The sequence below is a fragment of the Zeus faber genome (assembly GCF_960531495.2).
Source record: "Zeus faber genome assembly, chromosome: 20".
NCBI lineage: Eukaryota > Metazoa > Chordata > Actinopteri > Zeiformes > Zeidae > Zeus > Zeus faber.
In genome coordinates, this window is record NC_137207.1 from 20,296,358 (window position 1) to 20,363,469 (window position 67,112).

At 47.2% G+C, this 67,112-nt stretch overlaps 2 protein-coding genes across 2 annotated transcripts; both read left to right on the top strand.

Moving 5' to 3' along the window:
* Positions 1-594: 594 nt before the first annotated feature.
* LOC307245635 (gap junction gamma-1 protein-like) lies at positions 595-2,043 on the top strand (the record flags this gene model as incomplete). The annotated part of the gene is made up of 1 exon (XM_080021281.1): positions 595-2,043. One exon carries the CDS (start codon positions 595-597, stop codon positions 2,041-2,043), a length of 1,449 nt encoding a protein of 482 aa, XP_079877407.1.
* Positions 2,044-17,823: 15,780 nt separating this feature from the next.
* On the top strand, positions 17,824-45,991 carry LOC307245440 (disintegrin and metalloproteinase domain-containing protein 11-like; the record flags this gene model as incomplete). The annotated part of the gene is given in 26 exon segments (XM_080021015.1): positions 17,824-17,832; positions 17,834-17,944; positions 21,548-21,624; positions 22,342-22,408; positions 29,131-29,213; positions 29,749-29,812; positions 32,249-32,312; positions 33,145-33,272; positions 35,254-35,328; positions 35,501-35,572; positions 35,750-35,916; positions 36,895-36,979; positions 37,310-37,400; positions 38,079-38,130; positions 38,937-39,036; positions 39,803-39,874; positions 40,852-40,944; positions 41,071-41,151; positions 41,417-41,467; positions 42,938-43,001; positions 43,119-43,224; positions 43,393-43,512; positions 44,242-44,410; positions 44,968-45,082; positions 45,341-45,431; positions 45,809-45,991. Coding segments are annotated over 26 exon segments (2,256 nt in total), but the record flags the coding sequence as incomplete, so codon positions are not given.
* Between the last annotated feature and the right edge of the window lie 21,121 nt (positions 45,992-67,112).

The following is a 67,112-nucleotide window of genomic DNA, read 5'->3' on the forward strand; positions in this document are numbered from 1 at the left end:
CCCCCGCGTAATTGTAAGCATGTGTCTTCCATGGAGGCATGCTTATTTACCGAGCCCTGTCTCCAGGATGAAATGCATCTGATAATTCAGCGGGTTTTCAGAGCTCCTCCACGCACCCGCACGCACGCACACACCAACGGACATAAAACAAACTCAGAGCAGACACAAACACTCTTTGTCACATCAGCCAGATTACCAATGTAAGGGGTCCAGTAAGGGGTCTGGTATACTTCTGAAGGGGGTTGTTTTGTGATAATAATCTCTAGCTTGAATCTTGAATGACTGGCTGGCTGCACAATATCCACCTTCAATGAATACATTCACCTTGAATAGTGACTTTAATTTATTCAATATTGAGGTTTAAGTGGCGTAGTGAACTAGTTGGACAGATTGAATCCTGCACAGAGGTCAGCCCAGCGCCGGATTGTGGTCTTCTGCCCTGTGTAGCTGTCCAAGTCTATGTTTAAATGTTCTTCCTCTTTTGTTTTAACAGTGGGTCACATCCAACAAAAAAAAGTAGAAATAACTATATTTTAACCATTTGTGCCTTGTCCACAGAATCCCATCAGATCTGACGCTGCCGGCTCAGCAACCATGAGCTGGAGTTTCCTTACTCGTCTGCTGGAAGAAATCCACAACCACTCCACGTTTGTGGGCAAGATCTGGCTCACCGTGCTCATCGTCTTCCGGATCGTGCTGACAGCCGTGGGCGGCGAGTCCATCTACTACGACGAGCAGAGCAAGTTCGCCTGCAACTCGGCCCAGCCGGGCTGCGAGAACGTCTGCTACGACGCCTTCGCGCCGCTCTCCCACGTCCGGTTCTGGGTCTTCCAGATCATCCTGGTGGCTACGCCTTCCCTCATGTACCTGGGCTACGCCATCAACAAGATCGCCCGGGCCGAGGAGGTGACGGACGGCGGCAGGAAGCCCTACCTGGGAGCCAGGAGGCCGCACCGGGGCATCGAGGAGGCAGAGGACGACAACGAGGAGGACCCCATGATCTACGAGGTGGCCGACCCTGATGGTGACGGCGAGGAGAAGGCCGGAGATAGAGGAAGAGGAGCGTTTGGAAGAGCCAAGGTGCGGCACGACGGGCGGCAGCGTATCAAAGAGGATGGACTGATGCGCATTTATGTCCTTCAGCTGCTGACCCGCTCTGTGCTGGAGGTGGCCTTTCTGTGCGGCCAGTACGCTCTCTACGGCCTGGCCATGCCCGCCAAATACGTCTGCTCGAGCCAGCCGTGCCCGCACAGGGTGGACTGCTTCGTGTCTCGCCCCACGGAGAAGACCATCTTCCTCATCATCATGTACGCCGTCTCGCTGCTCTGCCTGGCACTCAACATATGGGAGATGCTGCACCTGGGCATGGGCGCCATCTGTGACATCCTACGCTCCCGCCGCCGTTCGCTTTCTGAGGACAGCCTATACGAGCTCACCAGAGCACCCGGCGGACCGAAAGGCAAAGCGGAGGCTTACGGCGGAAACCCCTTCAACTGGAATACGCATTCAGCTCCGCCGGAGTACAACTTCACCGTCAAACCTCTAATGGAATCCGGTGAGCACTGCGAGCAGCCGCCACCCTTCACCGAGCTCAGCAACGCCAAGATGGCGTGCCAGCAGAACTGCGTCAACATCGCCCAAGAGGAGCACCAGCGCTATGCCAGCAACGATGACAATATGCCCAAGGATGGGAGGGGCGACGGCTTCGGAGCTCTCCATAAGGAGATCCACCCTGCGCAGAGCAAGCTGGAGGCCACCATTCAGGGCTACAGCCACCAACAGAGCCACGGCAGCCATCATAGCAGCCATCATAGCAGCCATCATAGTAGCCATCGTGGCAGCCACCATGGTAGCGACCGTGGCAGCCATCATGGTAGCCATCGTGGCAGCCATCGTGGCAGCCATCATGGCAAGCCCCACTATGACCGGCAGCACCGGCAGCCCTCCAAGCAGAGCCCTGGGAAGGCAGGCAAGGACCCGGGGAGCAGCTGCAACAGCAGCAGCAGTAAATTTGGAGAGCCTAAGGGATCGGAGTGGATCTGAAGTCTGGATGGGGATTGATCAGTTAAAGGATAGGAGCCAGTGTGACTGACAAACAAACATTGAAACAAACATTTTGGATAATTTACACGGCAATATGACGATCTAAGCAATAATGTCACCGCATACTACTGCATAGTTCTGATAAAAAAAGCCAGCAGTGAGTTTATCACTTAGGAATCATCAGGATTAGGCCCCACAAGGTTAATCGTTTCAATCATTAATGAGCTCCATAGTCTACAGAAAGTGAACGGAACATCTTATTGTTATTGAAGCTTTTGATCCGAAGCTTGAAAACAAAATTCTGCCATCATTCATTACGGGGTTGTTTTTTTTGATGCACTAGGAGGTCAGTCTCAGGTACTGCCCACGCAATTGTTTCAAGGTGTTCACATAAAACATAAATCATTATCTGTCAACTACCTTCTTAAAACCCAGAAAGTAATTTAGGAACAATGCAGACTTTTAGCATATTATAGATTTTGATAACTTTTGTATCTTAATTTTAGATTTCCTTGCTTGACGTGGTGCTATCAGGCCATCTGGGCTTCCACGTGGTCATGGGAGAGAACTGTGCTGTTTTCCAAGGTGCCTTACAGAGCTGCTTCTCATGGACACTGCGTCTCTACAAGTTCAACAACGACTTCTTGATTTTTTTTTTTTTTTTTTTACTCCGATATCTTTCGCAAGAAGAGGTCCGCCCACGACCTTGAGCCAAACTCAAGGACAGAGCCGGCAGTCAGGTGGCGTTACCGCGTCACTGGCTCCACCCAGTGGTTGAAGCTTGAACAGAGTGGAAACCAGCCGCTGAACTCCTTTTAATTGGTGACGCATCCGTCCTTCCCGAAGCAGCTGCTGTCCAAAGCTTGTGTGTTTCAACACACACCCAGTCCCGGTTAAGCCAAATGTTCCTACTATGCCTTTCTGTGTGATGCATGGTCTCTGCAAAGTATATTTTCATCATCAATTGTGTTGAAATCGATACGAAGTGTAAAGGTTTGTTTGACCCGCGAACCATATGCCACTCCGTCCTGAAGATGCTGCCCTCTGAAGAAAGGCAGAGAACGAGAAGTGGAGAAGGCACGGAGCTCTTCTTTCCGCTGCTGCAGCGTTGTTGACTCGGTTGCTTTACGTCAGCTTTCTAGTTGCAAAGTGAGGAAGTGTGGTCCGAGTTCGCAAATTTCAATTTGGTGTTCAGTGTTCTCAAGATGTTCAAGCATATTTTACGCCAAAAATTATTTTGTTATGGTGAGAACTACAATTTTCCCCAAATGCTGGCCTTCTGGTTATATTTATTCCGTTTCCATCCTATGTTTTAGGTCTTTTACATGACAACAACTACAGTTCACACGGTCTTGGAGCTGTCGTTTCTCAAGCCTCGAGCCAGAAGGGAGAGTATTATCTGTTGGTCTTTTTTTTCTAATTTCATTTTCATTAAAGCATGTTTTTTTATTACCGCCCATTGTTTCCATGTTGTGGAAAGTATGTTTTATGAAAAATAGAAAATGCATGTTTTGTCTTGCAAGAGCATTAAATAAAAATAAATACGAACACGAGATAAAAGCCTCGCAACGTGTTTGATGTTTTTGCCCTCATAGTTATTTCATGTAAAAACACAATTTGCTATGATGTCCTGCAAACATCTCCTGCAAAAGGTATAATAACAAATAATTACAATATTATTGTAAACAAGGCCAGCTCTTAAAATCTGCACGCCTGCCTCTGTCCAACTGCATGCAGCGTGCGAGCATAGTCCACAATGCCTCGATAGATATAATTATCAGATAATCTAAATAAATATAAGAAAATAATCTACACAGGTAATGAAGGGTAACCCCAAGTCCAACACTAATCATTTCGTTTCTACTCTTCGCAAATGTCGCCCACATCGTTGCTTAGGTTGGGAGGCTCTGGTAAAAATAAATTCCCAGTTTTACCATTTTAAAGAGATAATAAAAGATTTAAAAAAAAAACCAGATAAAAGGGAGAACAAAATGTAAAAAGTTTTTTTTTTTTTTTTTTAACGCGGAGAGAAACACTGCGTGCGAAACCAGCGTGCGCGCATAGTGACGTCTGACCGGAAACGACGTAGGCCTTCTCCGCCGGCGTTTTTAAAAAGCGGCGGTTGCCCCGCGGACGTCCGCCGCACCGCGACCGAACTCCGTTCTCCGGGAGAGCGACCGACGAAAACGCGTTGAAAACCGAGCCCGCGTCGGAAAACAAAGCAGGTGGTTCGTCGTTAGCTCGTCGAACGCAGGGTCACCCCCTCCCCCCCCCCCCCGCGAAGCGCCGCTCCTCGCAACACGAGGCCCTTTTATCGTCTTCCCTTCGGAGGCGGAGGACGGCGGTTAGCTTAGCATTAGCGCCCCGGGTGCCGCTGCGCCTTCTGGACGGGGCCCGCGTGTGAGTCGCTCCCGGGACGCGAAGCGCGGTGTGGCGCAACTATCCATGCGTGGAATGACCGCGTCGACGCGTTTCTGCGAGGTTCTCCGCACTTTAAGCAGAAGCTGAAGTTGTTGTCTTTTGTTTTTCAATTGTTTTGTTTTGGGGTTTTTTTTTTTTTTGGCGGCCCCCTGTCACGTGACCCCCCTCATCGCTAGTCACTGTGCAGCAGCTGATCGTTGTGGTGTTGAAACACGGCCCAGCGCTGTTATCACAACACGTTATTCATCCCCAGGCGGAGGGCGAGCTGACAACTGCAGCAGAACAGTCAACGAAGAGGTAATAAAAATAAATAAAATAAATGCGTTGAGATTCTGAATAATGAAGACATCTATCAACTCTTTTGTAGCACAAACAGCCCAATATGGCAGCTGGCAGACAAAATGTGGCACACAGTGATAACAACACTCCCTCATAATATAACCGTAGTAACAAGGATAATTGTACTAATGGTGATAACACAAATAATAGTATTGGTAGTTGTTTAATAGTACTATTATGAAGTCTTCATTTCTTCAGTTTTCATTTAAAGGGCAGATATACAGACACTAAGGGGTCGTGGGAAAAATATGTGCCGGTACTCTCCTCGCAGCCCGGGTGTTCTAATAATCAAAAGAAATAGTGCGCCCCGACTCAATAACATGTGATCTCTTTGACAACATGTCCACTTGAGAGGGCAGAACAGACACCGGCGGCTTGTGAAAAGTCCCGCTATGCCAACGAGTAAAACGTAGACATGCCTGTACTGCGTAGCGGTGAGTACCGGCCCACTTCCAGCACGGTTGGAAACTGTCATAGCACGACAGTATGACAGTGTGGTAATGCACATCCACCGTATCAACAAGGGCCCTTTATTGGCATTGAATCTCGCAAAACATTTTAAATTCCTCAACAAATTTGTTGAGCATTATATTTAATGGCGATAAACACTCACTGCAGGGTTTCTGCGGCTCTCAAAATGTCTAAAGTCCGAATAATCAGAATTTTAGGCCTTAAATGTCTTAAATACGATTTTGACAGGTCTAAAAAAATTGATTGGATTATCAGGTTCAGGAATGCAAACATTTTGCTTTTCTGTGAATGTTGCTTTTTTTTTTTTCCACTTCAATTTGGATTACTTTTTTGGCAATGTGGGGTGCGGCGACCCATTTTATATATTTTTTTTCATCTGAGAGAACAACGCCATCCGCGATCGATTACCTAGTGGACTCATTCTCTGGTATTACGTTAGAAGACACCGACACTGCTCTCCGGTTGAAAGCGCTCCGAAGCAGGAAGTGAATCTGTGTTCGCAGGACCTCGAAAAAACTGTCGTGAGTGTCGGTAGCCCCCCCCATCCCCGCTGGCTATCACCACAAGTACTTGACCAGACCTGGGGCACTAAGATTTTCCTTTATATCCTTCATTCTTTTTTTGCCGGTATGTGGAAGTGAAATGAATTGCTTTCATAATGGTCTTGAAGTCTTCCATTTAACTTGTTGAAAACTGCAGAAACCCAGTCAATATAATTATGGAATCTAAAGATTTTGTTTAGTGGTTGCGATCCACTGAACACCGATGAATAATTGTGACCGGGCTATTGTATGAGTTGCTCCATCCGTAGCAGGGATGCAGATGCCTATCTGGTATCAGTTCTGATATTATGCTCAATTACTTGTACGCATACAAATGTTTGGTTACCTAACGCCAAAGTTACCGCTCAGAGCAAGACCATGTTCTACTGTACTGTAATAACTAAATTTCTGTAAATATTAATCTTATAATTCTTCTATTATCTGTTTGGAAAGACTTGGCATAGTCGCATCCCTAGTTGACTCATTCTATTCTTTTCTCTTTAGAGTAGGATCCCGGTGTTCCCTGTTGACCCTGCAGGCCCAGTTTGTACTGTGGGATCATGGTGGGAGGACTCCTGGGAGAACTGTCTCCTGGGGAGAGGAAGCTGAGGGGGAAGTCCTTCTACCTGGACAACCTGAGGAAACGCTCGGCGGCGCTGCTGGTGGAGGCCGTGGCCTTCCTCGGAGGGGTGAGCTTGCGGGGAGGGGTGCACGTGGTTACTAATCACACCCTCTGTTGGGATGCTATGGAAATATGTCAACAGACTTTAATCAGTGTCGTGTTCACGTCATGATTCTTTTATTGTTGTCAAAAGGCTGGATTGTGTTTCTCCGTCTACACATACTTTTGTGTAGCTGTTTGCTGTTATACTTGTTCGGTTTTGTGTATAATGTTACATGTCCACTGGGGGGCATTGTCACACTTAGTAAGCCGTGATGTACAGAAAACATAGATTTTTTTTTTTTTTTTAATCTTTATTTTAAACCTCTACTACCCAAAATATGGATATGCAAATAGAAAACCATTTTTTAACCTTATCTGCAAGTCACGCTTCTAGCAGCTGCATTTTCTTTTTGGTTTCGAATGCACCTCGGGCATTCGAAACGGGAATTGCCTGACAGGAGGTCGGGCAATTCAACCAATCGGCGTGGAACCGCACCACATGTTGGCTCCTACCTCTTTTATTAGGGAGATCTTTACATGTGCCTACGGAAAAGCATAATCCTTACTTAACTGTGGTTTGGACATGTTTCTCTTAAAAAAAAAAAAAAAAAAAAAAAAAAAAAAAAAATATATATATATATATATATATATATATATATATATATATATATAAATAAAACTGAACCAATTATAGTACATTGGTAGTAGAAAAGATATTTTTGACAATTACAGAAATTTTACTGCAAAAAAAACACCAAAAAATAGCATCGCTAATTAATCAGAAATAATGCTTTAAAATCAAGCATTTTTGGTCACAACAGTCACCAAGTAATTCACAAAATCCCAGAGTTTATTGGTGAATTTCACATTTAGGTGCTCAGGTTGGATTCTAGACAAGGAACGTAAACATGAATAATGAAGCCTCTCAGAAGCTGATGGAGGAATGTTCATTTCCTTCTGCCCCGACAGAAAGTTGAGAGTTTCCTCCACAAGGATGTGAGCTTTGTGGTGACTGGGAGCCAGCAGGGCCCTCAGGAGCAGAAGGATACAGCTGCTAAGGGGGAGAGCGGAGCGGTCCCTCACCCCACGAAGCCGAGGGAGAACTGCCTCACCGCAGACACACAGCGCCAGGCCACTCCTAGACCCGTGGTACTTCACACTAATATTTCATTCATTCAACAAAAAAATGTTTGGTTTGCCAGCTCTGTATCTCTGTTTAGCTGTTTTAGAGTATTGAGATTTAAACACATATGGTCCAGCCACAAGTCATTTTAATAGTCATATCGTTATTTCATTAAAGAAAATCACGCAAATGTCATCAAAGTTTAGTTGATTTTGTGGCGTATACCAGACCATTCTCAACCTTGGGGTCATGACCCCATGTAGGGTCACATTTTTAACACTTATATGTGATATTTGATTGATATATTTTGGATTGATATAATTTCTCTCAAATCTATTTTGATATATTTCTTATATAATTCCCTCCATAACAAAAGCAGCCTCTGTGCTAAACAGTTCCCTAATATGCAATGCAGAATATCTGCACTTTGTGGTCATGGACCAAAATAGGGTGAGAACCCCCAAGTATATACTAATAAACAGAGAATTTTAGTTAAGTGTAATCAAATTGTTCCAGATTTAAGCCTGGTCTTGTGTCTCAGCAGTGTTTCGGGAGCCGTGGAAAGGCACTGCTGGAAAAAGCCATTCGCAACAATGTGAGTTGTCACACTCGTGGTTGATATTTGACATGCACCTGGGTGGTTGTTGTTGTTGTTATTGTTAACCCAATGGTGGAAAGACGGTCTCACCGGCACGTCTGTGTTTTTAGGAACGGTGGCAGGGGAGCAGCGCTTTGGACAACGCCCGTTCTTGGGGGGTGAAGATTCTACTCGTAGACGGTATCCTTTTGACCCCCGATGTGGATCACAGCGGATACTGACGCATATTAGAGTAGTTCAGGGGTCTCAAACTCAAATGTCCTGGGCACCAAGGGTCAGGTCGTCTTCTCCGAGGTTAAACATCAAGGGAAAAACAAAAGTCCTACAATTTTCTGGATTCATTAAAAACTAATAAATGTAACTATTTTTTAATTAATGAAAAATGGTAATAAATTTAAATATTTATTTAGCTGTCTATTATTGTTTTAATTCATTATGTATTATTATTATTATTGCATATTCCTCGCTGCGCTGCTTGAATGCCCAAATTTAATTTCAGTGATTTCGTAATCAGTAAGCCGCCATATTTAACAATGAATTATAAACATGAAGCGGGCACATTCAATTGTTTTGCGGGCCGCATTCGGAGACGCGGTGCCATTTATCCGTCTTGTTGCGGTGCACTGGACCGCTGCATCCAGCAGATGGTGCCCAGTGAGTGCCTGCAGTGTCAACTTGTACCTGTTGTTCTTTAATGTATGCCAAGATGTCCTTTTGTACCTGCAGCGGTTAACAAGAGAGAGCTCCAGTGCCAAGCCAAAGAAAAAAGAGGTAATTTGTTTGGTGCTGAATTCTTTTGATGTTCCAAGGCCGGAAACATTTAATATCCAGTTTCAACAGGTTATTAATAAGAAGTAAGAAGTAGTTTTAGATTAGTTCATCGGGGAGGAAATGTTTTCAAAAAGAAAATAAATATACCTCTAGGTCGTCCTTGGAATTAAAATCTTCAATGAAAAGTACTTGTTTTTTGTTCTGGGGGCTTTATGAACACATGTGTTGACGTTTAATCAATTTTATGTTCACCTGTCTTTGTGGCGCACTCAAAATGACTTCTAATTTTATCCCCTTTTATACTTTTATCCAGCAGAGGAATTTTCCCAAACCTGCTGCTCGTGTTGTAAAAGGTAAGTGACAAAACCCGTGTGAGGACAGGGTCTTTTCATATGAATGCATGTGCATGAAAAATGTCCTGGAAAAGCGTTTCCAGAAGCGAGTGTGCCACTCTCACAAGATTTATACAATGTGTATCTTACGTGTGTGTTTTACTGAGTTTATCTTTCCTTCTTCTCCCTAGCTGTGTGTTTGAAGTCCCCCTACCTTAAAGTGGAGGATTTAAGCAGGTGGGATTCATTTCCTCTTTTTCCTTTTTGTCCATTTTTTTTTATTTGTCTTTGGTTCTTCTGCTGCACAGGGAACAAGTTCCTGTAGTGAAACAACACACTGCGGGCCTCCTATACACTATGTAAAGGGATACTTGTGCTACACCTGAATCCACTACTGCTTGTAGGAAGCCATGATGCAAGTGGAGATTGGGCTCTGTTTGATCCGCTACTCCATCACTATAAAGAAAATGTCTTGGTAGTCCGAGTTGGAGGAGTAGTTGGGGGATGTGCCAAGCTGAGCATAATGCTTCGTAAGCGATGGAGCCGGTGCTTCCTGCAGATCGATTCCAAATGTCCGGAAAGACAAAGGGTGGCAGCCGCCCAGTGTCGCTGTTCCTACTACCCCACTGGGCCTGGGGCCTGCCAGCTTGTGTTTCAGCCCGGGTGATTTTCTTAATTGAACTTGTTTGGGAGTTCAGTCAGATAATGTGTCAAGGGCCACTCTGTGAGGCCGCTCCCCAGGAGTCCGGGGCTCAAATTAGGGGGGGGGGGTATAATTTCCATTCAGATGGGGCTTTTGCGCGATTCAATGTGCGCGAACAGTTCTTTTCAGCAGCACAGTCATTTTAGCTTATTAAACAGTCTGTGCCTCAGGAACCTGAACCCCTGATATCTGAAACAGTTAGATGTTGGACACGCAGCTGTTCTTCAAATAACGTTATTTCCAGTTGTGTTTTGGTGTCCTAACATTTTGGCTGAGCAAAGCATTTTGTTCCAATGCATTCCAGCTGTTGTATCAAATTCTCGTGTTCTTTTGCATAACCAGGAAATTCAGGCCCTTGCACATGCAGTCCATGACCGTCCCCACCCTGTGCTACTCGGGTCGCTTCAGCCCGTTCGAGCCCCCCCCACCTCCTCCTCTTGACAAACCGACTGGGCAGGAGGAATGTAAAGCCAGGTTAGTGTTGTTGTCCGTGGCTCTGCTGCAGAAGATTAATAGTTTTTATTATAAACTCCAATCCTTATGAGCTGCGGTATCGCTGTTTTTTTTATCCTAGCAGTTAGTTCTGAGGTCTGGTGCTGAGAACTGCTGGTTTAAATGTTTTGATGTCGGGCTGAGCGTTGTGACAAAACATTATTACAATAGATGTTCTCACATGGATAGATACAAATATTTATCACTCTTTTTTTTTTTTTTAATGTGTACTATTTGTTTCCTGCACCTCAAGCTCCATATTCATTATCTCTCGATAGAGAAGTTGCTAAGGCTGCGAGCGTGTTCCAGGACGGCCCTTCAGCCCCGCTGGATTTCAATCCTTTGCCTTGGCGAGCGCTTAAAAAGGACCGGGGCTACTGTGAAAGCTGCCTCGAACCCTTCAGCAATCAGGAAGAGGTGAAATCTTACGGATTGGTTTGGTTTTGTTGGAGTGTCTTGGGAAAAAAAAAAAAAAAAATTTTTCACCACATCTTTCCTCTTCTTCTGCAGCACCTCCAGTCAGAGAAGCACCGTTGTTTTGTGTTGGATTCCTCCAACTACAGTTTGTTGGACCGGCTGGTGCGCGACATGCAGCCGGGATTCAACGTCGGTGACTCCCAAAACTTAGAAGCGGCACATAGCAGGTAACATGTCAGCGGCGTCTGGAGACAGATTTCTTATGGATTCTTCATTGTGTTTCACCCCTACTAAGGCCGCCTTTACACTGAATCCGACAAACAACAACAAACCACAAGTCTCATTCATTTTTATGTAGAATCGGAAACCGCACGCCAAGAGCTCCCATCCTCTGCGGTACAGAGATTGTCTTTGTTTTGTTTTTTTAATCCAACTGAGGGTACAGATGCGGTAAAATCAGCCCTTGCGACAAAAACTCTATAACCGGAAGCCACTGTTGCTAAGCAACTGGCAAGAGAAATTAAACTAAAAAGAGAAATAAATTAGGGATGCATATATTCCTCTATTATCCCATTCAAATTTGTTTGCTTTTCATTTTTAATGCTCAAATTTAGTAGGTGGGTGTGGGGGGCTCAGATCAGAGCAATCTATTCTCCAAACAAAGCAAATTAAAATCTACCCCTAGCGGTCCGCGGGCCGGTGGTTGGGAACCTCTGCAATAGAGGACATTCGGTCGGTGATGGCTGGGTTTGTTTCCCACTTTCATCGGCACAGCAGGAATTTCTGGGCATTCTGGTCAAAGACGCACTCTGTACTCACAGTGAAACACAGAGGAGAGGGAAACGCACCGGCGCGCTCGTGAGTCTCCACCGATGCAGACTTTGCGCACAGTTACCGGGAATATTTCTCTTTAATGTGCGTTCACTGTGCAACAAACTGGATTTACTTGCATTGAAGTTTATTGCTCATCACATGTGGATTGATTCGCCAACGTAAGACAATTTATAATCAATCATTTGTTTATTTAAAAAAAATACACAATGGAGCGGCAATTTCAGCATTTGAGTAGTTAATTTTTAAAATATTCAAATTCTATTTGAATTTGAGACATGCATTATGATGGCACCCGAATGCGCCGTATCCATTGCCTGAATCCTTGCAAAGGCAGCTTTAGTCTATTGGTCAAGTTTTCATGTCATGAAGGGCAATTAATTGAAGTGTTTATTCCCCCGCAGCACGCGGCCTTCCCCCGCCACTGGAGCCCCCAGTCCCGCTGAGCTGGCAATTGTCAGCGACGGTGAAGCGGAGCACGCCATTCAAGCCCTGCTCAACCAAGGTTCATCATCCAGCGCCCACTTCCCGAGCCTCTCTACAAGGCCTCCTTCCCCCTGCCGGTCTACCCCACCACCATCACCCTCCGACACTACTCGCCCAGCCTCTCTAATCGTCAATGAGCCTTTCCCTCCCAACCCGGCTCCTCCCTCACCAGGGGCCCCGCGGCCTGGTAGCCCGCCTGGCGCCCAGGGCCCCCCACCCGGTGCCCAGGGCCCCTCGCCCTGCACAGAGACCTTATCTCAGTCTTCTGATCCCTACTCCCTGCCGCCTGTCCTCAGCCCCCAAGTGTACGGCAATTTGGAGCCTCACAGCCCCTATTCTGAGCCCCCCGTCCTCAGGCCCGAAATCCCAGTCACACACCCAGCCTCACGCTGGTACCCAGTGGAATACGATGCTGAAGCTCCCTGTCTCGGAGTGAAGACTGTGGAGCTCGCGTCTCAGTTGGTAACGGAATCAAACTGGAAGGAGCTCCTTGTTCATCGGTTCCCCGAACTAATTAATCCCGACGGCACCTCGGAGTGCACTGAGCTTCCCCCGCTCGGGTCTCACTCCCCCCTCCGAATGTCGACAACTGCGGTGAACCCCAAGAAACGCTGCCAAACAGACATCCCTAAACACGAACCTAACAAGAGAAGGAGGACGTCGCGCTCCTCCCACCACACTGTGTCTCAACCGGCAAATGAATTTAAGGCTCAGGCATTTTTGTCATTTGACGCGCCTCAAATCCTCCTTTGTACCTCTACGGACTGCACGCCGGCTGTGGAACGGGTTGATACGTGCAGGAGTCCACGGCGAGACTCTGGCCCCGGTGGCACTGTCATCCAAAGGCCGAACGTGCAGGGCTTGCAGATGTCGTGCGGGCTTTCTCTGGAAACGCACGATGCAGGAAACAAGACTCGTGCCATGTTTCTCGTTCCCGACATGAAGTTTGTCAAACATTCAATCAGCAACATTTTAGGCTTTGGCAGCACCCCCCGTGCCGCCAAAGCTTCCGGTCCGGTGTCTCCGGGCGCACCATCCCCGTGTACTCCCCCTAAATTCTCCGGCAGTGGACCCCGCTGTGCACAGGTCGGTCAGCACTCGCACCCTTCCTCTTCCCACCCGCTCTCCTCCGTCTGCATCGAACCCGCCCTCGTCCCGGACGTGGCCGCGCTCTCCTCGTCATCCTCAGACTCTGACTGGGACTGCGAGCTGCTGTCCCAGCTGGGCCCGGCTCGCGCCACGCCGCCCGCCCTCCCGTCCTCCAGGGGGCGCTGTGAGCTCGACCAGGAGCTCCTGCAGAGGCCCTGCACCTGGACTCACAACACCAGCTACGAGTCACGTCTGCACTCCGTGCTACAGCCCTCCACCCCTGCGGCCTCAATGTTTGGGGATGAGATGGAAGCCACGGCCTTCTCCAGGACTGTGGTGCAGATCGTCCAGGTTCAGCATTGACCCTGGTGATTTGAGGTTGCCTTTTTAAATGAGTTTTAACGTCGCTCACCACATCAAACACCGGGTTGTCCAATGAAGACAAGCTTGCAATAAGTATTCTAATCATGTGCTAACTAAAGTGCAGGGACCATCTGGTTATAGAACTGTACTTGTTCTACAATGTTCAACTCAGATTCATTCATCCTTCTGAAGCTATTTTAAAGAAAATGATATTTTTTTTGTTTTGTTTTTACTCAACCCTTATTTTTCAATCATTAGGGTGTCAACCTGATGGACGTCATAATCTTTTTAACTGATCCAGTATTGAGAGAATGGCTCGGGGCTCTCACAACCTTGTTCTTCGGCAAGTGCCACTGCCTCTATGCACGGCCGTCGGCTGAGGTCAAAAACTTAATTACTGGAGCAATTTCAAAGATTATGGTGTCAATTACTCGGCTTGACTCCTAATGATGAATAAATAAGGTTTAGGTGAAAACATATGACTTTTCCGTTAACGCCAGTGTCCTTGGCCATTTCCTTTGCCCTGTGAAAGCCCCGGCCCATATTCCGCTTGTCATGCTGACGGCAAGCTTTCGGCAGCTATGTCCAGGAACACACGGTGGTATTGAGAATTTAATGAGGCCTTGCTGAGGGGGGCATTACTCAATTAGCTTAAGTGCAGCGTCTGGATCCGATCCCACTCGTACAGCGTTGATGGTCAAACAGGCCAGACGTCGGGGGACTGAAGCAGCGACACCAGCTGCCGGCCCAAACACCGCTTGAGTCATGTCAGATGTCTTTGCTGGCCTGTTGAAGGTGGTCCAGAGGGCTGGCGCTGGTATGACTGCTCGCTGCTGCGCCTGGCTCTAGGGAGCCGTTTGCTATCGCGTTCCTCTCTTCAGGTGTTTTGACGGGAAAGGTCACCTACCAATGTGCAATGGATGCTTGTTGTTACTCTTCGTAAGAGCTCCTCTGAGCAGCGCCCGCAACCCTGCAGTTAAAAACCTTTGACTCAAGTAAAAAAAAAAAAAAAAAAAAACTTTTTTTTTCTTGAGTTAACAAATATGACTATGTTGGGGTGGTGGGGAAATTCCACTAAATGCTCTTGTTCCAGTGCCTTCGGCGGCAAAGCCTGCGTGTTTAGGGACTCATCCTTTTGGGACAAAAGCTATCTTTGCTTTGGAGTACTCAACATGCGTTCCAACACTTAAAACTTCATAAATGATTCATCAGTAGGCATCCCACTTTGTTTCCTGACTAATATAGTGTGTGTGTATATAATATATAAATGGTTTTGATGAAAGATGTCACTCCCAAAATAGGCACCTTATTCTTGGAGAAGGTGGGAACGTTTTATGATTTTTTTAAATAAATTTTAAATATTCAAAGTTTGGAGTTTGTGGTGAAGCAGAGTTGTCTGAAGTCAAGGCGTGTACGCTGCCGTTGCGTCGCCTTGTCATAACTGCTGACTGTGTGTCCGTGCAGGAAAGGTTTTCTAAGTGCTGCAGGTCGATGTGCCCGCTCCCCTCCGGCTTCAGGCTGACGTGCAAAATATCTGATACCTCGCCTCCTTGTCATTTTTTTTTTTTCTTTTAACTTTTGTTCCTTTCAGTCCTCATTGCTTAACTTTGGTTTTGCTGAGGTCAAGCATCTCTTCCAGACACAGACTGCACCTGACGGGAAGAATCGTTGTCAAACCTTGTTTGTGGAGCCAACAATTGGGGGGGGGGATGGTAGCTCAGGCGGTAGAGCTGGTGGTCTAGTGATGTAAAGGTTGCTGGTTCGATCCCAGGCTCCTCCTGCTAACATGCTGTAGTGTCCTTGAGCAAGACACTTAACCCCTAATTGCTCCTAATGGCTGCGTCCGTCGGTGTTTGAACAATTGTAAGTCGCTTTGGATAAAAGCGTCTGCTAAATGACTAAATGTAAATGTAAATGTAAATGTAAATTGAGTGGGTGACAAGTCAAGCACCATGGTCCCAAAACAGGAAATCTATCTTATAGAAAACCCTTTTTTTTTTTTATGAGCATCGTTTAAAAAAAAATGCCCTAGCAACATGCATTTCTGTCTTAACTACAGATTCCCATGTAAGCCAATCTCAGTTTCTGTATTATTTTATTCTGTGTATGAGGAAGTGGTGGGAAAATAAGATTTGTGATTTGTCATTGGGGGGAAAATGCTCTTGTGAAAGTCGTCATTAGAATACTGCTTGAGTCAGTCATAAAGTAGCTGATATTAGAGGGACTTAAGTATCAAAAGTAAATGCTGCGGAGGGGAAGAAAAAAATTTGTAGTTTTTTTTTAATTATTTTTGCTCAAAGCTTAGGTTTTATTTATTTGCTTTGATTTTATGCTGGTTGACAATATTTCTGTATTTTTCGTTAAGCATCAGAGGCACTTCATTGGGTAAGACTCATCTCTCAGTCCGACACAAGGAAAACGATGCTGTATCAACGGGGTTAGGGTTGTCAGGTCAACACGATAAACAAACAACCTGTTAAAACACTTAGAAAACGGGAAAACCGCGGACCTGGCAAACTGGCGAGAACTGGCTTAACTAACATCATTTTCCGGTTTTCCCCCCCATTTTATTTTGAAGCGCGTGACGAGGGTGTGCAGAAGAAATGCAGCGGGGAGACGGTGGCAGCGAAAGGCCCCCTCCCGAGCCAGCGTCGGCTTTGTCCGTTCTCGGCTACTGTAGAAGAAACATGGCGGCCTCCGGGGAAGCGTACCCGCTCCCCACGTAATCCCACCTCGGGGGAACGGCTGATTCTAACGTGACGAAAACACATCGATTCTTACCTTCAAGGGGGATATACACTGATTAAAACACACTTGTGAGCGTTATCTTTCATTTCATTCCAGTCAGTTCTTTAAATTCTACACTGCACCTTCTCAGTACAGTAACAAAGTATTTTTACGAAGTGACTTTGAGTCGGTGCGTTGTTGACAGACAAGAAAAAAAAAAAATAAAAATATATATATATATATATATATATATATATATATTAAGGTCAATATTTCACGAATTTGCTCTTCGACGTGAGAGACGAGGCCCGCGCGAGGAAGGGGCGGGCGCCCGTGCGCCGCACGAGCTCGGCCGCCGATTGGCTGCGGCGTTTGGCGCCACGCGCTTCCCCGCGCCGCCCCGCGGCTGCTGGCGCGGGGCGGGCGCCGCCACACGACGACTTGTCCGAGCGATGAGCGGGTTCTGCGGTGCGGCCGCTGGGGAGACGCTGACCGCGGCGAGACGGTGAAGGAGCGATCCGGGAGCGCGTCGGGGTCCGCCACAGCACCAGACCTCCTGACGGACTATGTGAGCTGCACCATGCGGGCGCTGGGATGCCTGCTGCTGCTGCTGCTGCTCGCTGCGCTGGCCGCGACAGGTGAGAGGCTGGGGAAGGTGTGACTGTTCATATGTGTATGACCAGGACTGTGTCCTCCGGCACTGTTGTTTCACATAAGATACACAGTCCTGCCAGAATAATTGTTGGTGTATCTAGCAGAATACTATCTAGTACTAAGTAATCAATCAATCTATTGGTCTGTATCTATCCCAATCTTGAGTTATTTCCCCATTGCACACTGGACATTATTCCCTGTTGGACTGTGTGTATATATATATATATATATATATATATATATATATATATATATATATATATGTGTGTGTATATATATATATATGTGTGTGTATATATATGTGTGTATAAATGTATAAATGTGTGTATATATATGTGTGTATGTATGTGTGTATTTTTAATTTGATGTATTTATTTATTTTTTGCTTGTATGACTGCATGTTATAAATAAAGAATCGTTAATCTTAACTAGACTTCTCAAAACCTCCGTCAGTCAAGTTTCTTTGGACCCAGTTTCTGGGTTGACTGGGCTGCACCTCTCGTCCAGCTGTAGATTTCAGCAGAGTCTCCGGGCTGGCTGACGGAGCAAGAGGACGGGAGCTCCACCAGGGCGAGGAGGGCGTTCACCCCATGCGGCTGATCCACTCCCAGGTGGAGCTCCTCCAGGCTGAGGAGGTGGAGGTTCATCCCATGCAGCTGATCCACTCCCAGGTGGAGCTCCTCCACGCTGAGGAGGAGGAGGAGGAGGAGGAGGAGGAGGTGGTTCATCCCATGCAGCTGATCCACCCCCAGGTAGAGCTCCTCCGCGCTGAGGAGGTGGTTCAGCCCAAGCGGCTCCTGCAGCAGATCCACTCCCAGGTGGAGCTCCTCCATGCACACCTGTGCACAAGGGTCAAAAACGACTCATCGGGAGTTGAGGTGAGTCTCCCCGGCAGCGGCAGAAAGGAATCGAGAGCGACATGGCCAAACCATCACCGCCTAAAGAAATTGAATTGAAAAATCTGGAATTATTGAATGTGAGATTAGTTCTTCATATTCAAATTACAACTTGATCTGCATTAAGCCACTGATCAGATGTGGTCCCTGGGGTCCAATCTGAGAAGATTTTATTGATAGATATGACTTTGTGAAACTGGTCAAAACAGACAATAATGTACGTTCTCTGATGGTGGAAATGCATTTTAAGTTAAAGCGGCTTTTGAAGTTTAACTATCAATAATGTTGGACCCCTGCGGTGTCCCTGGACCTCCTCCACTATTGTCATTACTTTTAAATGTTCAGTCCTATATTAAAATGTATGCAAAAAAAAAATGCAATATTCATATTTTATACAATTTATTTCTTAGATATCTAAATTTTTTTAGGCTACGTAATGTCAGTTCAGTGCTTTGCTTTTGAAAGGGTAACCTAATTGTCTAACCTCAACACGGGGGTTGGGTGTGCTCCGTCAAAATGGCTCTGGTGTGCGTTCATGTGAATGCGGAAGGCTAATAATAGTACTAACGTCTTGATGAACGACCTTCAAGAGCAGATGTCACCTCCAATGAAACGGGATTCCCATCGGATCACTCGTCCTTCAACACTGCGATGCCCTCAAGTCAATGAGAATAAAGTCCTTAATATTCCAGCCCCGTATCCAAAAGCATTTTATCGAGTTGTTTGTGTTCATCGAGTAAACTAGCTCTTCAAAATCGTAGACGCCAGAAGAAGGTTGTCAGCAGAAATGACATCATCTACCGGAATGAATTATTGAACTGAGAATATTTCTTTGAATGCACATTTAGGAGTGTACGATATTGATTGAATATCGCAATGTTTTTTTGGACCAATACCTCGAAATCGATGAATTGACGATGTTTTGGGGATGGCTTTTGGTGCTTTCGCGAGATACTTACAAAAGGACCTAAAGGACCAAAAGGAGGTTCGCGATGTGATGTGATGACCGTTGATTTGAAAACCTCTAGATCAGTCTGTGAAGTTCCGAAATCTGTAACGCTCCCGAAAGACAACATTGAACAATATCACAGTATATCACCGTAACCCCAATCCAGTGCGATGTCTGGTCTCGTATCACAGTATTGATAAGACATCGACACGTGGCCCCGGCCCTCACGGCGTTTGGCACATGACGTAGTTTGTCACCCGACCGAGCTCGGAGCCGCTCGGGTCCAACCCTCTGTCCTCAGTGGAACGGGCGTAGCTCTCTGGGTCCAAGGTCACGTCTCATCTTCCTCTTGACTTTCACTTGTTGCCTCTTCTCCTGCCAGATGCCCCACCACCCCCTTCCCCCACAGGTTTCGATTAGATTATATTCCTCACCTCCATCACTGCTCTCTCGTTACCCTCTTTCCATTTATAGCGCCCGTCGGGGCCGGTCAGTGGATAGGACACGGGCCCGACCTCGGTGTGCCCTCTGCGCAGGTACTGTGGAGCTACACTGGACCCAGGGGGAGCTTCCATAACTGTGACCACCCCCACGGCCTCTTAGGGGTGGATGGAGGGATGGATAGGTGGATGGAGGGAGGGCTGGATGGATGGATGATGGAGGGGTGGAGGGATGGACGGTTGGATACTTTATTCATCCCTGGAGTGATATTGGTGATAGTGATATTGGATATTAGTCATGGATGGGCCTGAAGCCTCTGGAAGTCGTGACTTTCTTTTTCTGCTCACGTCTGAAGTTGGCTCCGACTTGAGGACTATTTTAAATGAAGATGCAAGATTTTCTTAAGAATGAGTCCCTGACGAGAACATGACGCTGATTGACAGCATTTAACAGCACCGGTAGTTACAGCTCATTGGGTTAAAATGGCTTTTTGTCATTCAAAAACTTTCAAAATTTCAACCTTTTTTTAATTATTATTATTATTTTTTTTTAGAACAGTTCCCCCTTCATCCGGTGTTTTCTTTGGTTGTTCCTCTTGTGACGACCAGCGCTGCTGTTCTCACAGTCACTCTCGGGATGCGACGTAGACACTGCGCCGCTCGAGGAAAAGGAACAGTTTGAGCCGTTTTAAGTATCGATTTGGAATTACATGAATCATCAGAGTTATTTTTAAAAACAACCCCTCTAATGGCTCCAGTACTTCCCTATCAGAGCTTGAGCTCCCAACGCCCCCCTTCCAGAAGCCCCACTTGTGCGCCGTGAAAATTGATATTTGGTCTCGCATAATTGTATTATTCCGGTTCCAATGCGGCTGTAAGCGCTGGGAGCCTGCTGGGGGGCCTGCTGGGGGGCCTGCTGGGGGGCCTCCACTGGTCCGGCGGGGCCGCTGCTTGTACCGCGGCGATGGGGATCCAGCAGGGAACCGGTTTGAATTACACCGAAGCGGCTGTCAACGCTCACACCCGGCGTCCTGGGTTACGTACAGCCAGGAGCTGGGCGGCGATGCTGATTGCGACCTTGTCACCGGACGTGTGGAGCGGAGGCGGAGGCCACTGTGCAGCAGGGTTGGCGACGGAAACGGGGCTGGTGTTCCTCGGAGCCGGGGCTCCATAAAAACAATGTGGATAATGTAGTTGAGCCCCGGGTGACCTCCGGCACATTCATCTCCCTGTGGAGGTCGTGGAAGGACTAACACCTCCCCCCCCCCCCTCCATATTTCCCATCCAGTCTTCCATCGCTTCTTCTTTTTGACGGCACATGTTCACTCCTTTTCCTGCGCGTGACCTTTCACTTCCTCCCCCGCAACAACATGTCTCTGGTAACTGTGAAAATCAGTCAGACTTGACGGCGGCAGAAGGCTCGGCACCCGTGTGTGAGATGGCTTCAACTGCCGTCCATTATCACATTAGACGCCCTTACTTGTATTGGTACAAGTCAGCGCCTAACACGGACCCCTATCTCCTGTGGGACCCCTGTCTCCTGGGGGACCCCTGTCTCATGTATCTGTCGGACCCTCTGTCTCACTTGGGACCCCTGTCTCATGTCTCTGTCCGACCCTCTGTCTCACTTGGGACCCCTGTCTCATGTAGGACCTCTGGACACACAACTGGAGCAGAAAGTCGACCTTGAGACGTAAAATCCTGCAATAAAGCCAATGAAAAATGTACTTTGCTCAACAATCACTGGATAAATCTGCTGGATATGTAGATTATTATTATTATTATTATTATTATTATTATTATCATTATTATTATCATTAGGTTATGAATCAGGTGAGGTTTGAGTGTTGATGATTTATTTCTCCCTCGTTCACTTCTCTCTCTCTCTGTTTATTTTTTTCTATCTCTTTACACCCATTCAACTCCAAATCTGCCCTCCCTCCCTCCCTCCCTCTCTCCCTCCCGCCATGTCTCTCTCCCTCTCTCTCTCTCCCTCCTTCTCCACCTGTCCTCCATCCCTACCTCCCTCCATTTCTGCTTCCCCGCCACCTTACCTACCGTGTTCCATCCATCCCTCCCTCCCTCCCTCCCTTCCTTCCTTCCATCCCTCCCTCCTTCCCTCCGTTCCCATTTTTCCATCCTCCCTACCTCCTTACGTCCCTCTGTGCTCTCCACCTCCCTCTCTCCATCCCTCAGCCTGTCCATCTGGCCCAGAGCAGCTTCCTGGTGGAGGCCTTTGGCAAGTCCTTCGTCCTTGACCTGGAACTCAACCAGTAAGCACACACACACACACACGCACACATGCACACACACACGCACACAGACAGACAGACAGACAGACAGACAGACGCTCTCTAGCTTTCTAGTCAACACAAACAGATCCCTGCAGAGTACAGTTGCCTAAAATACATCCATCAAGCCACTTGTTTGACTTGGAGTCCGTGTTGAACCTGCTGTAAACCTGCATTAAGAATGAAGCCTTTCCCAGCACTATCAACACGGTGCCGACGTGCTCGGGTCCATTTCCGCGACCTGCTGGTCGATCCGCGAGGCTGATTCACTCCGCGCCTCGGCGGGTCGCGTGGGACTCCAGTTTTGGCGCCTTGGAATCCCTTTGGAGTGGAGAGCGTCAAAAGTGACACCGTTATTTACTTAAACACACACATTTGGACTCTTCCAAAGAAAAGTCGACGGATGAGAACCAAGAAATGATGAAAGGGCACCATCACTATTTGTTCAGGGTGTTAACGGCCGAAAGAATTCAATATATTTTTGAGTTTTAATTCTGACGCGGGGCTCTTTGTGACGGCGACCTTCCACTCAAAGAAATCCCTAAAATAAGCACCTTTTCAACGCGGATGAAGTGTGTCAATATACATAGCGATGTCATCTGTTTGTTTGTTTATTTATTTCGCAAACTCAAACTCATACCGGCGATTTCACATTCGGAAGTATCTCCATGGGTGTTTGTTTCCCTCCCGTCTCCACAGCCACCTCCTGTCTTCGGATTACGTGGAGCGCCACATCGACGGGGCGGGGCGGACGCACCAGAGCACGGTACCAACGAGCAAAACAAAACCCCGGATGAGCCTCAGCCGCCTTTGCACGTTTCGGCTTCACTCAGCGTTTTTTTTTTTTTTAAATGACCTCAAATATCATCATTGGAGAGAAGCGTTGTGGAAGGCAGTCACTGGTTAGCTTTGGTATTTTTCCGTGCTGTGCCTTTGTAAGCGTGGCCGTGGTAGAAGTGTGCAAGAAGAGCAATCCAGTCCGGCCTCCATGTAATATATAATCCAGTGGATGATACTGGAACCCTGCTGGGAAATGGTGCTGAGACCACATGGTAAAAAATGGCTGCGAGGGCGGGGGCAGCGGGGGGGGGGACCAGTGTTCCCCTTCTCTGGTGGAAGGAGACGATTTTAGAATTCAAACTGTTTCACAAAGAGAAGAAGCTCCGTCGTCGTCCCATTTGAAGCTTTTTTATTTCTCTCCTGTCCCGGTACCAGACGGTTTCACCTGTTATTCGCCTCCGACGAGTCCAGCCTTTGATTCCATTCTTTCATCTCTCTCTCTCTCTCTCTCTCTCTCTCTCTCTCTCTCTCTCTCTCTCTCTCTCTCTTCTCTCTCTCTCTCTCTCTCTCTCTCTCTCTCTCTCTCTCTCTCTCTCTCTCTCTCTCTCTCTCTCTCACTCTCTCTCTCTCTCTCTCTCTCTCCTTTCCCCTGTCAGACCACCTGACCAAAATGTTGCCATGGCGACCAGTAGTCAGCGGCGGCGTAGGCCACTTCATCCATTCGTGCCACTTGTTGTCGAGGAGAGGGGGAGAGAGTGCTGAGGGATGGATGGAGTGAGAGACAGATGAGCTAGAGATGGATGTAACAGAAGAGAGCGAGCGAGAGAGGGTGTGGTGTGAGGGGTTGGAAGACGGATGGAAACAAAGAGATGCGGAGATATGGAGGGATCACGAGAGGGGAGGAGAGACTAGGGGTCATGGAGGGAGGGAGAGGAGAGAGACATGGAGGGAGAGAAGGAGAGAAGGAGAGAGAAGGAGAGAGAAGGAGAGAGAAGGAGAAGGAGAGGGAGAGAGAGGGAGAGAGAGGGAGAGGGAGAGAGGGAGAGAGGGAGAGAGAGAGGGAGAGAGGGAGAGAGAGAGGGAGAGAGAGAGGGAGAGAGAGAGAGAGAGAGAGAGAGAGAGAGAGAGAGAGAGAGAGAGAGAGAGAGAGAGAGAGAGAGAGAGAGAGAGAGAGAGAGAGAGAGAGAGAGAGAGAGAGAGAGAGAGAGTCATTTCAGAGACTGCTGTGGGATACTTCATGTAGAACAGCAGCTAGTCTGAGCTCTCTGGTACACGCACAGGTTTTTATTTTAGTTATTGTCATGAAATTAAAACATATATCATATTCTGCACCGGTTCTGCACGATGTGTTGTGCGGATTTCAGAACAGACATCCCGACGCGGCTGTGGTGGTGACTGGGGACTTTAACAGGGCCAACCTTAAAAAAGTTCTGCCGAATTTCCACCAACACATCACGTGTTCCACCAGGGGAGACAGAACTCTGGACCATTGTTACACTCCTTACAAGAACGGATACAAGCCCGTGTCGCTTCCTGCTTTCGGGAAATCAGATCACGCCGCGATCTCGCTGCTTCCTGTTTACAGGCCTCTGATCGCACGGGATCTGGTGATGACGAGGGAAGTGAAGCGGTGGACGGACCAATCAGAGGCTGCGCTTCAGGACGCTCTGACTGACGTAGACTGGGACGTGTTCCAAGCGAGTTCAAGTGACGTCAGCGAGTTTACGGAGGCTGTAGTGAGTTTTGTGGCTACGCTCGCGGATGAAATCGTTCCCACGGTGAAAGTTCGGATATTTCCAAACCAGAAACCATGGGTTGATAAATCCATCCGCTGCGCTCTGAATGCGCGCACGGCCGCTTACAACGACGGTCTTGTATCTGGTAACATGGACAATTACAAAGCGGCGTCGTACAATCTGCGAAGGGCGGTGAGGGACGCTAAACGGACGTACAGAGACACCGTGGAGCTGATAAAAGACAAATGTATTGATCAGGAGATGGAGAAGTTTGGAGAAAAGGAAGTAGCAGCGTCAGGCACTTGCTTGCGTTTTCTATTAATTGAATGTCAGTGCGAGCAAATCTCCCCTTACAGCGCGCACACACACACACACACACGCACACGTACCCGCACACACATTTTCCTGCAGAACAGTTAAGGAAAGCACGCTCTCATCTTGCATGGATTTGTCCTTCACGGCGTTGACGACCGGGAGGCGTCGTGCAGCTTCCATTTCCTACGTGATTCATTTTCGTCATATTGCCCGTAAATCAATCGCCTATAAAGTCCTCCTGCCTTTGTGCGTTGCCCGTTTCATTGCTCCCTGGATGCTGGACAATCTGCTGAGCTGGCAACCCGAGCGGGGGAGGGGGGGGCGAATCTCAATGACCCGAGGCTGCCATTGAATATCAGGATGTGGATAAGGCGGGAATAGATTGGATGAGGTTTTTCTATTTATTCTTTTTAATAGGTTGTCGGTGTCGTGTAGAAACCCCCTGCGTGTCATTAGATTGATCATCCTCCGGCCGCGCTGTCACGCCCGACCTGGAGCGGCCGCAGGTGGCGGAGGTGCCGAAACGCGGCTACGCCGGGATTAAAAAGACGCGACCGCCGCTCTCCACGGAGGAGGTCGCCCGTCGCCGCTGACGCCATTTGCAAACGTGGAAGTTCTTCTGCGAGACTTGTGTCCTTGGCGCGGGAGTTTTCCAATTTTTTCGACAACGAAACGCTGTGTCGGCGATTCCGCGCACTCGGCTCCGGCGCCGCTTCGTCTCTTCCTCTCGACGTCTTTGCTTCGGACGAGAAGCACTTGAGTGTTTTTTTTTTTGTTTGTTTTTTCTGTAAGTGTTGTAGGGCAAACACTGTTGCTAATACTGAACGGCAACAAAGAAAGCAAACAAGCAAACTGAAAAGAAAAACTAATAATCATAGATATTACGTTCACTTTGAGTTTCCTCATCAATTTGGACTGAGGCATTGAAGGATCATGTTCATTTCTCGTTAGTTCCCAATTCGAATCCCGGTATCTGTGATTTATTATGGGATTCATAATATCGTTGCCGTCCCGCTGTCCGCGGGCGATCGACGGATCTTCGCCCGGCTTTCCCTCGAACGCAGCGCGGCCGTCGCCGCCCGTCTCGCTCCGCCGCGTCCGGCTCTCCCGTCCTCGTCCTCCCGGCGTGAACCTGGCCGTCCCGCGTCGCCCTGATTCCATCCGCCGCGGCTTAAGTGGGGCTGAGTGGCCATTACCTGGAGCACGTGGGCGCGCTCGGCGGAGGACACTCGATCCTCTCTGCTTAGCGTCCGAGCCTCGGCGGACAATTCGATTTTCTCCACTTAGCCCTGTAATCCGGTACGTGATCTCTTCTTTATTTTTTATTTTGCCAAGTGCTGCGTGCCGCACCGACGGCCAGAGTGGGAGAACACAGCGGAAAATGAGAAGAACCTCGATCAAATAAAGAACCTCGATCAAATGAAGAACCTCGATCAAATAAAGAACCTCGATCAAATTAAAGGACCTCGATCACATGAAGAACTGTCTGATATGTGAACTATGAAAACGAGGGAATCTCCTCTCCTAGGACTACGGCAAGCCGTTTCAACATTCAGTCCATAGGATCAAATAGTCACTTTTTAAAAGTTACTACTACTTGTATTTTAGCTACTAGTCGCTATTCCAACTGTTATGACAATGTTGTCATCGAGGTTCTTTAATTTGATAGAGATCAAATAAAGAACCTCGATAAAAATGTAAGGACCTCGATCAAATGAAGAACCTCAATGACATTAGGAACCTCGATAAGATAAAGAACCTGGATCAGTTAAATAACCTGGATCAGCCTTTCTCTGCTCGCTCTTGTGAAATGATTTTAGAATTTGAACTCAGAGCTTTTTTTTTTTTTTGCTTTTTTTCTCCAACTTTGTGTCGTTCCACTTCCTGAGCTGCATGAGCTCCTATGACTGAAGTACAGCAGCATGAAACACGCTGCTCTCCCCACGACTGTTCCCGATATCGACCAAATCAAAAATCACAATATTTTGGGCGAAATACCTCGACGCTCGATAATTTGACGATATTTTGAGGAGGACAATTGGTGCTTTAACAGATATTATATACTGTACACACAAGTATTTGGGAAACAATCACTCCTAATGTGGATATTATGGCCCGGCAGGTCGAGGTGTTGATTTGAACAGGAGAGGGAGGGAGGGAGGGAGGGAGGGAGAGAGAGAGAGAGAGAGTGAGAGAGAGAGAGAGAGAGATCTCCGTGTAGTGTTGGTGCTGGTATGCGAGTGCACACCGGGCATCGCCATGATTGGATGACGGCCCTGTCAGTCAAAACCCCTCGCCACCTGACCTTTTTTCAATGAGAAGCACTGGTTCCCCTCCCGCTGGTTATACGCACGCACACACAGTATGATCACATTAGATCATCATGGCGCCCACGATTGTGCCAAGAGTCATCACTTTCGAATTTTGAAAAGTAAGAAACAAAAAAAGCTTTTATGAAGTTATTTGATTACATTTATTTCACTGAGTGTCTATACTTATAATACAAATAAAATTCATTGTTAAACTTTTTAAACAAATTTAAAGAGACTTGATTTTTTTTTTATTTTTTTATTATTGTATTTTCTTTTTTAACTTTAAGGACTTGACTTGACATAACCTGTGACTTGGACTTGCTTGTGACTTGGATATGAGGGACTTGGTCACATGTCTGAAAGAGACTCTTCTCTAAACCCTGTAGGATTCATACAAATGTAAGAATAATGACAAGAACAATCACTTTATTTTATCCATGTTGTTTTAGGGGCCGCGAGAGACAACCGCGGGCTCAGGCGGCAGCCATGACTCATTGGAGTTCAGTAGCAACACCCGACAGTGACATTCTCTCACACACACACACACACACACATACACACACAAACTTTCCATGCCCACTCATGAAGTTGTGTTTGCAGCAGTGGTAATCTGGTCCTTTTATAATTTGATAATATGGTCATACGGCGATGATGTCACGCTGTACGGATAGATGACACACAGTGATGGTGGTCAGATTATAACTCCCAGGGGTTGGAAGGTGACATGTGATTTCATCGCTTTCTTTTATGTTGCTGGGAAACATGACCGTTTTTTTTTGTTTTGTTTTGTTTTTTAACGAGCGTAAAAATTTGAAAAATTCCCTTTGCAAAATACCGGATAGGTTTGTTGCGATATCTCAACATTCGATTTCTCAGAAAGATCTTGTGACAATTGATTTGTTTGTTCCGTTCTTGGCGGAATCCAGGGAGAATAGTGGTTACCTTGGTAACAACTATTGGAGACCGCCTGAATAATAAACCAATCCACGTACAACGGTCTTTATTCCGTTCAGTATCACAACACATTTTCAGACCCTTTATGTGTTTTCTTCAAGGAACGGAATATGCGTTGGTTTCGACATTCTGCTCGTTCCGTTCCCTCGTCCCGCATCTGTTGCTGAATTATTCAACGAGGACTTCCTCCATCGCCCAAGGTTCAGTTGCAAGGTTTTACTGTAAGCGATCCCCGTTCTCCCTGCGCTTGATTTACTGGTCTGCGTGTGCTCAACGCAGGTGGAGGCTGCTGGCGCTTTCCCTGCCGTGGTAAAGTGATAGCGCTGGCGGCAGCTTGACAGGAGCACCGCTCACCTGTGTGTTGGGGCTGCGGAGGTTAAACCGTACAGGGCTCTTCACCGCCGGTGTGCCTTTCATTTTCCGTGGCTGGGGTGTGCACGTGACTGGGGAGCAGAAACATGCAAAGCGCCTGATTCAAGGCACAGCACAAGATGAGAGCATAAACCCCTCACGAGTGGGGAGTAATGCTGTCCTAAAAGGCAAGCCATTTTAACATTTAATCCATAAGACCAACTTGTCACTTACTTGTTACTAGTATCTATTCCCATTGTTACTAGTATCTATTCCCATTGTTACTAGTATCTAATCCCATTGTTACTAGTATCTATTCCCATTGTTACTAGTATCCATTCCATTGTTACTAGTATCTATTCCCATTGTTACTAGTATCTATTCCATTGTTACTAGTATCTATTCCATTGTTACTAGTATCTATTCCATTGTTACTAGTATCTATTCCCATTGTTACTAGTATCTATTCCCATTGTTACTAGTATCTATTCCCATTGTTACTAGTATCTATTCCCATTGTGACTAGTATCTATTTCCAAAAAAATAAATTCATGTTACTCGTAACAGCCAGGAAAGGAACTAGTCACTTATGAATAAGTACCAGTACTCAACTAATTGTGACAGGTAAAAATTAAATAGATAGTAGTAACAATCGGAATAGATACTAGTCAGAGGCAAATGCTTTATCTCTAAAGTGTCTCCATAGGATTGAATGACAACATTGTCATAACAGTTGGAATAGCGACTAGTAGCTAAAATACAAGTAGTAGTAACTTTTAAAAAGTGACTATTTGATCCTATGGACTAAATGTTGAAACGGCTTGCCGTAGTCTTGGAGAGGAGATTCCCTAGTTTTCATAGTTCACATATCAGACAAAGTAACCGTGGGGTTGTACACTTGTCATACATGCTGATGCTGCTCTGGGGCTTATGGGAATTGCACTTTGCTGAATGTAGTTCAGGTGGTGTGGCAATTATAGATTAGGTTGAATGTTATTTTGTGTGTGTGTGTGTGTGTGTGCGTGTGCGTGCGTGCGCAGGGAGGGGAGCACTGCTACTACCACGGTCGGGTTCGAGGCGTTCCAGGTTCCTGGGCTGCTCTGTCCACCTGCCACGGCCTGCGGTGAGTCCAAAATAAGACACTTTATCTCCCCTTAAATACAGCGGGGGCTCGAACAAAGACGGGTGCTTTGAGCGAGGCGTTGAGGAAGAATGAAATGGCAGATTTTTATTGACAAATTTTAAGTTCTCCCCGCAAAATATATCGTGTTATTCTGCCCTTATATTCGATATCCCCTTTTGCAGAACCCGGCACATTGAGCCGTACCGGTCAGGAGAATGAACAAAATAATTATAATTAATAATAATTACAAATTTGAATCCACCCATCATAGACCATCTGACCACTTCAAATAAAATTTGAAGTATTTCGAATCTTGTGTCTTTAGGAACTTTACGATTTTTGGTCGTAAAGACGAAAACACCATCAGCTCATCACCCAGCCTCGCTTTCGGAGTTTTTACTCGAATCAGGATCTCACAATTTTTTATTTTTTTTTTAGTACCATGCACAAAGCCGAGCTTTTTAACCGATGGCAGCCATTTTCTAACCATGTATTCAAGCCTTGAGTTATGTGAAGTCCTCTCTGTCCGCTGCAGGGGGATGTTCTCTGACGGAACCTTCTCTTACGGGATCGAGCCGATCCCCCGTGCCGGTGGAGAGGTGAGTGGGCGGGGCTGGGGCCAGCTGGGGCGGGCGGTTGTCAGAATGCCGACTCTCAATAATTATGAAAGTAAAAGACGATGTTGTTCCCTGAAGAAATTCATGTTCTGTCTTCATCCTGCACCGATCGGTGGCTGTTTACTTTTAGATATTTCCAGACGTACTGAACCCATTAGCATACTGCTCGCGTGCAAACAAAGTATTGTGTCTAATACGGCCGCCGCCTTGGGCTGAGTCTGGACACAGTTGTGGTCAGTGAGAGAACGAGAACGCAGCGCTTTTAAAGGGAATGAACAGAGAGAGCTCATTCATCTGCATTTCTCTCTCGTTCTCTGACTGTCTCTCGCTCTCTCTCTCTCTCTCTCTCTCTCTCTCTGACTTGCTCGCTCTCTCATGCTCTCTCTCTCTGTGACTTGCCCAGACTCTCTCGCTCGGACTTTGTCTCTCGCTCTCTGACTCGGTCTCTCTCTCTCTCTCTCTGTCTCTCTCTCTCTCTCTCTCTCTCTCTGTGTGACTCTCTCGCTCTCTTTCTGTCTCTCTCTCGTGCTTTCTAAAATGTTAAAATAAAGATGCTTAAAAATCAAAAAATCTCTGTAACTCTCTCTCTCTGTGACTCTCTCTCTCTCTCTCTGACTTGCCCACTCGCTTTCTCTGTGACTCTCTCTGTGACTTGCTCTCTCTCTGTCTCTCTCTGTGGTTCTTTCTCTCTGTGGCTCTTTCTCTCTCTCTCTGACTCTCTCTCTATCTCTCTATCTCTGACTTGCCCACTCGATGTCTCTCTGTGACTCTCTCTCGCTTTCTCTGTGACTCTCTCTCTCTCTTTCTGTCTCTCTCTCGCACTCTTTCTCTCTGTGACTCTCTCTCTCTCTCCCTCTCCCTCTCTCTCTCTGTGACTCGCTCTCCCTCTGACTCTCTCTCTCTCTCTCTCTCTCTGACTCGCCCAGTCTCTCTCTCTCTCTCTCTCTCTCTCTCTCTCTCTCTCTCTCTCTCTCTCTCTTTCCGTGTGACAGTGATGAAGCCTCATGCTGAGGCACGGTAAGACAGGGGCAGGTTTGGTTCTGAGAAGATTGCGTATCAACTCAATAAGTTTCCCGGTTCCCAATAAGGTTCTCACGCCTTTTAAGGTACGCCTTCAACTTATCCCAACGAAGCCGTAACTCTGGAAAATCCAAAGTCCGACATTGAAAAGCAGAAAGGAACGGGCTGTGTGGCTTCTCATTCGACATGTCCCCCTTCAATCTAAACGGCCCTGAATTGATTTCGTTATGTCAAAAATATGTTTTCAAGCTTGTGGGAGTCGCAAGCTCCCGGACGAGGAAAACCATTCGCCAAAACCAATGGTTTTCCCCAAGCAGGAGCAGTGGAAGTCATTGAGCTCGGAGGTGGTCACGATCGATTTTGGAAATACGGATTTCCGACTTCCACTGGAACGCAGCATCACTATGGAGAAGCGGGAGGCTTCATTTTCTGGCTGATACTCAGAGGATGGATCTGGGGACCCTGATGAGGGACTTGGTACTCACTGGGTACTTGGATATCTACCAGACAGCGGGTGTGGGATAATTAGGTATTTGGTCGCTACTTGACACCGATGAGATACTTAATCAGATACTCATGAGATGACAATGAACTTATTAGATACTTGGATACATAGACGGCACTTATCAGACACTTAGGGAGATTAGGTGATGATTGGATGGCGGATGATGATTCAAGTCGAATCAAATCTTAACTCAGATTGTAGTTAAAACACGCATACAACACTAACCACGCGACAATCGACGCAACCTCCAGGAGTACGGCGCTCTCCATGCCAGTCTGATAATATGACCGGGTTCTCAACGCGTCCTTGAGGCGCTTGAGGCGCTTGAATTTCGCCATCAGAAATTCAAGTATTGGATTACCTTGAAAATAGCCCCCTTTTGTGCTTGAAAGCTCCTTGAGAAAAATGCAGTCGCTGAAAACATGTGATATTGCCCCTCTGTTCCGGTATTCAAATCGGAATGTAATAAAACATTTTATCAGATTTTATTTTACTATAGATCATTCCAGGGAAATGTATATTCAATCCAGCACGGTTGGAAATACACGCTTATAATATTAGATGACAATGACATTAATAATAGATATATAGACAGATATACTCATATAAATAATAGACAATGAGGCTAGGATTTTATTTTCATTTATGAAGATCACATTGGAAATGTATATTTGTTTCGCTTGAAGCCCTAGAACATGAAAAAATAGTGCTTTAAAAAAGTACTTGAAAGTCCTTGCATTTATTTTTTATTTTTTTTTTGTATTCCCAGACCGAACCCCTAAACATAATGCAATAATAAATAATGCCGATGAGAGACTTTGGAGCCGGAGCCAAATCCTTGTATTAAATGCTTCGATGCGTATGATAAACTAAACCCGCCTCCTCTCCTCCAGCACCAGAGTGACCACGTGGTGTCCTGCATGCCGGCCATCCACCTGGTCCAGGACCCGTGTCCAGGTGGGGTCCAGCAGAACCTCTTTATGTCGGCTTTCTTCCTTAATCTCCGTATGAGAGCTCTTAATTAACATTACAGAGGATTATTCACCGCGCGCACAGTAGTAATTATTAAGTAGTTTAGAAGTTTTAAGGTGGATGTTTTGAAGTTTTTAATTGTTAAGGTTTTTCAGAACCAAAACCACAAACCTTGTTGTTTTTCTTATTTCTCTCCCAATTTAATTCAGTGCGATTGACTTTAATGACCTGGGAAACATGTGTTTACATTTACAACAACGTGGCGAAAATAACCTAAATTAACAGAACATTTAAAAATTTGCACTGACGCGTGTGCGCGTGTGTGTGTGTGTGTGTGTGTGTGTGTGTGTGTGTGTGTGTGTGTGTGTGTGTGTGTGTGTGCGCGTGTGTGTGTGTGTGTGTGTGAGAGAATGACATTACATTACAGATAACCTTAAATCTCTCTCACGGTGACCCCGCCCTTCCTCATGTCATGTGATCCCTCTCCCTCGACCCCTACTTCCCTTCATTCCGGTTCATGACTCGCTCTCCTTTCCCGATATTTAAGCCTCTTCTCGCCTCTCCTCATTCCTTCTCTAGCTCTCTGCTTCTTATCCTCCTCTCCGCTCTTCTGTTATCTCCTATTGGTTTGTTCGCAATATCAGTATCTATCAGTATCTTCTTTCTCTCTCGCTCGCTCTCTCCCTCTCTCTCGTTTCTCTATTTTTGTTGTTTTTTGGTTCCTTCGTAATCAAGTTTCTGCTGTTGTGACATGAATGACTGAAAATAAAGGAACCATAAAAGTCAAAAAGTCTCTCTCTCTCTCTCTCCCTCCCAGGTTGCTCTGTGAACAGCTCTCAGCCCGACGGAGGGACAGACAGAGACTCTGAGGTGGAGGAGGAGGAGGAGGAGGGCGAGCGCTCAGAGCGAATCTCCACCGAAACTCTGAGACGCTCCAGGAGACAGGTCCGGCTCCCACGCACAATAAAACACATGTGACATGCACGACGCGGGGGCGGTACCACGTTTTTAATCGCCGACACCGATTCTGTCAGGTGTCGGCTGATGAGTACCGATCTGAGAGTTTGTCTGCTGTCATTGAATGCAACGCGCATTCGCCATTGTCTATATTTCCGCGGCCAAAAAAAGCAGGAATATTATTATTCCAATATCTTAGATGTTTCAGATGCTCTTGGGGTCAGCTGATCAGCGTCCGCATCCGTCCAGCCCCTCTGGTCCACACACACCGCCCGCTCTCCCTGGGCCCGTGAATCGTCTCGTATTTAGTTTCATTTGTCTTTCAATTCAGATTGGTACCGTACGACTTTGACTTCCACTTTGCTGTCTTTTTGACTAATAAGGAAAAGCAATAAGGATTAAAAAATAAACAAATAAAACAAACTCAACATAAAAAGGCGGAATCTGATGAGATAACAGAGGTTTATTTAGTGAGGCCGTCTCATTGAGATAAAACCTAAATTCCACCAGCCCCGATTTAATATTTTTCGCATGAGATGGATGGATGGATGGATGGACGGAAAACCTTTCCCAACATGCGTGTTGATAATTAAACTGGGTTCAAATTCAGAATTAAAGTTACGGAACACCCCTGTCTGGGACTTGGGAGAAGTCAAATTTTCATTGAAAATCAAGGCTCTAAGTTCATTCTATGGAGCCCAAAAGCCTTCAATTTAGGCTCAGACACCACAGCCCCACCCCAGAGAGGAACACCATCACGTGCACGTATCAGGGCACATGACCCCGCCCAGGGCTTGGCAGCGGCAGTCTGCACACTTACAGTACGCAAACACCATCAATGTTTTACAAAGCGCTACCATCTGACCTGCAGCCGTGAAACCCCGCCAAACGGCATCTTTCCATGCCGGGGGTGTCTGCGCGTCTCGCCTCGCACGGCTCTCTTTTCACGCCAGGAAAGTTATCTCGTCCAAACGAAACCAGACACAGACACACACAGACACAGACACACTCAGACAGAGACACAGACAAAGAGAGACACACACACACACACACACACACACACACACACACACACATGTACGCCGCTGCTGCCACAAGATTAATTTTCTGGAGTTGCGACAATTTTCTTGGAAAACAACAATTTTTTCAGTTTTCCTGATGATTGATTAGCGCTGCCCAAGCTGCTGTTCTTCTTTTTCTCAAGGACACACTGTGTGCGCGTGCGCTGTCCTGGTGAAGGTTGTTCTCAGCAGCAGTGGTGGAAAGACTCCTTGACACAAAATGGAGTGAAAGTATCACAGTGGTATTTCTCCTTAAGTAAAAGTGTGGAAGTACTGAAGTATTAAAATTAAAAGTACTTGTCCTACCCAGTCTCCTGATATCACGCAATCTATAATACATCATAAAGTGTTGTTGTGGCTCATGTTCTGCAGATGATGCTCATGCAGATCCTGATTTTTATATATATATATATTACAGTTTATAATAAAATAGTATCTGTGGAGTCAATCATTTACGGATTAGGTTATCAATCTCATTATTGGTTTGATAGATCCAGTCCCAGATTTAAATATATAGAAATATAAATCCAGTAATTTAAGTTTGATTCATAAAAACAGATATGTGCTCCGAAACGTGGTGACGTAAAAGTCGAAAGTCTCCAAAGCGGAATATACTTTTTCCGAGTACAGATACTCGAAACTTGATAAATGGACTTAAGTACAGTAGCACCTTGTGTCGATTACGCACATTTTGGTATGTTTTAGTATTTTTAGAGCTTATAGAGCTTATTGTGCGTAATCACCAGGTGTCATGACATTTCACTGCATATATGTATGACCGTATGTATATGTATGTGACAAATAATCTCTTGAACTTGAACTTGAACTTGAACTTGCGATGTACTTGTACGTTGTTCCTTTCCGCCACTGGAAGTTCTGTCCCTGTGGTTTCCTTGCGCCCCCTGCAGGTGAGACGGGGGCAGCGCACCGTCCAGACTGAGACCAAGTACATCGAGCTGATGGTCGTCAACGACCACGAGCTGGTGGGTGCAGTGAGACGGGGAAGAGCGGGTTTCAGCTTTGGAAGGGTTAACTTCCGGTTGTTCCCGGGTTGCTTCAGGTTGACTTCTCGTTGTGATCTCTCCTCTTTCCTTCACCCCTCCCCTCTCTTCTCTTCTCTTCTCCCTCTTTCCTCCTCTCCCCTCCATTCTTCAGTTTGTCCGTCTTCGTCGTTCAGTCTTCAAGACGAGGAATTTTGCCAAAGCTGTGGTCAACATGGCCGACGCGGTGAGGGCAAATGACGACGTCCCACTCGGGCTTAAAACAAAACAAAAGAAATGACCTGCATGTAAAGTCAAAAATACAAATGTGAAGGGTTTTTTTATCTTTTCTACCGTTCCTCCACGTTCACATATTTGCACTTTCACCTAGTCTGTTTACCTTTTGCTCACCGACCGCTTCCAGATCTACAAGGAGCAGCTCAACACGCGCATCGTGCTGGTCGCCATGGAAACCTGGTCCTCGCACAACATGGTCTCCGTGGGCGACGACCCCTTGCTCACCCTGCGCGACTTCATGAAGTACAGGAAGGAGAACGTCAGGGAGCGCAGCGACGCCGTGCACCTCTTCTCGTGAGTTCCATCCCGTGCGCACTTTGCGTTACGGTCGAACAGCCTCCCATGCGTTAGGCCGAGGGGGGCGGTGGCATTTCATCAGGTTTTCCAGGGTTTTATGGACTCTTTTGGCTGCATCCGCTCTAACTCGCGCTATCCCGACGCACACCAGACACAGAGGATGGGGTTGAAAAGTACCAGTTTATTGTAGGGAGCCGGCAAGATGGAGCAAGCCCAGAGGAGATGGGAAACATGTCACGGCAAGGGCTCCTCCACTAGTGTGTGTGTGTGTGTGTGTGTGTGTGTGTGTGTGTGTGTGTGTGTGTGTGTGTGTGTGTGTGTGTGTGTGTGTGTGTGTGTGTGTGTGTGTGTGTGTGTGTGTGTGTGGATGGGGGTTTTACCCGTTGATTGCTCTCACGAGCAACAGGCGTACAGCCACCCCGTTCCCAGGCCCAATTGGCTGCTTAAAGCACACCACCCCCACACCGCATACCCCGAACCTAGCGGAGGAAAAAACATGCCGCACTCAGAAACAGGGTTCAGAAACAGCTGGATGCAGGGACCACCCTCCCCCAGGACGACAGCAGACCTCCCTCCTCCCTCCCGCAGCTCGGGGCCCTCGGCTGCTGTGCCGGCCGCTCGCTTCCTCCTGGGAACCTGCTGTGGCCAGCGCTAACACTTTGGACGCTACCGTGCCGAGCGCGATTGCACTTAATTTATAAGTGTTTACGTGCCATAAACAGTTGAATGATGGAAGCCAACGTTTGAATAAGGCCCGGGGCGTTGATTTTTGAGTTTTGAATGGTGGCGATCCGTTCGACCGTCTCAGATTTCTTGTTAAACTTCCTTTGAGATCAACCGACGCTAATTCATGCATCTCATAGAAAAACACAGATTTATCGTGTGTGTGTGTGTGTGTGTGTGTGTGTGTGTGTGTGTGTGTGTGTGTGTGTGTGCGTGTGTGCGTGTGCGCGCGCGCGCGCGCGCGTCTCACAGGGGCAGGACCTTCCCCAACAGCCGCAGTGGGACGGCCTACATCGGCGGCATCTGCTCGCTCGCCAGGGGGGGCGGAGTCAACGAGGTGGGACTTCCCGCTTGCGTGGCGGAGAAATGCTGAGTCGACACGGCCGGAGACGCGGAGCGGTTTCCGTTTCGTCGATTGGCTGTTGACGTTGACCGTTTTGTTTTTCCATATTTACTATTATCGCATGGCTGCGCGTCTGTTTCTCTACGGTGTGTGTATCTGTGGGTCATTTATAGAAGAAGAAGAGAAATCGTCCCCAGGGGGGAAACTTGTCCTCTGCATTTAACCCAAAACTATTTTAGGAGCGGTGGGCCCGAGGACCAACTCCAGATCTTGACGTGCGTGTGCGTGTGTGTGTGTGTGTGTGTGTGTGTGTGTTGGTTCCAGTACGGCAACGTTGGAGCCATGGCCATCACACTGTGTCAGAGTCTCGGCCAGAACGTCGGCATGATGTGGAACAAGGAGCGACCTGCAGCCGGTACGATCAATACCACACCGGCATCTGATACGGTGCTGAACAAAACCACAACAATGTCCGCCACCTGATACCACATCGTCAACGATCTTTCCCCCATAAGCTCCTGGAAGTTAGTTACCAGCCACGGCACCAAGCCTTTCACTGACCCCCATCGAGGTTGCAAATACTTAATTTTCCTGGAATTCAAAGTGCTTCTCTAAAACAGAATTCCAGCCAACGTCCTCCTATTGTTTCTGCTGTTTTAAAGATTAGACATTGACAAGATCCTTCAAAGGACTCCTGTTGCCTGAGTTTTTCACAGTTTCTGCCTTTATTGGACTCACAGCGCCACCCAGTGGCGAGAGGTCAACGGTGCGGCAGAGCGTTCTACAGCGCATTAGGGAAAACCTTGTCTTTTGCAGTGATGGTTGTTTTGAAGTTTTTAAAAGTTATAAACTTTTAATAGTTTTTCAGAACAAAAACCACAAACCTCATTGTTTTTCTTATTTCCCTCCCAATTTAATTCAGTATGATTGACTTTAATGACCTGGGAAACATGTGTTTACATTTACAACAAAGTGGTGAAAATAACCTAAATTAACAGAACATTTAAAAGTGTGTGTGTGTGTGTGTGTGTGTGTGTGTGTGTGTGTGTGTGTGTGTGTGTGTGTGTGTGTGTGTGTGTGTGTGTGTGTCCAGGAGACTGCAGGTGTCCAGACCCCTGGTTGGGCTGCATCATGGAGGATACAGGGTGTGTGAGTCCATCTCTTCCATTACTGTACATTAAAGCCCCTCTGAGGAATTTTCAAAATGGAATAAGGACCTGTAAGATCATTTTAAATCTGGTCCAGAACACATGGTTCCTAGATGTATGGCAGATTTTGTTTTGAACTAATTGTCATTGCACAGAGCACTGAGGCAGCAAAATGCATTTCTCTGCATTTTACCCATCCTAGTAACTCGCCTATCAAGGAGCAGTGGGCTGCCATATAGTGAGCCCGGGCAGCAGTTAGGAGGTTAGGTGTCTTGCTCAAGCCCTCAACCCCCCCCCCCCCCCAAAAAAAACCCCCAAAAATCGGTGACTTTCCAGACTCACAATCAGATTTTGATTGTCATCTGACCCAAACATTTGTCATCATTATATAGAAATTGCCGATCATTTTTATTTGCTTATGTTATTCATCTAAATTAAACTGACCTTTGTGGGTAAATGGTGAAAATCTCCTTGTAGGGGCTTTAGGAATAGCAGCAACTGAATGACATCCTCAAAATACTTATGAATAATATAAATCATGAAAGCTAATGGATAATATTCAAAAACATTTGCTGTTATTTTGTCTTTAACTAGTTGAATGCGGCCCATTTCCTTTAACTAGTCACAGGAAATGTAGTGGTATTTTATATATTATATATACACAGTATCATTTTTTTTTATTTCCTATTGTAGGTTTTCGGTTTTACAGATATAAACAAATAAATCATTAATTAGATGGATTTGTGCCAATTAAAAAAATAAAACAAATGACTAAAGGAGGTAAAGTTCCTCTCCTCCTCCAGCTACTACCTGCCCAGGAAGTTCTCCCGCTGCAGTGTCGACGAGTACCTGCGCTTCCTGCAGCAGGGAGGGGGGAGCTGCCTCTTCAACAAGCCCAGCAAGGTGAGGGGACGCTGGGGGAGGGAAGGGAGGCCGCATCAGGACCGGATCATAGCATTTCAACCGAAAATACCGCGGATATAATGAACGGAGGCGGCCGGAAGGACTAGTACAAGTTGCAATTCATCCTGAAATGGGGCCCATAGCGGCAGAAGCAGACAAGCAAATTAACATGTAGAAAATACAGATTTTGCTGTGGACCCTTGAAGTCTCTTCATGGACTCACAGGGGAAGTCAAACCCCAGTTTAGGGGAAGCCGAGCCATTTGGAGCGGGTTGATGGAGGTTGACGACGGCTCCGCCGGAGGTTCGGCCGGTCGAGCTCCCTGATTTATCGCCACGAAGGATTCAACACCCCCTGCGTTGGGCTGGGTCATAAAAGTATATGGTCGTTCCCCTCGGCAACCGACAACTAAATTGGGGTTTCCCGGCTGCGCTTTTAAGTTGCCTCTCGTGTTTTAATAGGTTTATTTCTGCTTCTGCCGAGAGATTACATGGTATTTATTGACAACCAATGACAACCACGCATTCATTTTGAACCAACTGTGATTAATGTCCCGAGTGAATGTTTACACACAACACACAGGATTGTTTTCTGGTTGTCCGTTACGTAATATAGTTGTTTAAAAGCAGTTGTCCCCCGGCGTGTGTGTGCGTGTGCGTGTGCGTGTGCGTGTGCGTGTGCGTGTGCGTGTGCGTGTGTGTGTGTGTGTGTGTGTGTGTGTGTGTGCGTGTGCGTGTGTGTGCGCGTGCGTGCGCGTGTGGTCCAGCTGCTTGACCCTCCAGAGTGTGGGAACAGCTTCGTGGAGCTGGGGGAGGAGTGCGACTGTGGGTCCATTCTGGTGAGTACACTGAGGGCCCCTCTCTGTGGCCCCTCGCTGTGGCCCCCTACTGGCCGCTGGCATAACACTCGTGAACCCCCGTTGTTTCCCACATAAGTGAATGGAACCAGAGAACAACTGCTGAGTACATTTATTTTATTTGGACCTTGTCCTTTATTGAAATAAGCTTATTTCCAGCGTGTCAGTGCATCTTCTTTTGGTTATTTGTCAAATTACTGCACTGCCTAAAATATATTGGAATATTTATATGGTTGGGCTTTTCTTTTCTGACTCTTTATTCTAGGTTACAGGTTGTCGTTTATTCTACTGAGCATGGACTGGTTTGAAGAGCCCCCAAAAATGCACGTGTGCCAATGCCTTGTCCATGATTATTCTTGATTCGATTTCAGTGTTTAAATGAACATGGAACTTCACAGACTTGTGTGTTCGTAGGTCAGATACTGAATACTGTAAACTTCCGTCTGGGATAAAATGAGGGATGAACAAAATTGTGGACTTTTAAACAATAACAAATAACTGCAAACTGCCCACTAAAAACAACAGTGGTTTTCTGCTGTATGACTTAAAGGTGCAGTAATTGACATTCATGTCATATTTAACATTCTGAAGAATTTCAATGTTGTCTCTTTATGACTTTTGCCTCAGTTTCCTGCACTCAGCAAACAGTGACACTCTCGTGTGGTTTGTTGTTGTTTCCAGCCCGGTCCGTCTGTTATGTCTCCAACAGACGGACCGGGACTATTTTCTATGGTAAAATGGTAAGAGAAGTTTTATGAAGTTATGATGGAGTGTTTCTGTCTCTAGTGGTTTAAAATCACACAAAACGTGTATCTTTAAAAATGCCTTTACCAGACATTGCCGCTTAAAGAGGGTCTGTAAATGATGGGTTTGTAATGGAAGTTATCCAGTGGGAAGTCAAGTATGAATGAAACCACAGTGGAAGTTGATATTTTGTTTATGTTTGTGTTGACGCACAGGAGTGCTCTCGCAGGGGAGGGGCCTGCTGTAAGAAGTGCACGCTTACCCATGATGCAATGTGCAGCAACGGTCTGTGCTGCAGGAACTGCAGGGTGAGACGGGTCCACCCGGCACGCAATCTGCCCCCTGATCAATTACTGTTTATCTTCTCTTCTTTCTCGTCATGCTATGTTCTCCTCTCAGTTCTCATCCTTCGCTCCTTTCTCTCCGTGTGACAGTACGAGCTGAGGGGAGAGACGTGTCGCGAAGCCGTCAGCGACTGCGACATCCCCGAGATGTGTACGGGAGACTCCAGCCGGGTACATCAGCCAGACCAACCGTCGGACCTGACGAATGACTAACCCGACGAACGACCGACCCGACGAACGACCGACCCGATGAACGACCGACCCGACGAACGACCGACCCGACGAACGACCGACCCTACGACTACAGTTTACACCATCATCATGTGGTTGTGTTTGTAGTGATCTCTTGTCGTCCTTCTTTCTGTTGATGACTGTCTGTCAGAGCCGCGGGTTTACGTCTCTTGATCAATGAAATGATGGTGTTTTCTTCTAACAGTGTCCCCACAACGTCCACAAGCTGGATGGCTACACCTGTGATGCTGGTCAGGTAAAGTCCATCTGATCTGATCTCAAATCTGTTTCTAAACAATTGGTGTTCTTTTTTTTTTTTTTTTTTTCATTTTATAACATTTTTTTTTCCACCTGTGCTGTCAACATGCTGGGCATACAACAAAGAGGATTTGTACGCCACTGCCTCTAGGTCAGAGTTAGCCTGCGGGTGTAGTTCAAGTTCTCAAGGATGACAAGAGCACAGTTTCGCCACCACACGCGTTTTCAGGGCCCTCCGGCACAGAGACCTGGACGACTGGGGGTTGTTAACACCAGTTTATTGTAGAGAGTGGGCTAACCGGAATTAGCCAGGAGCCGATAGATCATGTCATGACACGGGCTCCTATCTTGAGTGTGTGTGGGAATGGGGGCTTTGACCTGTTGCTCGTTAGATCAACCGACGAGCAACAGGTCAGAGCCTCCCTGATCCCAGCCACCTCGATCCAGGTCAGGTGTGGCTGCTCACCACACCATCCTCACACCACAAACATGCACCGAAAAAACAGAGTTAATTCGGCCCAGGAAAACTGGAACAGCAGTTCGGAACGTGGCCTCCTCCTGTCATTGTTATGGCAGTAAATGAGGAAGAAAGGCAGAGGGATGTAACCAGGAGGGTGCTGGTTGGCTGAGACCCTGCACCCCAGGGGCGCACACATACAACCAACCCCCAGGTGCAGGCACAAGACACCCAGCCCTAGCCGCCAGCCCTAGCCGCCCGCCCCGCCGGCGGGACCCCCGTGCCCACCCACGGCCCGCGCAAGGGCGAGGCCCGCCCCACCGCAGCTGACCAGACGCCCCACCCGGCCGCGAGCCCCGAGCCCACATCCGTGTACCCAAGTGTGCTCAGCGCACGGCACCCGGTTGTTAGCCCCCAAACAGTAGTCTGGTAGAGTTGTTCGGAGTCGAATTTGTGTGGGGGTGTATGTGTTCTAAGCTAATATGAGCGGGATTAAAATTTCCGGGACAGGCGAGAAGCACGTCAGGGCAGGAGCGTGACGGGCAAGATCGCGGCTGCCCGCCAAATCCCCACCCACATAGCTCGCACCCCACCCATCCCGCAAGCCCTGGGCCTATTGTGTGGTGTATGTGCTGTGTATGAGTTTTCGCACTGGGAGAGAAAGGCGAATCGCAAACAGTTGGTGTTCAACCCATTTGAAGATACTGAGACTGGGGTCACAGAAGAATATTTAATATCACAATATAATATTCACTCACAAATTCAAAATCCCCTTAAAGAGATACCGCGGTCCATCACGACATCCCATTGATCGAAGTGGTAACGTTGCCTCATGACTTAAGACTGTAAATGCGTTTTTCAAATAAAACGCATTGGTCTTTAAAATGGTCTACGATGATATGTGACCATGTCTTAATCTCACCGTGGTATAATATACCACCACTCCTCTCTTTCTTTCTCTGCCTCCCCCTCTTTTTAAAAATCCATTCTCTCTCTCTCCCTCTCTCTCAGGGTCGTTGTTATGGCGGCCGCTGTAAGACCAGAGATGGACAGTGCCGGGCGGTGTGGGGACACAGTGCGTTTGGACTTTGCTTCTGTTTCATGTTGTGCTGAACAACACCTGGAAAAAAAACCAAAACTCTCTGAAATCTCTCTCTCTCCCTCCCTCTCTCGCTCTCTCTCTCCCTCTCAGACTCCGCCGACAGGTTCTGCTACGAGAAGTTCAACTCCGAGGGAACGGAGAAGGGGAACTGCGGGCGCGACACCAGCGGACACGGCTGGTTGCCGTGCAACAAGCAGTGAGTAAACAAGTCTTATTTTAAAAGCTTTCACTCGGGATAAGACCTTCTTTTGTTGTTCTTGTTGTTGTTGTTGTTCTAGTTGTTCTACTTCCTCTTATCACCCGAGGAATCGCTGTCCCGAAAATGGAACAGCCAAAAGTGCTTGACAGGATCTCCCTCCCTCAGGGACGTGCTCTGCGGTTTCCTGCTCTGCACCAACCTGACGTCCAAGCCTCGTTTTGGGGAGCTGCAGGGCGAGCTGACGGGGCTGACGGTGTACCACCAGAACAGATACCTGGACTGCAGGTCAAACGCTCCCTCTACCTCATCTCCTGAACGGAAGCCATGTTTGTGTTTATTGGCCCGGCGAACTGCTGGACTCCCGAAAAACGTTTTTGCGCATCCGCCGGCTACATAATAGATGGACAAAAAGAGGTTGTTATTTTGATACAATGCTGTTATTTCGACAGAATTGCCGTTGAAAAGGGTGTCTTCTATTTCCAGAGGATGTTTGTCGACGTTAAAAGCGCAACAATCGATTTGCAAGCGGTGAAACGGTGAAAGTGCGCTGGTTTCTAGCAACACATATGATCTTGAAATAATGTACGAATGACATGAGGCTATGAATAGAGAAATAACTATAATTTTATTTTGTAGAACTTTAACTTAGAGACTTTAAGATAGATCGTGTGCCATATCTATCACAGGGAATTTATATTCAAACAAAAACACGGAAACATTAAAGTGGTAAATCCGTAAAATTGTCTGTGTTGGGCGGATTACACCACAGGCGCCGCCAGGAAAGGCGGACCCCGCCACCAGCAATGGAAACAGCATGGAGAGGGGCCGTGCGCTCCTGGTCTCGCTCGTAAAGTGTCTTTGAACAAAATAATCTCGGGGGTTACCACTTTAAATGTTTTCCCTTCAGAAGAATATCGTCAAATGAAATCTGAGAGAGAATGGCGCATTTGGCGCCCTGGTGACGAGGCCGAGAAAAGCGATGAACTTCCGACTCCCCGTGACCTTTGACCTCAGAGGCGGCCACGCGGTGCTGGAGGACGGCTCGGACCTGGGCTACGTGGAGGACGGCGCCCCCTGCGGGCCCAACATGATGTGCCTGGAGCGCCGCTGCCTCCCCGTCAACACCTTCAACCTGAGCACCTGCCCCGGCTCCTCCGCCGCCCGGATCTGCTCCCACCACGGGGTGCGTCTCCCGTCCGGTCCGGCCCCCCCTCCGAGGGGCGGAGCCGACGAGGTCGTGCATCGGCGGCGGGAGGTGGGGTCGGGGATCTTAAATTCGGACGTTTCCCGTCTCTGGGAAATCGACTGCTTGCCGTGATAGAGATTCTCGCTGAATTGGAAATGAGTCGTGAGAAAGACACAGAAGACTAGAGATAGAAAGATAGATACTTTACTCTTCCCTGGAGGCAAATGCAATTTTTTTATTTTGTGGAGGGGGAGGGGGAGAGAGACTGACTTTGACGGTTCCTTTATTTTCAGGAAGTCATGTCACAGCAGCAGAAACTTGATTACGAGGGAACCAAAAAACACAAACACACATAGAGACAACACAGGTCAGTACAGAGTACAGACGTCTCTCTTCAGAGACAACTAGGTACGCAGGGAGCTGTCGATGTCTTCACCAGGTTTGAGACGGCTGTTCACTATAAGGATGAGAGAGAGAGAGAGAGAGAGAGACTTTTTTTTTTTTTTCTCTCCACCTTTAATACACAGCAAGTCAAACTTTATCTCCCCCCCCAGACATGCAGTAATGAGATGAAGTGCATCTGCGACCGCGACTACACGGGGACGGACTGCAGCGTGTTCGACCCCATCCCCGAGCCCACGCCCGCAGAAGGCCCAGAGAAGTACAAGGGTGAGCCCTCATTTTTAGATTCACGCGCAGTATCATTCTCTGCTTGGTCGGCGCCAAGATACAAAGACCCCACGCAGCAGAAGGAACCAGGCCGCGACACGGAGGTCTGCTCGGTAGTCACCCCAACCCAGCAGCGGGGAAGTCAAGCCCCACGGACGTCTACGCCACTTCTTTTTCGCACTTTTTTTTTTTTTTTTCTTCCCTTTTTCCTGAAAATGCATCACAGGATTCCGCTCCCTCCCGCTTTTCCTCCTCCAGGTCCCAGCGGCACCAACATCATCATCGGCTCCATCGCAGGAGCCATCCTGCTGGCAGCCATCGTCCTCGGTGGAACCGGCTGGGGGTTCAAGTAAGAGTCGTGTCTGTGTCTGTGTGTGTGTGTGTGTGTGTGTGTGTGTGTGTGTGTGTGTGTGTGTGTGTGTGTGTGTGTGTGTGTGTGTGTGTGTGTGTACAAAATTAAGTAAAACGTAGGGCCAGGCATTGTGGCTCAAAGGCAACAAAATAATATAATTTGGTTTAATAGCAATATAAAAAAATTCTGCTACAAATAGTTAAAGTTTTACAATGTTTTCTGATTCCTTTTCATATAAATTGTTGAAATATGGTTTTGCTTCCTCGTGACAATGACGTGTTGCGTAGAGTAGAACGCGTGACACTGTGCGTTCCACCTCACACTCCTTTCACCTTGTTCTCTTCTCACCTTTTTCTGCCTCCGCCTGGATCCAGGAACATCCGAAGAGGAAGGTACGACCAAGCACATCAAGCCATGGTCTAATAAACTGAAGTCTGTCACAGGGGTTCCCAAATATATACTTTGTCTGCCTGTAATACACTGACGTGGGGTTAATGTTGAACTTAAACTGATGAAGTGTTGAAGTGGCAAATATCATAAATAATCCCACCATCAACGGCGGAGTTGAGTAAATATATATATATATATATATATATATATATATATATATATATATATATATATATATATATATATATATATATATTCGTTTATTTGTATATTTCTTAAATGTTATTGTTTCACATTTTTGTCTTTCCATTTTTTTTTTTTTTTTTGACAGAATATATTTGATTCTGAATCTAAATCTATTATGTCGAAAAAAATAAATAAAAATGTTAACACTTAAAACAAAAAAATAAAAATACATACGTATAATTTTCCTGTGGGCCCCCTGTAATCCCTCGGAGGACCCCCTGCGGGGCGGCGGACCTGAGTTTGGGGACCCCTGCTTTGTCATCCATCTTACCTCATGTTCCCAAATTTTGGCCCGCTCCAGCGCTTCAAATGCTTTCAATGGTATTAAGTGACGCGGACATGAACGCCCTTCACGTTTATTTATTTAATCTATTTTATTTTTTCCAACATATTTAGTTTCCTTATATTCACATCTCCCGATCATTTCCGGTCCCTGCTCCTCAAACAACATTTAGGATGAAACCGGCCTCATTTTTATATCTTTTTTTTTTTTCGTTTGTCGTTTGTAAAGAGCAGAGTGGGCACAGTGTGTTTCCTTCCATCTCGCTGGTGTTCACACTGTGGGACGAGCCCCCGCGACAAGTTCAGTTTTTCTGAAAAATCGGGTCATTTAAGCGTTTCCGTATCTGAATGGCGCAGAGGAGGAGTCGTGGTGCTGAAGTCAGCGGTTTGGTTTTTCGGACTCTTCGTTGCATCGCATCGAACAGTTTCACGTCCCCGACAACCTTGCGTCCGATTTTACACACGAGAAATCGAATAAGCTGCGGATTTGTTGCTCCTGTTCCCCGTCGCCGCCCCCCAGCGGCAAAGGAGGTGGCCCGGGCCGCTCGCTCGTCGGCAGTCGGCCGGTTCGATCCCCGGCTCCGCCCGGTGGCGTGCTGGAGTGTCCCCGAGCAGGACGCTCCTCGCGGCCCCCGTCACCAGGACGTGAAATGCAGGGAGGCGCATTTTTGCGGCCTCCGTCTTTCTCCGTGCGGCGACGATAAAATGAAGGCGGTGTCGCCTCGCCGGCGCATTTCTGTGAGAGCGTTTCCTGTGTGGAGCTGCTGGGGACGTCCCTGCAGGTCGGCCACCTCCACCCGCATGACTTCACTCAACAGCTGTTGCCGTCGGCTTATATTACGCGTAGGGGAACAACTTGGAGCGGTCTTTTGGTCTTTTGGTCTTGTCGTCGACTACGACAACGAGAAAACCATACAATCAGGCTGTCATTACATTTACCTGATATTTTGGATTTCACAAGCCCCCAAAGAGCTGAAGCAGGGTGTAGCTGCTCCGTCGGGTCCGGTCCCACACCACATGTCACGGCTGGGATGAAGGAGAGCGACGATGTGAAGTGTTTTTGTTGTTATCCTTTGTTTTTGTTTCATCCTGTTTCACCCATCGAGGCCGGCAATGCTTCAACCTCCTCTTCTCCCGCAGTTTCTCACGTGTGCTTAATGTCTCTCTCCTTCTCCCTTCTCTCTCTCTCTCTCGTTCTCCTCGTCTCTCTCTCTCTCTCTCTCTCTCTCTCTCTCTCTCTCTCTCTCTCTCTCTCTCTCTCTCTTTCTTTTCTAGATCTGGAGGAGGATGAACCCTTCCTCCCCTGCTCTCCTTCCGACACTGTTTCCCGTCCGTCCTTTGTGGAGGCAAAACCAAGCTTCGTCTTCCGCGTCTTTTTATATATACTGTGTGTGTGTATATATGTATATATATATATATATGTATATATATATATATATATATATATATATATATATATATATATATATATATATATAATAAAACAACCCAAAAGAACCCTTAAACTTAACCCTTTCACCCCCAAAAGCTTTTATGTTCCCCCTCAAGTCTGCCATCACGACTGTTATTCTGCTCGAGCCCTTTAAGCGAGACGTCCGCGTCCTTCTCTTCCCCCTGAGACCTCCGAATGGTTGCCGTGGGTTGCTACGGACTCCGGTCGCCATTTTCCCAGGATCTCCTTCATTCAATTGCCTCGAGAAGAAGCTCAATAATGTACAAAGAAATGGTGAAAGAGAGGAGTTGAGGTGCCGCACAAGGTAGTTGTCGGGTTTCCTGCGGCGGGTTTTTCACCGAACAACGCTTCCAAGAATCTTTTTAACCCCAACACGCCGATGGGAGTGATTCCCCCGAACGTGGCGTCTTGCGCCGAGCGGCCGGACGCAAGTTCCGGGTGCAGTACCACGCGTTGCAGCGAGGAGGCGCCGTAGCAAGCAAGAAACTGTCCGAAAGCCCCCCAGATCTCTTATATCTCACTGTTCATGTGGTTTTCACTTTTTATTTGTATTTTTTTATAAATCAACGTCATCCCTCGTATCTCAAAAAAAAAAATAATAATAAGAATCTCAATTTGCATTTGATGTATTGGTGAATGGCGATACATCTTTGTTTATTCGCATTTATGTTTAGAAACTCAGTCGCTCCTCAGAGATCAAAACATCCCGTTTACGAGATGACGCGTTCCTCAGCGGCCAACGCGCCGCGGTTGTCCTTTATACGAACCGAAGCATGTCGGTCCTCTGCCCCCCCCCCCGCGCTGGCAGTCAGGAAGGGGGCGCGGTCCGTACAAGCAGGCAGCGAGGGCCTGTTTGCGTACCTGCGTCAGGGCTTCCTCCCGATCCGCCCTTTCCTCCTTTGAGAGACACGGACGCTTCCCTTCCTCCTGCACTGTTTTATCCTTATCTTTATTTATTTTTTTAATACGTTCTACGTGATTTTCGTCCATGTTGCCGGGGAAGGAGGATCTTTGTGGGGTCTCGTTGCACGTACGTGTTTGCAGCTTAAACTGACGATTGCACTTTCACACAGAATGTTCCGTCCCGCCGTACAATAGATCTCTGCCATAGATAAGTATATGGTGTAATGGTAAGGATGTTGCACACGGACCATCCCCTTGTACATATGGTGTCATAGAAAGAGCTTTTCGAAGGCGGTTTCACCTGCTTCATCCCGGCAGCTTGTGAGGGAGCTTGTGGGCGCTTTTCAGAGACGCAGGGTTTATGTTTTAGGAAAGTGCTTCCTCCACTTGATCTCAGTTTAGAACGTCGTTGTCTTTTGGGATAAACGTCCTTTGTACGGAGGAAGGTTGGACTGTGAGGAGCTCCAAACACGACCTCTGTGAGAGTTCTGTGGCGCAGAACAAAAACAGGTAAAAACACCGATCAGCCACAACATGAAAACCACCACTAACTACCACTAATATTGTGTAGCTCCCCCTCCTGTCCCTAAAAAGTCGTGACCCGTGGAGGCATGGACTCCACAAGACCTCTGAAGGTGTCCTGTGGTATCTGGCACCAAGACGTCAGCAGCAGATCCTTTAAGTCCTGGAAGTCGTGAGGTGGGGCCCCCTTGGCTCAGGCTTGTTGTTCCAGCACATACCACAGATGTTCCATCGGATCGGACCCTCACCCCGCCCATCCGCATGATGTAGAAGAAAACATGATTCATCAGACCGGGCCACCTTCTTCCATTGCTCCACGGTCCAGTTCTGACGCTCACGTGTCCATTGTAGGTGCTTTGGGTGGTGGACAGGGGTCAGCCTGGACACTCTGAGCGCTCCCATACGCAGCAAGCTGCCATGCACTGTGTGTTCTGACACCTTTCTATCATAGCAACGTTCACTTTTTCACCACTTTGTGCTACGGTAGCTCTGCTGTGGGATCGAACCAGACGGGCTGGACTTCACTACCCACACGTATCAATGTCGCCTACAGGCGTCCATGACCCTGTCACCAGTTCCCTGGTTGTCCTTCCTTGGAGCACTTTTCACTTGCTGCCTCATATAATAATAAAATATAACAGTATATATATATAATAATAATATATCCCACCCCTTGACAGGTGCCATTGGAACAAGATGATAATGTTATTCACTTCACCTGTCACTGTTTTAATGTTGTGGTTGATGGATGTATATAATTCTTGTATTGCACCGTATTATCAGTGTTTTACATGTGATTCTAATTGATCTGAAAGGTGTGTAATGGCCTCTAATTCAGTTTACACATTTTACATCACTGAGCATCTTCTCCTGATGATAGCGCACGTCTTTCATTTATTTTTATTTTTATATTGTCCCTATTTTCGGGCTTTGGAAAATTGGAATGATAGAAGAAACCTTCCTCAAAATGACCTCCCGCCCCCACTGACAGCTACAGTAAAATAGACACGATAAAAAAAGGTCAGCCTTCTATAGAACACGTTTCACAGCTGTTTGCACTTGGTTTCCTCATCGCAAACACAGATGCGGTTCCACTGCCACCAAACAATCATGAGTGGGATTTTGACATTCAAACTATAAGGTGTGGTTGTAGATGTGTGGTTGGGTGGAACCAGTCCTGCCTCCGCTCTAACCTAGGAAAATGTCTAACCTAGACAACGGCTTCCCAGCAGGGCTGGAAGTGTACCGCTACGCAGAACCAGGACTTTTACTTGCGCACCGGGACTTCTCACCAGCTGCCGGTGACAAACAGGTGGAGGATATTGTAAAATATGTCATCGTTTTGGTCGGAGCGCACCGGCCCGCTAGACATTTTCTCCGCTGCGCGTCCGCGTTTCTCCAAACAAAACAAATAAAAATGGTGTTTTTATTTGAGATGTATTCATTTTTACTCCGTTTCCTAATACAACAAGAGATCTGTGCGCCCCGTGCTGCGTCACACAAGGCCACTTAACAGCAAGTACTTAATTACGTACATACATGATGTGGAATATTTTCCCTTATACTTTGAGGTCTTTCTCCCCCTGTCACCAAACTCCAACATCTTTCCTCTTGTGTTGGGGAAAAGCAACACCGTTTGTTTTTGTATTTGAATGTTTCGAGGGAAGTATAGAAGGCCTTTCTGTACATTCTGGAGTTTTTTTTTTTTTTTTTTTTTTCTGCGTTCCAACTTCCACAATAGGAACCAAAACATCACTCAGGATCTCGTCACAGCAAAGACATTTCATTTGGAATTTATTGATTTATTTTAGCTTCACTGCCACGTTAACCTGTCTCAGACAGGACGATGTTGGTACAATCTCTTAGTTATTATTTTTTATTCATTTATTTAACTTTTTTTTACCCCGTTATTTTTCTTGCAAGCAGCAGTATTTATTGTCATTCTTGCAGCTCTGTAGCTAACAAGCTTTTGAAGACCAGTTAAAATGTTTAAAAAATGTTGTAGAAAGGCTTTTGCTGTCGGAGATTTTGAGTTAAAATTTCAATAATCCGACGGCACGGTGCGTTGGAACGCCATTAGAGGGGAAAACCCAGCTACTTTTTAATTAGCCTTACTGTAATTATTACCGTCGGCTGCAGTTACTCTGTCAATACTGGATCCATTTTCTGATGTCGATCACTCAAAACAAATAAGGTGAAAACAACACCCCAGTTTTCCCTGAAGGCCGATCTGAGATAAAAATCAGATAAAACATAAACACACTGTACCGGCCGTATAGTGAAGCATCCACTGATTAAATGTCATTTAATGCATTTATGTAAATAGACAAACAACCGATACGTGAGAATTCCCAAAAATGCAGATTTATCCGCAGGTGTCCCTCAGCCTCATTGACGCGTGTCCCGTCTCTGATGAGCTCGTTGTCAGTGTTATTTAGGAAGGACGGTGTTTATTTAACCACTGGACGTACATATCTCCCCGTGGCAGCGCATTCAGCTGAAAACATGATCATAGGACTACAGGACTGTTTCCAAAAGGGTGAAGGGCCGTACTGGATTTTATAGATTCATAAACACATCGGCATCGCGGAGCAACTGACAACAATAGCGTTAAGATGCATTTATAATAAGAATATGCAAAAATACTTCATGTGAAACAGAGTTTGTTTTGTAGTTGGTGTCGCTTGTTTTGCTTTTTCCGTTTCTAAATGCTTCACTGAGCGGAACATGGAAAAAAAATAACGTTTGTATTAGCGCGTGACCCAGATTTATTATCAGCTCTTATCATGTTATTTAGTATTAACTTTGTTTTTCAGTTATTTCCATGTAATACGTTTGTAAAATTTGATTCTCTTTGTTTTAAAAAAAAATTTAAAAAAATGGAAAATGCAAAGAGAACGAGTTGAATCTGAAGTTTTAGTTTTATTTCACAGCCTTTATGAACACAACATGATTGTTGACCTGGTGTATTTCTAAAGAACATGAAATAAAACTGAAATATGAAAAAAGACTCCTTGTTTTTATTTGAACAGGTCGCTGTTATTTAAGATATCTGGGAGTCGCCACAGGTAGAAAGAGTATGAAACAGTTATTCTCACATAGTACCCAGTTAGAAGTGAAAGTATTATAATGGCATTGAATACTATAGTGTAAAGTTAAGTTAAATATAGTTAAAGTACTATACTACACTGAAACTGCCACGTGTATGTTACTTGTTGTAGTCACAGCAGAATTTTCAAGAAAGGACATTTGGGTCTAAACTGAAGTTGAAAGTTGAAGTTGAAATAAAACAGCCTTGTTATTCTTAGGTTTATTTTGATGTATTATGATAGACTACTGCTCCCCCTAGTGGTTGAAAAGTAATTATTTAAGAAATTCAACGAAACTGGTCTACTTTTACTGTTTTCCACCAATGTTCCATGCTTACCACAAACATAATTTCTTGAGTAAATAGAAATGTCAAAATCTTTCAATTTATATTTTGGTTTTAATTTACAATATATTGAACGGGAGGGGAGGTGTTTGTTATCATTGTCCACAGCATCCTGCATTGTAACCCATCGGGCATTGAAAGCTGCAGGAGTATTTTTAAGCACGACACATTGTGTTTTGTAAATCCATGCGACAAAGTTTGTATATTTATGTGATCGTATCTATGTGAAACATGACTCTTGGGGTACGTTTTGACAATAATTACAATGGAAAACCTGTAGATTTTCTATCACCTCGTCATCCAACTGTAGGTATTTCTCAGCAAATCCAGCATCTGTTTTTGTGCGACCGTCTCCTTGTAGTACTTCAGAGCCTCCTGGTAAAGAAGCAACATACTGTAAATATGGTTGAGCAGATAATGAAAATGTTAAAATGATTCATCTGTCACTAGAAATCGGATAGGAATTCCAGGGGGTCACACGGAGAAAGGAATAGCTTGAAAGAGCAAAGAGGTTTTTTTTTTAATGCAGAACAAACTGGCTTGCTTGTTTCGGCTTCACTGCATAAGGAATGTGACGTTTGCTATGGACTCTTACATTTTTGGAGGATCACATCCATTCATGCATTGAGGATAAATGGCTAAATGAATGGCAAAATTAATTAAATAAATGGCTAAAATATACCAAATGTACAAAAATGGAGAAAGGAAGGGAGGAAAAAGGTGGGTGGAGGTTCCAAGGTTTTCTGTGGCACTTCTTCACCGAACAGGACTTCCAAACTTTTCTGGAAACTTAAAGATGCAGACCGTTCACAGATGAGTGATCCCCCAAATACGGCGGCTTGCTCCAACAAGGTGACGTCCGCTTCACGTTGGACTCTACGAGTCGACTTTAAACAGCCTGAATGCACTCTGACGGACTGTGGCAGTTTCTCCCGCCACACGCCCTCCGAGTGGCGTTTTCAGGGACCTCCGGCACAGACACACAGGCGACAGGGTAGAAAACAGCAATTGATTATAGACAGTGGGCTAGGTGAAACAAGCCTGGAGCAGATGGACGTCATGTCATGACAAGGGCTCCTCTCATGAGTGTGTGTGGTGATGGGGGTTTTACCTGTTGCTCGCTAGACCAACCAACGAGCAACACTTGTACGTACAGCCACACTGACCCTGAGCCCAATCGCCTAGACCCAGGACAAGTGTGGCTGCTCAAACCACCCCATCCCCACACCACCACGTAGACTTTTGGTAAACTTTAAACAGTTTGTATCGAGAAGTGTGTCACAATGGGATGTTTCTTGTGAGGTAAATCCCTTCCCCTCAAACAGATTTTAAACGGTGTTCCACCTCCTCCTCCTTCCTCTCACGCCGACGAACTGAGTCTGAGTACAGGTCGCTGCTTGGCCACAGCACTTTGGTTCCCTCGCATTCCCCCCGGCACAGCTCATGCTCATGGCGGTAAAGCCTCAGCGTCCTCTCCATGCTCTCGACGCCTTTCCCCGTGCTGTCCCGCGCCGATGAGTTTCGCCGCTTTCAGGAAGGAGACTTAAAAAAACCAAAACTGAAACGAACCAACAGCAATTAAAGAGTCGTCCGGGCTTCACCGATGACATAACGTCGCTGGCCGAGCTCCATTCCTCCCGGTACCTCGTGAGGTCGCTCCTCCTGGTCGTTGAGGTAGCCCTCCAGGTCCTACCGCGTCCCGTGACCCTTCAGCTGGTGGGGAACGGACCGAAGAGAAGTGTGTTTGAGATTGGAGGCGGTGAGTTTTTGACCCGAGAGCAGCGTTTTTGACCCAGCCACATATTCTGAGTGGCTGGTGCTGTACCAAAGGGTTTTCCCTTTATTGAGGTGGCAAGTTTAAAACAGTCACAGCTATTTGTTTTGGCTCATCATACCTCAAAGAAGAGGTCGATATATGGATGACCTTCATTGGCCCGCCATACCAAGCACTCTGTTGAGCCTCATTAGTATCACGGGCATATCATCATAAGAACTAACATTTTTGGGGTATTTCCTTTGGCAGGGAACCTGACGCACGAGCCACTGAACCACCAACATGGTTGAATTTAGGACTGGTTGGAAGGACTTTGGCCGCACGGCCAGGTTTAGCTGCTACTAGCTCTTTAAAAGACTACATTCTTTGGACTAGTATGATTTTCTGGGGGTTCTTGCTCACCTCGGCGTGTGCAAAGTAGAGGACTAGGGCGACCTCCTGTCGAAAGCATCCACCACGTCCTTCCCTGGATGGGGGAGTGAGAGCACGCCGGGTGGAGCGACCTGCACCGCTTCATACACGCCGCTCTCCTCCAGGCGTCCCGGGGGTTTCCCTCCGACCGGGACCCGGCTCCGTCGAACCCGAGCCCGAAACCTTCGCCCGGACCCGCTGCCGCGGTGCCGGCCGCAGTGCCTCACGCTGTGCCTCAGCAGGCGGTGCAGACGCAGGCTCAGCTCCGTGGACCCGATGGATTCCGTCCAGTGTTGCGCTCCGTACCGGTCCGGAGCGAGTCCGTGGGCGGCGCCGTGCGGCACCAGATCGGATCCTGGAAATAGTCGGAAGCTGTAGCTCTCAAACTGAGCGACGGCCGGACCGATGAAACACACACACCAGCAAGCGGTGCGGGCACGGCAGGAGCACAGGGGCCTCCTTTTCCTGCGCAGGTCGGTCCTGGGGTCTGCAGAACAATTCAGGTGTCTGTGGGGATTCGAGCATTGGTCAACGAAAAGTTTCCGTCTTTTCCTGCAGCTGTCACAATGGAGATTATTTTTTTGGTGTGTGTGTGTGTGTGTGTGTGTGTGTCACCCAAATAGACATTTAGGGGGAAGAGCCACAAGAGGGTTGTGGACGTGGAAGCCATATTTGATTTGGGAAGCGGACGATCCGAGACGTAAACAAAGCCGCTGCTGCTTGTTTACCTTTCGGACGGAGGTGGGAGATCCAGGGTCAGGGAGTGACATTCCAGTCTGGGATTGTGGCTCAACCTCGTGGATTAGCATATCCACATAAAACGGGTCGGTGCACGGCTGGAGCACAAACATGGAGGTAAAGCTTTACAATGGAAGCCTATTGGAGGCTTTATCAAAACGAAAATGTAATTCCGCAACAGCGTTAATTCTCACATACTGAACTGAAAGTGGAAGAGCTGTTCGACGTTTAATTTTCAAAGCCGCTGTACAGTGGGCAATATTCAAATGTTGATTAAAATTTGAAAATTGAAATGAAATACGTACAACGTAACCTCAGTTTACAACGTAACAAGCGATATCAAGGCACAATTAGAATTACTGTAAAGTGCCATTCTCCATGTGAAAATTAAATGCAAATCGGATCATTGCAATTGAATTTAATTTGTTACTCAAACACATACATATTATGTGGGAAAATGATAATGCTGTTGTGGAATTACATTTAAAATTTGACTAGAGCCCCCTTCAGGCTTCCACACTTTATTTATAACGGCACTTTGATGAAAACACTCTCTTACAAACCGCTTCACGAATGGATGAGTGGCGTGAAAATGAACTGCAGCGGAGGGAGAATTCAAATAACCACAGAAAGGAAACTTTACTGAGGAAAAAAGGCAGAAAAAAAGGGTGGGGGTTGGGGGACATGCATTTTTTTAAACATAGTTTTGGTATTGTGTTGTCATATCTAATGTGTTTGGATTATTTTGATGCTTTTTTTTTTTTTTTTTTTTCTAATTGGTAATAATGCTTATAGTGGTAGTATTCAGACATTTTTTTGTGCAGAGCATATAGTATGTCGTTTTTGGACGTTTTTCGGTCATCTTTGGATTATTTTCAGCGTGCTATATTTTGATGTTTTGACATAGTATAGTAAGTCGTCTTTGGAAGTTTTTTTGGCGTAGTATATTTTGACGTTTTTCGACATAGTTCAGTATGTCATTTTCGGCATGGTATACAGTATATTGATGTTTTTCAACATATTATACGAGTATGTTGTTTTTGGACGTTTTTCGGTCATCTTTGGATTATTTTCAGCGTGCTATATTTTGATGTTTTGACATAGTATAGTAAGTCGTCTTTGGAAGTTTTTTTGGCGTAGTATATTTTGACGTTTTTCGACATAGTTCAGTATGTCATTTTCCGCATGGTATACAGTATATTGATGTTTTTCAACATCTTATACGAGTATGTTGTTTTTGGAAAATTTTCAGTGTAGTATATTTTGACATTTTACAACATCGGATATGTCATTTTTGGAAGTTTTTCAGCATAGTACAGTATATTGTGATGTTTTTCAACGTAGTTCAGTATGTCGTCTTTGTAAGTTTCTCAGCCTATAATATTTAGATGTTTTTCGACATAATATAGTCTGTCATTTTAGATTTTTTTTTCGCAATACTTTATTTTGACATTATCGACAAAGTATGTCGTTTTCGGCACATTTTCGGCATACTATATTTGACGTTTGTTTAGCAGATCACTCACTGGAACCTTCCAAACACAAACTCTAAAACCGCCGAGGCAAAATCAACACATTTCTGAAAGCCCTGTCAACATATTTGGGATATATGGGCCTATCAAGCCGTTTATACACCCGATTTTAAACTAATGAACCACGATCAGCATTCCGTTCCGTCTGATGAATCCCGGCGGATTCAGGAATCGTTCCTCGTAATCAGCTCATTTGGGCGAATCAGTAACAGGGGTCGTCATCTGGAAACCCAGAGTATGGGTTAAAGAGATATAACTGTCAGAAAGGGACGACTAACTCCCTGAAATAAGAGTTACGGCGTCGTCCAATTAAACCCAGCGCGCTGACGAATCTGGTAATTTCCCGGAATTTAATGGTCCCCAGTTCCTCCCGCCCGCGAATAAAATCAATCCAGTGGGGCCACAATTAAAAAAAGTTTTTCTCACCTTTTTTGATGAAAGAACTTTGTGGAGGATCAGTGGAGTTGAACTGTTCTCCAGTGGGTTTAAGGGATTTGGGGTCGAGATCTAATGTTAGACCGATTTAAACCCATTTAAATTCAGACGCTGAACCTGTTTTCCATTCACGGGGAACGGACGGGAGCTGTAAAATGTGGGGTTTTGCAGATTACACCACGACAATCGTCCCGCGGGCCAATTGAGGCCCGCGGGACGATATTTTGTGGCCCCCTACTTGACATCAAAGTTTACTGTTAGTGCGGCCCGCGCGTTTTTCTCACACGCACCTTTTTCCTTCGTCGCGCGAGTCGTTGCCCTGGGCGTTCTATATATTTTTTTATTCACTTATGGGCTACCATAGCTCAGGCTCGTGACAGCTCCTGGTGGCGTTTGTTGACAAGTTAGCCAACGCGTTAGTCACTTGGTTGAAACGTGATTCCGGAGTGACACTAAGTGGAAGGAAAATATATCCTGTCACCCAGTGCAAGGTGCAGAGGACTTAGGAAGCGGGCGGACTCGACGAGAGTAATCAGTGACCTAATAAAGACAGCGTAGTGTTGCAATAGGAAAGGGAAAAGAAGTTGTACTTTTTTTTGGAATACTTGAAACCCTTTCTTTGCGGAATACTTGATGCGGCCCAGCCTCACCCAGACGCTACCCCCAGCGGCCCCCAGGTAAGTTGAGTTTGAGAACCCTGGTATAGTATGTCATTTTTGGACATTTTTCGGCGTGCTATATTTTGATGTTATTCAACATAGTATAGTTTTTGGAAGTTTTTCTGCGTTGTATATTTATTCGTGTTTTTTTTTTTTTTTCCAACATACATTCCTACATACCCCCCAACATACCTACCAAGATACCTACCTACCTACCAACCTACATACATACCAACATACCTACATACTTACCAACATACAGTACCTACCTAACTACCTACCTAAGGACATACATACCTACCATTGCCATACATACATACTGTACATACATGCACAGATACATACATAGGGTTAATAAAGCTGCAATAATAATACAATCCCTCCTCTTCGCTCATCTACTTTCCTCCCCCTCCTCCTTTCCCATCATGTCTCCATTCTCATCTGTCCGGCCCTCACCTTTCTTCTCCTCCATTTAACAGGTGAATAAAACTGCTCCAGTGCTTCGAAAAAACGAATATGTATTTAAAACATCGAAAACCGACACAACCACCTAAAATCAAGGTTTGATTTCAGCAATGGAATCATATTCATTTGAAACAGCAGGTGAACTCTGTATAGAATCTTATAGAGGCATGACCAGCGCCCCCCTTGTGATGTCACCGGCCCCGATGTAGAACTTAAAACACCTACGTCTTTCCTGTATTTTTGTTCTCTTTGCCTGTAAAAGAAAGAGTGAAAACATCATTGAAAAAATTCCTAATGAGCCCAAAAATTGCTAATTCATAAAAACCAAAAATAAAAACCCGAGTTGCTCTTGAAAAGAAAACCCCTCAGACGTTCCACCGTATTTGAGGACAAAGCCCGGACCATCCGACGCCTCCGTCGAGGTCTCGAACACCGACTTCCTGTCAAAGTAGTGAGACGGGATGTCGTAAGAAAGGCAAGAACCCCAAAGTGACTGCGCCGTACAGCAAAAACAAACTAGGTTTCATGTGGCAAAGACAATAACAAAGAAATGTTACATTTGAATAAAAGGTTGGACCAAAAAAGCTCCCGCTGTCCTCCTAACTTATCCTCCTTGGTTTGTTTTGATCAGCTTCTGATTGACTATCGCGCCGGTCAAGGTCTGGAGATCGCACATAGCTTTCCATTGTAGAGAACATACGATCAAAAAAAAAAAAAAAAAGATAAACATGAGATTTTAAACTTACCCCCTGTGCAGAAAATGTCTCTGTCCTGGTTTTTCAGCGTTGACTAATTGGATAATTAGCAGATCACTCACTGGAACCGTCCAAACACAAACTTTAAAAGCGCCGAGGCAAAATCAACACATTTCTGAAAGCCCTGTCAACATATTTGGGATATATGGGCCTATCAAGCCCTTTATACACCCGATTTTACACTAATGAGCCACGATCAGCATTCCGTTCCGTCTGATGAATCCCGGCGGATTCAGGAATCGTTCCTCGTAATCAGCTCATTTGGGCGAATCAGTAACAGGGGTCGTCGTCTGGAAACCTAGAGTATGGGTTAAAGAGATATAACTGTCAGAAAGGGACGACTAACTCCCTGAAATAAGAGTTACGGCGTCGTCCAATTAAACCCAGCGCGCTGACGAATCTGGTAATTTCCCGGAATTTAATGGTCCCCAGTTCCTCCCGCCCGCGAATAAAATCAATCCAGTGGGGCCACAATTAAAAAAAGTTTTTCTCACCTTTTTTGATGAAAGAACTTTGTGGAGAGAGGGGGAGTGAAGGATCAGTGGAGTTGAACTGTTCTCCAGTGGGTTTAGGGGATTAGGGGTCGAGATCTAATGTTAGACCGATTTAAACCCATTTAAATTCAGACGCTGAACCTGTTTTCCATTCACTGGGAACGGACGGGAGCTGTAAAATGTGGGGTTTTGCAGATTACACCACGACTGTGGAATTAATACAGTAAAATAAAAACATCATAATAATAATAATAATAACACTAAATACATAAATAAAATAAAAAAAATTCTCGCAATATTTATATTATTTGTAATAAATAAATAATAGTGTCTTGAGGCAGAAATTGAGACTTTTTTTAATGTAAAGTACATTCAAGTATCTGCATCCAATAAATCACACACAAAAAATTGTGGATGGATCGATCAGTTTTGTTTTGTTATTTATTGGGATATGGGTCACGATCTCCATATGGGATATAAAATCTTACACGATACAGGATTCCGTGTGTTGGACATGAGCAGTCAGGCAAATTTCAAAATGACTTTGTTTTACCGATATTCCTCTTGCGCTGAAAGCGAAACGTCTGCCTGGATTTTGATCTTTTTTTGTTGTTGTTGTTTTTTTTTTTTTTTTTAAACAGAGTGAGATTCCAATCTTTTTAAAGGGTCGTAAAAAGGTCGCAGTTCTTCTTCTTTTCTTCTGTCACCCGCCCCTGGCGGCCAGTTCATATACGATCTATAAAGTACAAATATAGAGTTCCTCTTAGTGCAGTTCAATGGCGGACCCCCCCCAAAAAGTAGGAAAAGGCAAACTTCGGAGGGTGTTCACGGACAATAAACTGCAACACCAATCACTGACACATGGTGATTGGACGATATTTGTATTTTTAAAGTTTTTTTTTAGCGTTATTCCAATTGATGGCGACTGGATGCTGCGTTGGGATTCTCTCGCTGATATCGTGGATGGACGTGGGGATGTCTTCAGTGATTCCATCTCTTCCAATCGGGTCTAACTGGACGTCAATAGACAGAACCGCCCGTCCAGGGTCCAGAGTCCAAAATCCAGAGTCCAGAGTCGTGGGCCAGGGGGACCTTGTCCAACCCAGCAGGGTCCAGCTAGTCAGAGCTTGGTCATGGGGATGTGCAGGTTGTTCCACGGACCCATCCACAGCTCCTCCTCGTCCGACTGCGTCCGGTCGCTCGGACACTCCGGGGGTTCCCCCGCGACGATTCCGGGGTCGTCCTCGTCATGGCCGCTGCCCCGGTCGCCGTCCACTTCGGTCTCCCTCTCTTTCTCCTCCTCCTCCCTCGCCTCCTCCTGCGTTCCCTCCGGCTGCTCTGCGCTCCCTCCCACGCCCGGCGGAGGGTCCGATTCGGGGGCCGGCCCTTCGGGCCCCGTGCCGTCGCAGTTCGCCGAGCCCGGCGACGAATTCAAGGCGTCGGCCGTCTCGCTGTGGTTGCTTTCGGCGAGGGATGGAGGCGCTGCTGCCATCGCCGAGGCGACCGCTTCGGGACTGTGTCGTCTGTGAAGGCTGTTACCGCCGCCGCCGTCGTCGGCGGAAACCGCCGTGTTGCTGAGGGGGATCTGCTCCTCAAGCGTGGCGGCCATTTTGTCCAGTTTCCTAAAGTGCTTGGCCAGCCGCGAGCTGAGGACAGGGGAGTTAAGTTTGAGGTTGTTGGTGGTGGTGCCCGAGCGCCGCGTGCGGATGATGGAGCCGTTCTGAGCCACGTACACGCCGCCGTTGACGTTGGCGTTGGCGTTGGCGCTGGCGTGGCTGTTGGGGGCGCGGCCGGACGAGCGCTGGGGCTCCGGAGCGCTGTCGTCACCCGTGGAGCTGGTCTCGTACTCCCGGTCCAGCACCAACTTGATACGACGGTTCCTACTGGCGTACTGGGGACGCCCACGTCCAAGCGCACACACACACACACACACACACACACACACACACACACACACACACACACACACACACACACACACACACACACACACACACACACACACACACACACACACACACACACACACACAAATAGACAAACCATTTAAATAACATATATTTCTCATGTTTACGTTGCACCTCTACACCGCCGAACAGGTGGTAAAACCTTTTTACGCCACGATTCAGACAAACTTGGGTTTTAAAGGCATGCAAGCATGAGATACCAGTTTAACATGAACTCATTCTTACAGTCTGGCTCAGGAAAGGAAAGCAATCTGGGAGCGAATCACGTCGCAGGCAATCTAGGAGAGCGACACAATTTAGTTTCTCGCTCAAAGGGACAGTCCAGCTTTTGGGGGAATTTGGCTTTTTGTCTCTATCTGACCCAGATGCAGACGTTAAGGTCAGTCCCAATTTCATCCCCCCGTGTTTCCTGAACCGAGAAATGGCTGTGTCGAGTTCTAACCGCGTTAGCTCAGCGCGTGGCTGCAGACGGGTGAGCTAACGCGATGCACATGGTCTTTGGCGGCGTCGTATTAATCAGGATAAAACAACCGGGGTCTTGTCAGGGATCGTTGTTCCCGACGCCTTATGTCTGTCGGATTCGGTCCAAATCAGAGCGATAGGGTGTGGTCTGAGGCGACCTCCCTCCTGACGCAAAAAAAGACTTTGCGTCTCCATTTCAACCACAGAAATGGGGAACGATGTCCGTCAACAGGAAATGTCGGGGGCCGGCCCAGGGGCGACGTGGGCGCCGTCCCGAGGGGTGCGCGGAGATGCGGCGATCGGGGCGCGATCGTGTAGCCGTCTCGTTCCGCGAGGGTGCCAGCGTTTTTTTTTAATATTTTGGACGCAGGTTATCTTATTTTACTCCGTTGCGATGTGGAACGAGGAACAAGAACCGTGCGTAACGGGAACACTTTCCGCCCCCCCGTCTACGGTTTGCCTAGAGCCGGCAAAATGGCTAGAGCCGGCCCTGGGAAACGCTAGGAAAAAGAGGAGGATCGTCGAAGGATTAAAGAAAGAAAAGGTCACGACGTCTCAAGAAAGGCAGGGCGTCAACAAAGATCAGTCAGCAAGAGCAGGGGCTCCAACCGTCCAACCAACCATACAGGAACAGAGTGCAGGGAGGGGGTTAGGACCGGGTTTTCTGTGGCTGAGAACAATCTGAGAGAAGCGTCAGAAGCAGAATAGGGATTAGAGCAGAGCGCCCAGATCCAGGGCAGGGGAGGACGCGGGGTTAAATTAAACCCCCACAAAGTGTAATTCACACCCCGGCGAGAGGAAAGAGAGATGAACTCCACGCAGATAACAACTGCAAACCCAAATCCAGCCGTTGTTCGGAGGGGGGGGGTCTTACTTAGTGGCGGGCGGATTTCTAATCCCCGCGGCTCCGACGCCGCATCTGCACGTTCAGTCGTCCTGGTCCTTCTCAGGCTCCGTGCCGACCGCCTCCTCTTCATCCCCGTCCTGCGCCGTGGCCGGGCGGCCGTCACGGATCTCTCCGTCTCCTTCCTCCTCCTCCTCCTCCTCCTCCTCCTCGTTGCCCTCGGTGATGGGCGACAGGTCGTCCGAGGCTCCCTCCCCAAGCCTCCCCGGCGCCGACGACGCCGCCGCCGCTGCCGGGCCGGACTTTGCAAACCAGGACGCCCGCTTGCCCTCCGGCTCTTCGTCTTCCCCTGATTCTTCCTCTTCCTCCACGGTACAGCGCAGGCTGGGAGAGGGGCGTCCGGAGGTCCTGGGCCTGGGTTTTGAGGTCGCAACACCGGGGCGGCCGGGGACTCCGGAGCTCGTGGAGGTTCTGGTTCTGGTCGTCTCAGAGGAGGGAGGACCCCCCTCTGAGGGGGTCCTCACACCGGCTGTCTCCATCTTGGCGCCGCCCTCCCGCCTCCTGCTCCTTCCCGCACCCCGCACACCGTTTGCGCTTGTAGCTCTCTTGTGGCTACGTCCTCTCTCCCCGAAACCTCTCCTGGACTTCCCTGAGCTTCTCTCGCTCGACTCCGCTCCTTCCCCGCTCCCCCTCTTCCTCACCTCCTCCTGCTCCTCCTCCTCAGCTTCTGAGCCTGACTCCATCTCGGTGCCTTCCTCCTCCTCCTCCTCCTCATCATCTCTCTGTCCTTCGCTCTCAGTCTCTCTCTCTGTGTTGGATCTCGTTTCTTCTTCCGTCTCCGTCCCGGTCCTTGACCCGTCCTCCAAGCTCTCTCCTCGGTCGGGGGTGGGGGTTTCGTCCGGCCCTCCTCTCTCGGAGAAGCTCAAATCCGAGGCGGACTCGTCGACGCCCGCCCAGTAGTCCGAGTCGCTTCGCTCCGTCCCGTGGTCCCGAAACCTGGAATTCCGGGATTTCTCGGAGACCCGTGCCGAGATGCTTGACTCCCCGACGCAGCCGCACCTCCCCAACCTGATGTTCTCCTCCCATCTTGTCCGCCCCTCCCCGTCCTCTCTCCACCCTTCCTTTCCGACGTCCCCCACCCTCGCTGGCCCCTGGAGCCGTCGGGAGAGGGAGGCGAGGCTCAGGCCGTGGTTGGGCCTTCGCTTGGCATGGTTCTTGGCCTCCGTCGACATCTGGAAGTAGTTCCCGTCGATGGCCGGGCTGCTGCCGTCCATGCCGGCTGAAAAGAGACGTGACGCAGCGAGGCCCTGGAGCCTTCCTCTGCCCTCCACCCTCCATCCTTCTCTCACTCTGCCGTTCATTATTGGATTTTGTACCATCCCGTATGGTTCCCTTCTTTCCCTGCCCTGTACCATGCCATTCGGTTCCCTTACCTGTACCACGCCGTTTAGTTCCCTTCTTCCCACTGTTTCTAGCTCTCGCCCAGTTTCTCGTCTCCTTTCTCGCAGCTCCCCCTCTCTTCCCACATCCTGCCTCTCTCTTCTTTCTCCTTCTCCCGCCCCATCCCCAATTTTGGGTCTTCCTCTCCCTCCCTCTCCTTTCCCCCGGTCGGCCTCCCTCCCTGGGTCCCTGGGTCCCACCCTGGCTTTGTTCCAGGGCGGGTGGAGGCAAGGGGGCTGCCCGGTCGTTTTAGCCCCGGAAGAGAGCAGCGTGCTCAGCCTCATCATGGCCTTGAGCCGGTCCCCGGCTCTGGGAACCTGGGGCTCCGATTGTCCGTCGGGTGCGTTACTGTTCTCCGTGTTCGTTTTGCCGATTGTTTTGTCGTGCGGTTGATCGGACCCGGAGGTCACGGTGGAATTTCTGGGGGGTCCGCGGGGAGGTGGGAGAGGGGGACGCTGGGAAGCCGGATGAGGGGTGACCCTGCTGTCGCGAAAGACCTTCCTACCATTAGCCAGCACCTGTTATTTGGAGTGTAGTGTGGTAACAACACAGAGGACACAAATATAAATATCCGTGTCTGTCGAAAATACTTCCTATCCACTTGGTACCGGTTCAGGAACATTCCTTATTAGGGACAGCGTGTTCTGACAAAACGTCAAATGAGCTGAAATTTTCTCCTAAATCTCTCTTCGCCATTAAAACAACTGGTTTTCCGCCTGGTTCTGCTCTGTACAATTCCTGCACCATACGGCCGAGTGACAGATTTTCCCACCTAATGCATCCCTCATTTTCTTTTAACCAAATCATGGAACCTAATGAGGACAAATGCTACTGGCTCCAGACCCTAATGAGCCCTAAGCGGCCAATTAAGGTACCTAATAAAAACCCATTTATTCTGCAGGGGTTTTTTTTGGGGGTGGGGAGGGAAACAAGCGATGCCATGCGTTTCCTTCTGGCTTTATTGTGTCTGTGCTCTCACCTCCGCTTCGGATTCCTGCGGGCTGTAGTAGTAGCTGCCGTCGTCGTCCACCACCACCTCCCCGTACTCGTCGTAGAGGCCGCCGGGGGAGATGAGCTTCCTGCGGCTGCCGTACTGAGGAAGCTCGTAGCTGGATGAGGAGGAGGAGGAAGGGATGGATCAAGAGCCTGAGGCTGTTTAAAGTCTGGAAACCCATCCATCTCTCCATCCATTGCTCTCTCAGCTCGTCCCTTCTCCCTCCATCTTCTCCCAGTCCCCCAGTAGGGGGCAGTATTGCACTGTGATAGGTTTCTATAGATCAAAATTCCTCAAATTGCTCAGATAGTTGTTCTTACGAGTGCTGCTACCGAGTGTGAGTGTTAATGAGGTAATGTTTAATTGTTGTTGAGCTTTAATCTCCACCTCCTGTACATGCCCCCCGCCCCCCCCCCCCCCACGGCTTTTTTCCTAAATCTTCCTTAACTAATCAATTTGACAGCGGCACATGCTCTGATATCCAGTCGGATGACGAAAACATGGGAAAGCAGGATTATAAAGTGGTCTCCGATAAATCTGAATTTCAGGCTTCAAACCTTTTTTTGTTTTGTTTTATTTTCTTTCTATTCCCAAATGTATTCCTGATTCCAAGCCGGTGTTTTAACAGCGATAGCAGATTTCTTAACCAATCAAGATTAGAATCAACATTTAGCTATTTCAAATCTTCGGGCAAATTTTTCTATATTTTGGTTATTGAGTTTTTTTTGCGAGTTTTGTGAGTACCCAAGCCGAGCTTGGCAGAACTTTTACCCCGAGAGGTTTTATCTGAAATATACTGCTGTGACCGAGGCCTGAAGCTGGAACATGACAACGTTTTTCCAATGGGACAGTTTGTCAGTTGTGTGTGTGTGTGTGTGTGTGTGTGTGTGTGTGTGTGTGCTTAAAATCGATCTCCCAGGAGATTGATCTGTCTGCAGCTAAACTGATAAAAAGAGGTACACACACACACACACACACACACACACACACACACACTCACTCTCTCTCTCTCACTCTCTCACGGCTGACCTGTGATCGTAGTTGTAGTACTCCTGTGTGTAGTAGTCCTGACCGGGGTCGATGCCCGACTCCAGGGACAGTTCCTGTCGGATTTCGGAAGCAGGATCAGCGGAAACGGACTCGCATCGGACCAACCCCACAAATGACGCTCACAAACATTCCGTCGGAAGTCGAAATTCTTTTAATTCCTACTCGCTTCTGTTTGGGGGAGAAACGCGGACGGACGCCCGTGAATCCTCCAAGCCACAAAACGTAGGTTAACGCAACTTATTCCATCGTGGCTCTGCCCAATACTCGGCATTCACTTATTTCTGAATAACGAAGCTGTTTTGTGAATAACGACGGTGGCGCTGCAGAGGAACTACGAGGGAAGACTTGAAGAGACGAGCGAGGACATCGATATTAAACTCCCAACCGTTTCATCCGGCGTGACTCATGCGAAAGTCCAATTTCACAGGA